Source organism: Pleurodeles waltl, chromosome 3_1 (assembly GCF_031143425.1).
Source record: "Pleurodeles waltl isolate 20211129_DDA chromosome 3_1, aPleWal1.hap1.20221129, whole genome shotgun sequence".
Classification (NCBI taxonomy): Eukaryota; Metazoa; Chordata; class Amphibia; order Caudata; family Salamandridae; genus Pleurodeles; species Pleurodeles waltl.
Window position 1 is genome coordinate 496,517,810 of NC_090440.1, and position 72,089 is coordinate 496,589,898.

Consider the following 72,089-nt stretch of genomic DNA (forward strand, 5'->3'; position numbering starts at 1 on the left):
CCTTACAACAATAGGCCAATCTGCCCCATACAACAATAGACCAATCTGCCCCCAAGGGGGAAAGAAACGGCCAACAGTAATAAGCCTCCATGGGAGCGACCCTTGCCGAAGGTGCTGCCCCCTCCAACAAAAAACACATACACACACAGCAATGCCTGGTGCCTAAGTGGCCAGTCTGCCCCCACGGTGGGCAGAAGTGGCCTAACATAAAATTGCCCCCCAGGGGGGTGACCCTTGCCTAAGTGGTCGCTCCCCATCTGTAAAAAATAAAAAAATCCCTGGTGCCTAGTGGTTTCTGCCCCCCTTCTAGGCAAATCCACCTAATTAAAATAGGCCGATCTGCCCCCAAGTGGGGTAGAAATGGCCTTAAATAAATCCCCACCCCAGGGGAGCAACCCTTGCCTAAGGGGTCGCTCCTCTTGCGTGAAATTTCCTGGTGCCTAGTGGTTTCTGCCCCTCTTCTGGGCAGATCGGCCTAATTAAAGTAGGCCGACCTGCCCCCAAGGGGGGCAGAAAAGGCCTTAAAAAACTGCCCCCCAGGGAAGCGACCCTTGCCTAAGGGGCCACTACCCTTCATTATTTACTATATGTAAATAAACATTTCTCTTCCGATCGCGCTGGAAGCAGAGGGCGACCTCTGATGAGGTCAGGGTGCGATCGTGCACTGACGTCATCAGACTTCACTGGGGGGATCAGGGAGGTCAGGGGTAGAAGATCAAGTGATTACCCTTCCATCCCTGCCCCCATCTAGCCCATGGGGGGAGCGCTAGTGCTCCCCCCTGTGCCGGTACCAGGACGTAACGGTTATGTCTGTGGCACCCCAATGCTGCGCCACCGGACGTAACCATTACGTCCGTGGCGCCGAAGGAGTTAAGCAGTCATGATCCCCAAACACAAAAGATTGGATGTTATATTTTTTTTCCACAAATCCTTTTTTGAACTTTAGCTGCAGAAATAATAGGTAAGAATTAGGAAGTTTGAAAGATAGTTTTCGTTTGAATTGCAGACTGCTCTAATCCAAGAAAGGGACAGGAGATATGAAATTTTAAAGTTTAAATGTTTTCTAGCACTTAGAAATCAAAAGTGCTATGATGGGCATCTGGCCGCACACGACCAGGGCAAAGTCAAAATTTGAGACAACCTCGATGGAGCCCTGCTTGGCAACACTGAGCGGGAGGCCTCGGTTTATGATTTAGCTTCTTGAAGATATTTCCTCAGCCAGGTCACAAGTTGAGGAGACCTCGCTGGAGTCCTGTTCAAATACGTGGCACAGGAGACCGCAGTCAAATTTTCTAAGTTCAGACTTAGAAACTTTTTTGGGATGGAATCATTCATCTGGCACCAAGTCAAAAGGTGAAGCCAACCTCGCTGGAACCCTCCTTGGATACACTGCGGGCCTCAGTCAAACCTTCACTTCCGGACATAGAAACTTTTCTGGAGCTTTCCCTTCCCTCCTCAGCAAGCCGATTTCAATGCAACACCATCGGATTGCCTTTCCACAAGCCCCAAGTCAGATCCTGGAAGTCTGGGGCTCTGGAGCTTTTCATCAGGATGAACGTGCAAATCAGGCCAGGTCACAGTCGACGCTGGCAGGCTTGAGTCATGAAGTTGGGTCGGTCCACTTATGGAGCTTTTCTCCAAAGGTGCTCAAAATGTCTTTAAACTTTTGAATCTTCTTCCAGAAGTACCTTTAAGGTCCTTCAGGTGTCCACAACTAACCCCAACATCCCAGAAGCTTTGAGTTGCTCATTGGGTGTTAGGATGTAAACTTCCAGAATGCACCTGGTCCAAATCCCTAAATGACCACTGGCCACTGATCAGCTTGGCTATTTTTGCAGGACTTGATGCAGGGGACTCTAGTCAGCTCCTTACTTCCTGCAGCTTACACTATAAGCTTACAGCTTATAGTGTGGTGCAGCTCTGCCATTTTATCTTTGCTCCTGGGGTGGAAAGCAAGGGCGTGCTCTTACCCAATCACATGCAGGCTACCACCCTCTTGAGTGACCACTTTCTAGGAAGTGTGGCAAAAATCAATCCCAGATAGCAACATTCCTCCAAAATCCAAGATGGCAAACGTTCATTCTTAGAGTTTTGATCTGGTTGAGTCACCCACTGGTGTGGCTAACTTTTCCCTAACACACCCCTTTCCAGCCCTCTCTTAATCTAATCAGAGGACACCTCGCTGTTTGGGACTGCATGAAATGGGGGAGGTCCAGCAGCAATCTCAAATGTCCTCCCTCCTTTGAAGTCCAGTTTGGCTTCTCTCTCTCTATCCTATACTACCATCTGCTGAGGTAGATCTACTCCTACCAGATGCTTTCTTTGTTTCAGTCCAGGCCTCTTCACACCTGCTGTAGGTCTTCAAACGTCACAATCTCCTGGCCCCTCCATACACCTCCCAGCCGATCAATCCCAACCAATGACCATTTACGGAATCCACCCAGGATCTTAAAATCTTTCAACAAATCACTTCACCAGAGGGGGGTCCGTGCAGTCAGGGTGGAGCCCCAGCCAAGATAATATGAGGCATCATGCCAGGCCCTCACCACTGTTGTGGTGTGGGCTGGCAGCGATTGCGAAATCCCTCAAGTATAGACGGCTGACTCATATCCCCCATCCCTAGCATCCGCCTGTCCAGCCGGAAGGCTGGATCCTCCAGGTCCGTCGTTAATGTTGACCAGTTGAGTCAACCAGTAGTATCAAAGGGGATCTGGAATAGCCAACCCGCCCTTATATACTCTGAGCTTCAGTTTTGCCAGTGCCACCTGGGAGCAGCCGCAGCCCCGATAATAAACGCCTGATCGCATGGTCTAGACTCCCGAACACCTCCGACAGTATCTCAGAGGGGGTTTTCTGAAAGACATACAGGAGGAGCAGCAATGTCATCATTTTGAAGAGTGCGGCTCGGCCCATCAGGGATAAGGGCAGCGTCCTCCAGTGGGCCACATCTCCGTGAAATCTGTCTAGCTGGGGTTGTAGATTTTCCTGCAAAAAACTCTCCTTGTTCCTGGTGACATATACTCCCAGGTATTTGAAACCCACTGTACTGATCGGCACACCACAGCCCTCGGGCAAGGCGAGCGGGGCCCCCGACAACGGGAACACCAATGATTTCTGCCAGTTAATGCGGTACCCAGAATAGTCACCAAAGGTATAAAAAATTTGCATTATTCTGTCAATTGATGGGCCAGGTCGCGTGATGTATAGCAGGACATCATCTGCGTATAAAGAAATGCAATCCTCCCATGTTGCTCCCGAGTCTATGCCCCAGATCAGTGGGTGCCTCCTAATCCATGCCGCCAGCGGCTCGAGTGCCAGGGCAAATAGCATGGGGGATACCGGTCACCCCTGCCAGGTGCCCCTGTGAAGGGAAAAGGGCCGCAACAACGGGTCTCGATATAGCAATCTAATCCATGATAAAAATCTCGGGCCAACCCCAATATTTTGGAGCACTGCAAAAATATAGGGCCATTCCAAACTATCAAAGGCCATCCAGGCATCTAGGGACAGAAGCACCGATTGTCCCCTGTTATTATCCTCCGTCATAAGTAAGACGCCTTACATTCTCTGCAGTTTCAGATGCGTGGACCTGGAGGGCATGAAGTCCGATTGGTCTGGATGCACCAGCTTAGTAATAATTATGCTCAACCTAGTCGCCAAGACCTTTGCCGGAAACTTAACCTTTGAATTTAATGGGGGGATGGGCCTATAAGAGGCGCAGCTCTCTGGGGGTTTACCCTTCTTTGGAATCATCATTACTGTCGCCATCCGCTGATCCAGCGGCAGCCATCCCACCTCCCACGCCTCCCTGAACATGGCCAACATATGTTCTGTAACTGTACCACTCTGGCACTTAAACAGTTCCGCCAATCCATTGGGCCCCACTGCCTTACCCAACTGAATCCCCCTCAACGCATAAGCAACCTCTTCCTCTGTGAGGTCAGCCTCCAAGTCCCCTCTCTCCGACTTCAAGAGTTGGTAGTTCAATATCCCGCAGGAGGTCCAAGCAGTCCTCCTCCGTAATCCGAGACATTGAGGCATAAACCTCCTCATAGTAGGCAGCAAATGCATCCACTTTGGACTCACCAGATTCACAGTCGATTACTTCCGTATAGCCCTGACCCAGGAGCATTCCTGGTCGCGCTTATCTAGCCTGGCCATCAGCCTGCCGGCCTTGTTCCCCACATCATATAGACACCTTTGCGACACCAGGGCGTAGGCCCTGGCCTGTCACTCGGCCAGAGCGCGGAAATATTATCGTTTGAGTTGTAACTGGTGCAAGAGCTCCTCTCCCGCCCCATCCCCCATCTGAAAGCGGGCCTCTAGAGCTACAATATCGTGCTCCAATTCCGTGACTTGCAGGTGCTGTTCTTTCCTCCTACTCCCAATCATGGCCTGCACCTGACCCCTAAGGACCATTTTAAAGGCTTCCCAAATTTTGACAGCAGAGTCTACCGAACCCAGATTTTCTTCAAAATACTGGGTTGCCCCCTCCCATACCCTGTCAGCAAAGGCTCTATCACATAGATTCCAGGGGATCTAGCTAGGGAGGCTGCAGGTATGTCGGTGAGGAGCCCAACACTGTGACCCCCCACTGGGGAGTGGTCAGATATCCTTGTTGGATAATGCATGGGGCCTGGAACCTACCCCCATGGGCCCTGGTCATAAACAAATAATCTAGTCTTGCAGATCTACCATGGGGGGCCAAGGAGAAGGTGAACTGCCTCGGTCCTGGATTGTCCTCCCTCCATACATCTACCAGACCGAGGGAGTCCAGAAAGGATCTTAGCATTGTGGAAGTGTCCGGTGTCTGTCCACTTGTGACTCTATCTAGCCCTAGGTCAATCACTGGGTTCATGTCTCCTCCCAGAACCAGAAGACCCACAGGGAAGTCAAGTAATAGCGCCCCTAGGTCAACCAAGGTGTGCCCCTGCAGTCGTGGCGGGGTGTAAACAGAGCATATGTTCAATGTGTGTCCCTCCCAAATCCCCAAGACTGCAACAATCGTCCTAGTGCATCCCACCAGGTGCGTGTCCGGATGAATGGTATCGATTTTTTAAGGAGAACACCCACACCCCGGGATTCCATTGTGTATCCTGCATGGGCAATCATTTGGTACCCAAACCTTTCTAGTGTCCTGTAGAAATTACCTTTTAGGTGTGTTTCCTGTAATAAGACAAGGTCGGGGCTATGTCTGTGCAAGGACTGGATGACTATGGATTGTTTAATATGACTACCCATGCCCATTAACATTCCATGTCATGACCTGAGGGAACATGCTTTCAAGCCTGCCATTTAGTGTTTTCCGCTTCTGTAGATCCGTCTATGCCCCCCCAACCCCTGTCACCATCTCGGTGTCGCTATGCGTCGCAATGGTTTATAAACTTGGTACAACCATAAATTGCTAAATAACACCCCCTTGCGAAAACTCCTCCCACTCTACAAACCCCCATAGCAGGCTCTGAACTGCCCACCCCCCAAACTGCAGTGCGCCTGTCGTCCAAAACATGAAATACTCTTGTGTGGGTGGACCAGTGCCACCAAGCATGGCCTCCACCTTTGGTATGTCTATATTCAGGTCAGAGCAATCCCCCATTGCACCGCATTAAACATCATCTGTTGTATCTCCTCCTGAAATTGAGGAGACATCGGCCGAGTCACCTACACCTCCAGCACTATGGTGCCGGCACGTCCATCGGGCTATCCTGTCACTCCGTCCAAGAAGCCATCTTTTTCCCACTAGTGGGCCCCCCTCTCCTTCCGAAGAGCCAGGCAGCCCGCTGCTTTCGAAATGCCAGGTCTTTCCGTCCACGATGACCCTTTACCGCGCCGGGAAGAACATCATGTACTTTAGATCTCAGTCCCATAGGGCCTTTTTGACTTCAAAAAAACTCTGGCGCTGTTGTTGGACCCGTAGTGTGAAGTCAGGGAAGAAACGAACAGTGGTGTTCTCGTATTGTAGGTCCCCTTTGGAGCGGGAAGCCTGGAGGATAGCATCCCGATCTCTGAAATTAAAGATGTGCAAAATAATGGTCCTCGGGGGGTCTCGGGGCGCGGAGGTGGAACCGGAGCCCTGTGTGCTCGCTCCACCGTGAAGAACGATGACAGTCTCTTAGGGCACAAGTGGTTAGTAATCAGGGTTTCCACAAAGAGTTCAACACTCGGGCCCTCGGCTCCCTCCGGTACTCCTACTACCTATGTTGTTCCTCTGCGCCAGTCCTTCCTGGTCCTCCAGCCGCACTGCCATGCACTCATGCTCCGTTGTGAGGAACCACACTTGCTCCTCCAGTGCCTTGGACGTAGACTGTAGATGTGCTAAGGGATCCTTTCAGATCGTGAATCACAGCCATAATCTCACTCAGTAAGGGTTTGCATGGGGGGTCTTGTTCCGTCCCCTGACTGCACATCCCTCCATTGCCTCCCGTGACCCCAAGACCTCCTGGCCGCTTTGCCACCGTGTTATTGTCCATCTTTTGGTCTGCTACATATGCCGGCCTTTAGCCCTCACCATACTAGATATGTCCTCCTCAACAGGCCATTGGGACTCTGCCAGGCCACAGATCCTGTGTTCTCTTCACAAATCAAGCGCGGGGCAGTGGGTCAGACCACCCCCACCAAACGTACTCCTTCCCACGCTGCAGGTTCGTTCCAGAGAAGAGCTGAGTGCTTAGGGGTGGGGGGACCCAAACGGTGTCTGATCCAAGGCACCCCCCTCCATCTCTCCCTACCGACCCCCAGACCCCACTCCCAGGAAGCCACTCTCATGCAGGCCATCTGGCTTGTTCCTCCTATCACCTGTCGGTCCGGCCTGCACCAATCATGGGCCCCGCAGGTCCCCCGCCATGGTGACACAATCCACAGGCTGGTGGGGCAGCACTCCACCACCATGGGCCCCCCACAGCCACTCAGACCCACCTCCAGGGGCCCCAGCCAGGAGCCCCGTCATCAAGCACTGCAGCCAGTCAGTACCGGGCCCACTCCTGTCATCCTCTTCCTTGCCGACACCCAACCAGGTGTTGCGCTCACCGCGCGGCCCGACTCCAGGATTTGCCGTGCCTCCACCTCCAGTACCTGCGTGATTAGCCCCCAGGGGCTCTGGCCGGGCACCCCTACTGCTGACTCTGCCTCCGGTCAGCCGCCAGCCCCCTCCGGCTGCGTTCGTCTCATGGTCTCCAGGCCCCTGCAGATTTTTCAATTGCGACGCTCACACCTCCGTCCTGAACATCATTGGGACGTACTTCCCGGGGCCCCAGCCGGGCGCCCAGTCTCATGTCTTCACGTCCGGGCCACGTCGGGCCCACCCCAGCTGCGCGGTGTCTCCAGACCTCCAGGCCCTCGCAGGCACACTATTGGACCAGCGCTCACTGCGCCGTCTGGCACCATGATTCGCTGACCCTCAGCCTCCAGCACCCACGGGCATACATTCCGCTCAGGTGATGCAGATCCAGAACAGGATATTTTGGGGATTCAGGCCCATATTTATACTTTTTGACGCAAAACTGCGGCAACGCAGTTTTGCGTCCAAAAAATTTGCGCCGGCTAACGCCATTCTGAAGCGCCATGCGGGCGCCGTATTTATTGAATGGCGTTAGCCGCGTTAGCCGACTGCGCTGCCTGGTGTGCGTGAAAAAAAAACACGTACACCAGGCAGCGCCGGCGTAGGGAAAAATGGCGTTTGGGTGTCCAAAAATGGGTCAAGTCAGGCTGAGGCAAAAAAATCGTCTTAACCTGATTTGCGCCATTTTTTTACAACGCTCATCCCCCAATGAAATGACTCCTGTCTTAGCAAAGACAGGAGTCATGCCCCCTTGCCCAATGGCCATGCCCAGGGGACTTCTGTCCCCTGGGCATCGTCATTGGGCCTAGTGGCATGTAGGGGGGCACAAATCAGGCCCCCCTATGCCACAATTTTTTTTAAAAAAAAATACTTACCTGGACTTACCTTAATGTCCCTGGGGTGGGTCCCTCCATCCTTGGGTGTCCTCCCGGGGTGGGCAAGGGTGGCAGGGGGTGTCCCTGGGGGCAGGGGAGGGCACCTCTGGGTTCATTCTGAGCCCACAGGTCCCTTAATGCCTGCCCTGACCCGGCGCTAAAATCCGGCGCAAATGCGGGTTTTTTAGACCCGCCCACTCCCGGGCGTCATTTTTGCCCGGGAGTATAAATCCGACGCAATAGCATCGGAGTCCTTTTTTAAGACGGGAACGCCTACCTTGCATATCATTAACGCAAGGAAGGTGATCACGCAAAAAAATGACACTAATTCTAGGAACTTTGGCGCTAGACGCGTCTAACGCCAAAGTATAAATATGGAGTTCGTTTTGCGTCGAATTTGCGTCGAAAAAAACGACGCAAATTCGGCGCAAACGGAGTATAAATATGCCCCTCAGTTTGAAGTGAAGCAGAGCTCTGCTCCATGTCGACCATCTTAGCCACCGCCTGGCCACGCCCCAGCTTCATCTCCATTTTAAATTCAATGATAATACTGAATTGAAAAAAACTTTTTTTTTTATTTCCTTGTATGCTAAAACCTCTCTTATTTTAAAATTGTATATGTGCTTTAAAGCTCCACTTCCCCCAGACTCTTTCTCCTCATTTGCCATAGCAACCTTCTCCAAAAACTCTACTGTACCAGTAGTTCAAAAGGGCATAGCATTTTATTAGCAGTAGAATACCTTCAATGTGTATTGTAGCAGATGTGGTTGACTATTACAGAATGTTAGCATATCCAAAATGGGTTTACTCAATTATGAAAAATAAGAATCAATCACTGATGGACTGGCTTCATAATTTTAATCACAACCTATTTTTATCTACCAATCTATCTCAATATCCAATCAAAATTCTGCGTTTTATGAATCCACTGCTCCCTCAATTTTAAACACCTCACATTTTGAAAACTACCTCATTCAGCTGCAGCCTTTTACTGTGTGCCACTGCTCATTCCCTTCAAAATGTGTGAGAGTTTGCATTGTAGGTCACAACTATATTTTTTGGGCTAGTGAGTATGCTAGAGCAAGTGGCATTGACATGGACCTAGGTTTGCCTAATGTGGATATTACTTGGGTTGGACAGAGAGGATTAAAGTGGCAGCCATTGCTTCCATTGGTTAAAACCATTAGAGATTGCCAACCACCTCACCTCATGATTGTGCACTGTGGCCGTAGTGACGTGGGCAGATTGACTGGAATAGGACTGGATATCCCAATGAAGGATACCTTTATTCAATTAATGCATCTTTTCCTCTCACTGCCTTTGTGTTCATATGCCAGAGGCAGAAATAGAAGTGGTAAACTGAATTCTGTTCACAGATAGAAAAAGCCAGGAAACATGTTAATAAACTGTTACAGCATTCCTCTGAGGCCATAGCATGGTTGCTATCTACAATAATAACCTGCACTTTGACATGAATGGAATATATAGAAAAGATGGTATTCACTTCACAGATGAAGGCAACACAGTGTTTCTAAGCAATCTGAAACAGTGTATCTGCTCGTATATATATTAATCACATACACAGAACAAACACAAAGGATCGTCTTAGAGCCACTCTATATCAAAAACACTATTTATATTTGAAAGCAAATCTGATTTTTGTTAAACAGAAAGTTTAGAGTCATGACTCTGTCACAAATTTGCAAACCAAAAGCACAAAGTCACTGCACAATACCCAGCATATTTTTCGTATGTCTTTGTTTTACGTTCTCCATTTAGCAATTCTGAACACCTAAGTGGAAGAATAATGTGATATGTGAATGGGTGTAAGAATGGGTAGGTAGATTTCTGAGTGGGTGTGTGAGACTGTGAGTGGGTGTGTAAGTGGGTACATGAGTGTGAGTGACTGTGAGTGTGTGTCTGCATAAGTCTGTGAGTGGGAGCATAAGTGTGGTCTCTGGGTGCTTGAATAGGTGTGTAGGTATCTAAGTGGGTCTTTCAGTGGGTGTGCACAGTTTGAGTGGTCTCTGAGTGGGTGCAGAAGTATGTGAGGGGGTGTCTGAGTTGGTATGCAGATAACTGAGATTGTCTTTGAGTGACTGTATGAGTGTCAGCACATTCCTCAGTGGGTAGATGAGTGTCTGTCTGTGAGTGGGTGTGTGAGAGTGTGAGTGGGTCTGTGAATTGGTGTCTGAGTGTCTGAACGGGTCTTAAAGTGGGTGTATCAGTATATCAGCGGATATCTGAGTGGGAGTATGAATGTCACTGTGTCTCTGATTGGGTGCATGATAGTGTCCGTGGGTCTGTGAGTTGATGTATAAGTGACTTACTGGGTCTCTCATTGGGTTTATAAATGCCTGAGTGGGTTTGTGAGTGGGCATTTGAGTATCTCAATGGGTATTTGACTAGGTGTATAAGTGCCACTGCATCTGTCACTGGGAGCATGAGTGTGTGTATGGTTCTATGAGTGGGTGTACGTTAGTTTGAGTGGATCTCTGAATGGGTGTCTGACTGGACTGGGTCTTTCAGTGAGTGAATGAGTGTGACTGTGTCTTAGAGTGGGTGCATGAGTATGTCACTGGATTTATGAGTAGATGCATGAGTGACTCAGTGGGTCTCAGATTGGGTGCTCAAATGTCTGTCTAGGTCTGTGAGTGGGTCTATGAGTGTCTAAGTTGGTTGGTGAGTGGGTGTGAGAGAGTGTGAGTAGGTCTGTGAAAGGGTGTCTGAGTGTCTGACTGGCTCTTTCAGTGGGTGTATGTCTTGCATTGTGTCAGTGGGTGCATGAGTGTCTGTGTCTATCTGTCAGTGGATGAAAAAGTGTGAGTTGGTCTGTGAGTGGGTGTCTGAGTGTCTGTGAATGGGTGTACAAGTGTCCGAGTGGATATTTTGAGTGTTTGTATGAGTGTCACTAGGTCAACAAGAGGGTATATGAGTGTATCATTGAGTTTATGAATGTGTGCATGAGTGACTGAGAGGGTCTGTGAATGTGTGTACAAGTGTCTAGGTCTGTGAGTGGGTCTGTGAATGTCTGAGTTGGTCTGTGAGTGGGTGTGAGAGACTGTGAGTGGGTCTGTGAATGGGTGTCTGTGTGTCTGACTGGCTCTCTCAGTGGGTATATATGTTTCATTGTGTTGGTGAGTGGGTGCATGAGTGTCTGTGTGTGTCTGTCAGTGGATGTGAGAGTGTGTGAGTGGGTCTGTCAGTGGGTGTCTGAGTGTCTGAATGGGTCTGTGAATGGGTGTATGCATTCATGAGTCGGTATTTTAGTGGGTGTATGAGTGTCACTAGGTCTGAGTTTGTGAGTGGGTGCATGAGTGAATGAATAGGTCTGTGAGTGGGTGTACAAGTGTCTGTCTAGGTCTGTGAGTGGATCTATGAGGGTCTGAGTAGGTCTGTGAGTGTGACTGAGAGAGTGTGAGTGGGTCTGTGAATGAGTGTCTGAGTGTCTGACTGGCTCTTTCAGTGGGTGTATGTCTTTCATTGTGTCTGTGAGTGGGTGTATTACTGCCTGTGTGTGTCTGTCCATGGATGGAAGAGAGTGTGCGTTGGTCTGTGAGTGGATGTCTGAGTGTCTGAATGGGTCTGTAAATGGGTGTCTGAGTGGGTATTTGAGTAGGTGTATGAGTGTCACTCGTACTGAGAGGGGATGTATGAGTGTGTCATTGAGCTTGTGGATATGTGCATGAGTGACTGGGTGGATCTGTGAATGGACGTACATGTGTCTGTCTAGGTCTGTGAGTGTCTGAGTTTGTGAGTGGGTATGAGAGTTTGTGAGTGGATCTGGGAATAGATGTCTCAGTGTTTGAGTGGCTCTTTCAGTGGGTGCATGTCATTCATTGTGTTAGTGGGTGCATGAGTGTCTGTGTCTGTCTGTCAGTGGATGAAACACAGTGAGTTGGTCTGTGAGTGGATGTCTGAGTGTCCAAATGGGTCTGTGAATGGGTGTATGAGTATCTGAGTGGGTATTTGAGTCAGTATATGAGTGCCATTAGGTCCGCATGAGTGTCATTGAGTTTGTGAATGTGTGCATGAGTGACTGAGTGGGTCTGTGAATGGGTGTACAAGTGTCTGTCTAGGTTGGTGAGTGGGTCTGTGAGTGTCTGACTTAGTCTGTGAGTGGGTGTGAGAGAGTGTGAGTGGGTCTGTGAATGGGTGTCTGAGTGTCTGGCTCTTTCAGTAGATATATGTGTTTCATTGTGTCATGAGAGGGTGTATGAGTGTCTTTGTGTGTCTATCAGTAGATGTAAGAGTGTGTGAGTGGGTCTGAGAGTGGGTGTCTGAATGGATGCATGCATTCCTGAGTGGGTATTTGAGTGGGTGTATGAGTGTCACTAGGTCTGTGAGTGGGTCTATGAGGGTCTGAGTGGGTCTGTGAGTGGGTGTGAGAGAGTGGGTGTGAGAGAGTGTGAGTGGGTCTGTGAATGATTGTCTGAGTATCTGACTGGCTCTTTCAGTGGCTGTATGAGTTTCATTCTCTGTGAGTGGGTGCATGAGTGTCTCCGTGTGTCTGTCCATGGATGAAAGAGAGTGTGAGTGGATCTGTGAGTGGATATCTGAGTGTCTGAATGGGTCTGTGAATGGGTGCATGAGTGTCTGAGTGGGTATTTGAGTGGATATATGAGTGTCATTAGGTCTGTAAGTGGGTGCATAAGTGTGTCTTTGAGTTTGTGACTGAGTGGGTCTGTAAGTGGGTGTACAAGTGTCTGGGTCTATGAGCAGCTCTGTGATTGTCTGAATGGGTCTCTTAGTAGGTGTGAGAGAATGTTAGTGGCCTGTGAATGAGTGTCTGAGTGTCTGACTAGCTTTTTTTCAGTGAGCCTCTAAGTGTCTGAATGGGTCTGTGAATGGGTGTACAAGTGACTGTCTGATTCTGTGAGTGTGTGTGTGTGTCTGAGTGGGTCTCACAGTGTGTGTATAACTGTATGAGTGAGTGTATGAATGTATTTGTTAAAATAAGTTATTGGTAGGGTTCACAACTGTCATGAACTTATACTGGGGGCATGCTTAGCTCCTTAACAAAATTGCAACTCTGCGCTTGTGGCCATAATAAGGTGTTTTAAGCATTCTCAAAGTCATAAAGGCCCTCATTACAACACTGGCAGTAAAACCCGCTTACCGCCATGCAGAAGACCGCCAACATACCGTCACGGCTGTGGAATTCCGTTACAGGTATTACGACTCACAGCTCGGAATCCGCCACAATACAGACACCCACACAAGTCTGCCACACCAAAGGTCAGTGATAAACTGGTGATACCAAAACCCACACCGTCATGCCAACAAGAATACGCCCACAGTATCACGACTCACGAATCAAAGCAGCGGTCTTTTAACCGCAGTAATCCATTGGCAGTACACACCGCCACGCTCAAAATACACACACATTTACAAAACACAACCACATTGGACAATTCGAAATACACACACCTGAGACACATACAAACACCACACCCACACACCCAATCCAATATAAAGCACACACCCACATCACCCACAAACTCTTACAACCAAAAATTTGAAAGAAGGCCAGAGAGAGAGATCAGCTAACACAGCACCAGCATCCACAGACACACAATACCATCACTTATACAACATCCACACACCTCAAACAACACACACCAACTTATCCCCTCACCCATCACAACAGACAGCACCTCACACATCACCCACACCGCATCATGGCACCTCAAAGACACCCCAGGTTTTCTGAGGAGGAGCTCAGGGTCATGGTGGAGGAAATCATTCGGGTAGAGCCACAGCTTTCGGATCACAGATGCAGCAGACATCCATTGCTAGGAAGATGGAGCTATGGCGGAGAATCGTCAACAGGGTCAACACAGTGGGACAGCATCCAACAACACAGGATGACAGCAGGAAGAGGTGGAATGACCTACGGGGGAAGGTACGTTCCGTGGTATCCAGACACCAGATTGCTGTACAGAGGACTGGCGGTGGACCCCCACCTCCTCCCGCACAACCAACAACATGGGAGGAGCAAGTCGTGGCGATCATGCATCCTGAGGACCTCGCAGGAGTAGCAGGAGGACTGGACTCTGGTAAGTCAAATCTGAACTACCATATCCCCCCCACCCCACCTGCATGCCATCACATACTCCCACCCTCACCCTCACACCCATCACCCCAACACCCCACAGATACCCCACTACCACTACCCACACATCCCAAAATCAATGCATGGACACCCATCACCAAAGCATGTCCAGCAGAGAGACTCACTCATGCCTCAAAATCACCAATCACACAAGAGCCACGGCAACAATGCAAGCACAGGAGTCGAGGTTAACTCACCCATTGCACAAGATAGCACACACAGATACTAAGATTATGCATTCACACCCCAACAGGACCCCTACCCAACGTCACTGGACAGGAGGTGCCAGACATATCCAGTCCCCCCACAGAAGAGGCCCACAGTGACAACAGCAGCTCTGCACGCCTGGATCAAGATGACCAGCCCGGCCCATCAGGGACCTCAGGACAGTCGGTTCCCCTGAAACAGTCACAAACCACCACTGAACCTCCCCCCTCAGAAAACACCGCCACAGCACCAACCCAGCGGGCCCATCCCTCTGTCCCCAGGACACGTCAATCAGCAGTGTGTCCACCACTACAGGGAACCCAGGCAAACCCACTAATACAGGACAATCAGGGACCTGGGGGCAGTGGCAGTGGGCACACGGTTCAGGGGACAGGGGGACAGGGGCACAGGATAACAGGGAAGCTGGGAGGACTGCTGGGCGACAGGGGGAGGACAGGCCCAGGAAACCCACTCTCCATAAGGCACTCTCCAACTTCATCAGAGCTTACCACCATTCCCAAGAGACCATGGGCACGGTACTGGCCAAGTTTCAGGAGACCAGCGGCTGCAGGAGGAGCACTACCTGGTGATCAGGGAGGACTTGAAGTCCATCAACAACACCCTGGTCACCATTGCAGGGGTGCTGGCAGACCTTGTGAACACCAGGAGGGATACAGTGGCGCACCAACGGGACTCTGACACTAGCCTGGACGATGAACAGCCCTCCACCTCCACCAGCACTAGTGAACTGGAGGCACCGCCACAGGAACAATAGGCCACCAGCACCCCACCCCCTGCAGAAGGAGAACCACCCAGCAAATGGTCCCTGAGATCCAGGAACAAGACAGAGAACATTGCCAAGACCTCCGCCAGGAAATAAGACCCCCCCGAATGTCACCCTTCAGTCCCACTTTGACACCCTGTCCACCTTAAACTGCCATTGCTCCACTTCCTATGCCGCATTGGACAATGCACCTGTGAAACAAATAGACTGGACTCTGCCATGGACATTCCTCCACCATCACCCCAGCCCATTTTACAACCCCCTCCACTTATTTGCACAGAAATAAACACCCTTGAATCACAGAACAATCTGGAGTCAGTCTGTGCTTTCACAAATGTGTAATTGCAAAATCTCAGCAATACAGCAATGTCACTGTACTTGTTCACATACCAATGTTACACAGCTGTAGGCCACCAGTAAACATAGCAGAGAGCACAAAGTGGGACCCAGATCTGTGAAATGGAAAGGCAAAGTAACAAGTCAGGGTCCATACACTGAGTGAAAATGTCAGACCTATGCTAGCTCCAACAATAGTATGAGATGTGTGAAGCAGCTACATCCTCTTACCTGTGTCTCACTGGAAGTATTGCATGATGATGTTGTTTCGGTTGTCGACATCTTCTTCTTCTGCCTCCTCTTCTTCACTGTCAACAGGTTCCACAGCTGCCACAAGACCACCATCTGGCCCATCCTTCTGCAGAAAAGGCACCTGGCATTGCAAAGCCAGAATGTGCAACATACAGCAGGCCACAATGATCTGACACACTTTCTTCTGTGAGTAGTTTAGGGAGCCACCTGTAAGATGGAGGCACCGGAATCTGGCCTTCAGGAGGCCGAAGGTGCGTTCTATAATCCTCCTAGTTCGCCCATGTGCCTCATTGAAGCGTTCCTCTGCCCTTGCCCTGAGATTCCTCACTGGGGTCAGTAACCATGACAGGTTGGGGTAACCAGAGTCCCCTGCAAATGTCAAGGGACAACTGTTAGACATACACTAACCCTTAGGGACAACCCCATACCCAGACACCAATGTCAACTGGATTTGGACCTTGGGCTCACCTATTAGCCACACCCGGTGCCTCTGGATTTGCCTCATCACATAAGGGATGCTGCTATTCCTCAAAATGTAAGCGTCATGCACAGAGACAGGATACTTGGCATTCACATGGGAGAAGTACTGGTCTGCCAAACATACCATCTGCACATTAATAGAATGGTAGCTTTTCCGTTTTCTGTACACCTGTTCATTCCTGCGGGGGGGGGACGACAAATGCCACATGTGTACCATCAATGGCACCAATGATGTTGGGGATATTTCCCAGGGCATAAAAGTCACCTTTCACTGTGGGCAAATCCTCCACCTGAGGGAAAACGATGTAGCTGCGCATGTGTTTCAGCAGGGCAGATAACACTCTTGATAACACGTTAGAGAACATTGGCTGGGACATCCCTGATGTCATGGCCACTGTTGTTTGAAAAGACCCACTGGCCAGGAAATGGAGTACAGACAGAACCTGCACTGGAGGGGGGATTCCTGTGTGATGACGGATAGCCAGGTCTGGCTCCAACTGGGCACACAGGTCCAGGATTGTTGCACGATCAAGTCTGTAGGTGATAATGATGTGTCTCTCTTCCATTGTCGACAGGTCCACCAGGAGTCTGTACACCGTAAGATGCCGCCATCTTATCACCTGCCCCAGCAGACGTGCCCTATGGAGGAGAACAGCAAGCAGAGGGTCATCCAACACTTAGGTATCACAATGTGTTATTTGGTTAAAAGTTGCAAATTCACAATGTTCCTTTATCTGTCCGTATTCCAGGCCTAAATAGGTATGATGCAGTTTTTTTCCATGCAATGTGGACCCCTGAAATGGTGGCTGCCTGACCTGTAAGGGGGGACAATAGGAAATGAGGTAACTGCGCTGACGTTGTACACCGTTGTGGTGGGCGGTCAAAGACCGCGGCGCAATTCAGCATTGGTTAACATTGGGCCCTATGGGTCCTAGGAGCCAATGACGATGTACGCCGGCGGTGACGGTACACACCGCCGCGGACGTGGCCAACATTTTCTTACTGTTCCCTCACTTGATACCTGACCTTCTACAGGAGAGGACCTACACTACAAGTGCTGCTGTGACCTGTGTCTGGAAGCGACAATGGCTACAGTGTCTGGGGAAAGGGCACCTGCCTTCACTTCGGAGGAGTTGGAGAAACTGGTGGATGGGGTCTTCCCCCAGTACACACAACCGTACGGTCCTCCAGACAAACAGGTGAGTACATTGTGAGCATGGTGGATGGCACATGGGTGTATGGAGTGGCGTTGATGGGAGAGGGTGGGGAGGGGTACAGGCCAGCATGTCAGGATTGTGTGTGTATGTATGTCTGGGCCAGGGTGGGAGGTGTTTGGCAATGAGTAAGATGAAATGTACGGGATAGAAACATCCATTTTTACTTCACTTTTCCTCTAGGTAAGCGCCCACCAGAAGAAGGGTATTTGGCATGCCATCGCCAAGGACGTACGGACCCTGGGGGTCTACCATAGACGGAGCACCCACTGCTGTAAAAGATGGGAAGACCTGCATCGCTGGAACAAGAAGATGGCAGAGGCCCAGCTGGAGATGGCCTCCCAACGTGGAATGGGTGCCTGTCCCACCATGACCCCCTCATATACTGGATCATGGTGGTGGCCTATCCGGAGTTGGATGGGCGCTTGAGGGCATCACAGCAGCCACAAAGGGATGAGTACATTCTCCTTCAGCTTACTCTGCGTGCATTACGAGGTGTCTGGGTGGTCAAAGTGGGCTGTGGTTTCCCCTAGGCCAGGGCGAACTTGGTAGGCCTGGTTCCTTGTTAGGCAGGCTCTGTGGCACCCCAACCCCACTACTGGTAATAGCCATCTACACCTTGTCAGGCTCCTGTGACTTCCAGGTGTGCAGCAATTGGGCCTAGGCCTTGTCCCCCAAGCCCATGTGAATTTTCGAGGAACTGTTAGTTCATGGCTTAGTGCATAGGGCTGCTCCCTGTGTGTTGTGTCCGCCAACGGTAGTGGTGTTGCATGCACTGAACATGTATTTCTTCTGTCTTTCCCCCACCCTTTTTGTTTTGTCTCCCTGTTCTTGCGTGCATTAGCATCATCTGGGAGAGGAGCATTGGCACCGGAGCAGGAGGGAGCTGCAACCCACATGGCCCTGGAGGGTGAAGCAACGGAGTCTGAAGCCACCAGTGGGATGGGGGGCGAGGGGAGCTCCACGACAGGGACAGGAGCATACACCAGCGACAGCGACTCCTCCTCTGATGGGAGCTCCTTTGTGGAGGTGGGCACCTCTGTGTCCAAGGCATCAACAGGTACAGCCGCCACCCCTCCTACCAGCACTGCCCTCCCAGCAGCCCCTCAGCGTGTGTCCTGTGCCCGCTCACCCAGGAGGGTGGGCATCTCCTTTGCCCCAGGCACCTCAGCCCCTGCCGCAGTCAGCCCTGCTGCCCTCAGTGAGGAGGCTATTGACCTCCTGAGATCCCTCACTGTTGGGCAATCTACCATTTTGAATGCCATCCAGGGTGTTGAGAGGCATTTGCAACAAACCAATGCAAACCTGGAGGGCATTCATTCTGTGCAAGCGGCCCAACAGAGAGCATTTCAGGCTCTGGCCTCAGCACAGATGGCAGCCATTGTCCCTGTGTCCAGCCTCCCCCTTCCAACTTCCTCCACCCAGACCCAATCCCCTGTACCTCAGCCCATCCCAAGCACACCATCAGACCAGCATGCACACTCATCAACACACAAGAGTGGACATGGCAAACATAAGCACCACACATCCCACAAGCACTCACACAAGCACTATACCCATGCAGACACAGCAACATCCACTGCCTCCACTGTGTCCCCCTCCTCCACGTCCTCCTCTTCCCTCCCTGTCTCATCTCTACTCACACCTGCATGCACTACATCCTCAGCCATTACCTCCATCACCAGCACGCCTATCACCACACACCACTCACGTGCAATCACCACTACCATTCACACATCCCCACAGTCTTCTCCCAGCGTGTCTGTGAGCCCTCCTTCCAAAGTACACAAATGCAGGCACACACCCGCCCAACAGCCATCCACCTCACAACAGCCTCCGGCCCATGCACCTTCACCCAAATTCAGCAAACGTACACCTCCTACAACCACTACCTCTTCCTCCACTCCCAAACCCCCTCCATCTTCCTGTCCCAGTGTGTCTAAAAATCTTTACCTGGCTAACTTTGACCTCTTCCCTTCACCTCCCTCCCCCCAGCCTTCCCTAGGGCCAGGCTTTCCAGGTCCCAGCCCAGCACCTCAGCCACCAAATCCCCAGGCACAGTGGTGCCAGCAACTGCGGGGTCATTGAGTGTGCCACCTATCAGGGCTGCCAGTGTGCCACGTAGCGAGGCCAAGGACATTCCGCCACCTGCCAAGGTGAAGAAGGTGCCCACATCCCGGAGGGAGAAGCTGAACCTCTCAGCCACCAAGGGCTCATCCAAAACAAAAGGGGACAGTGGCAGACACCTGTGGCACCATCAAAAATGGGGAAGGGACACATGCCAAAGAGCAGGTCAGGACAGGGCACGGTGGCTCCGACTGAGAGACTTTAGTCACCCCTTCTTTCAACCACTACACCAACCTGTACGGCGGCAAACATCGCCACCAGCACCACCACCTGCAATGGTACCAGCACTGCCACCAGCGCCGCCACCAGCACCACCACCTGCACCGCCACCAGCAAAGCCACCTACACATCTGCAGCCTCAGCAACAGTCCCCAGCATCTTCACCAGTGGGCAGCCGTCCGAGGCTGCAGGAGACGTCCTGCTGTGTCACTCAACAGGTGCTGACACATGCACCACCGCCAGCACCTCCGCCATAGACACCGCCGCAAGCACCGCCACCAGCCCCGTGACATGCTCGGACAGTGGCACCACCGCTGACATGGCTACCATCCCCAGTGGGCAGCCGTCCGAGGCTGGAGGAGACTTCTTGGATCCTGCCCAGTTTCAATGAAGCATGACTCTCATCACTGTTTGCACCTGCAGGTGGAAGGCAAAGCCGTGGCAGGGTGGGGTATGTCTCTACCTCCATGGCATATCATGCTACCTGAGGTAATGGGACCAGCCACACTGCATGTGGAGCACACTGGGCACAAAGCCCCCTCCAGAACCAGTGGAGAAAGACATCCACTACCTCAGTCCTTGGCAGGATGAAGCACTCTGGGCACAAAGCCCCCTCCAAAACCACTGTAGAATGTTATCCACTTGAGAGACTGTGGCTTTGCACTCCCCAGAATAAAGCAGTGGGGAAACCACCCACTGGCAAGACTTGAGAGACTGTGGCTTTGCAATCCCCAGGATACAGCAGTGGGCATGGAGCCCCCTCGTGCAGCAGTGGCGTCGTGCGTTCATCCAGCTTAGGTACCCCCCTCCCTTTCCAACTGAGGTGCCTGTTTAATTTCGATCTGATGCCCCAGCAGTGTCCTCTCCATTTCATGTCAGGTATCTTGTGTGGGCTTTGCCCATGCATTTTGGGACCACTGGTCCATGGACAATGATTGGTACACTATCCAGACTTGTGTAGTTGGTGTACATATTTGTAGATACTGAATTTTGAACTTTTACTATCTGATTTTTCATAATTACACTTGTTACAATCATTTCCTTTTGTCCTTGTGTTCTTCCAGGGGGTGAAGAGGTGTATATGTAATGTTGCTGCATGTATTTGTGTGTATGGTGTTATGGGTGAGGGTGGGGGTGTTGTGTGTTTCGTGTGTGTGTCACTCTCTTTTCCCTCCCCCAGTGTTGTAGGTGCAGTACTCACCGTGTTCGTCGATGGCGTCTGTCCTGCTCCTGATAGAGCAGGAGGAAGACCAGCATGGGCAGTACGTGTAACTCGGGCTCCATGGCATCCTGGTTCTTCGTTGGGTGTCGAGAGGTGAGTGGTTTCCCTTCTGTGTACTGCTTCCACCGTGCTTTTGATAGCGTTGGTTCGGAGTATTAAAGTGGCTGTCTATGTTGGCGGTTTCCGCCATGGTCATGATTCCATTTTTGTTTTTGCAAGCCTGTTGGCGGTATTGCTTTAACACAGACCACCAGGGTTGTAATGAGGGCCAAAGTGTCGCTCCGATACCCATGAACAATTCCTATGAATTAAGAGTACCTCTAGCATGATCCCTTCTCTTGTTTTCTGACTCAAATTCCATCCCCCGGGACCATTGCCCCGTTGATAAAATGGCGCCCACAACTTTCTGGTCGAGGCCAGCCAATCACATTGCTTCTTCTGGCATGTGGAGTTGAAATGCTCTGCATAGGAGTTGCAACGGACGCATGTCCCTATATAATCATATTTGTTTTCCATTCAATTTCAAGGAAACCACTGAACAGATTCCCACCAAATCACAAAAGGCTGCTTTCTGGACCAGGACCTAACTTTCCAGACAGCAGCTGACGTGAAAGTGAAATTGTTTTGAAAATATTTGGGAATATTCATCAACTGGCACCAAAGATATAGTTAAAAAAAGCTTTTTCTATAGAAACTAGGTCCTAACTATTAGTACCTAGTGGCAACCAGCACTAGGTAACATATACATATATATAGATATTTAGACAATAACTTTAAAAAAAGTAGTCAATTGTCAGTTCAGCTGCTGTGTTGAAAGTTTTGAGGTGATTTGTCAAGCGGGGCAGGGAAAAAAGGGGGTCTCCTCAAAACAATTTTCCCAATGCAATTTCCAGAGGGATTTTTAGACACAACTACAGTCCGAACCACTGGATGGATTTACACATAATTTGGCAGAAACTTAGCTCTTAGTCCAGAAAGAGGTCTTTTTGTTATTTGGTGGAAATGTGTTCAGTAGTTTTAGAGTAATTAAAGGAAAACCAAATTTGTAAATCTAGGGATGCTGAGACTCAGTGGATCCTAGAGATCTTATTGGCTCACAACACTTCAATGAGGAGGTTTTGACAGCCATTTTGGGACTCGGACTCAGTCAAGTCCCCAAACAAATGTTCTTAAAATGGGGACAGGGAATACCATGACCCCCTTGCGTTGCTGCTAGGAATTGGACATGGACCCCGCTAGGGCAAAAATATTTTTTGTTTATTTGTCACCGAAAACAGCAGCGGTTCTGCAATATGGTGAAAAATAAAATAATGTGTGTGATTTCCTGTGTTCATTTTACTTTAAGCACCCAGGGTGAGCCAGCTCCCAGGAACATGCATATTTATATTTAAAATGGAGTTTGGTGTACACAGGCTCCCTCTATTCATTTCACAGTGACCCAGGGACCACCACCTCCCCAGGGCCTAATAAAAAATAGGAGGAGGTGTTCGGACCCACCACCCAGGGGCCATAAGTGTATAGAAAAGGGAGGAGCAATCAGCCTCCCTACCTGGCCATATCCGTCTCTGGGGACCACACACCTCACCGGGCCATGGTCACTATACCAAGGGAGAGGGGAATCTGTGCAGCTCCCGCCTGGAGCCACTAATGGCCCTGGAGACTGCCACCCCTCCATGACCGGCTCCCTATCTGCCCACCCTTGGGCGATAGCAGTTTGCCCACTTGGTAGAAGCCTTGCCAGCTTCCGCCTAGCGATAGCAAACTGTAAGTTTGCTCTCAACAGGTTGTACCAGGAAAACTGCTCCCGCTCGCTGGGAGCTGACTTCTCTTCTGTTTTCCTGCCCACTGTGAAGTGGGCAGAAAAACAGATGAAAGGATTGCCCCAGCAGGGAGCTGCATTTTATTTACCTCCCTGTGTGCTGGAGCAATGACGGCTCCTGCAGGGACCTGGGGGGTATTCATGCTCCCTCTGCATTCCCTATTGCAGATGAATATGAGCATATCTCCACCAAACAAAGAAGCACTTATATTATATAAATAAAAGCACTCTTATTTGGGGGAGATTCAACTCATTGTAGTCTTGTTATCCTCTCCACACCAGGATTCATGTTATCACAAATTTCTAAATGATGATGCTTAAGGAACAAACATATTGCCAAAAACACACACACACACACACACACGCAAGGTCACTGGAGACATTACCTTGACATATTTTTAACAGTGTAGAATATGCACTATACATTTAACCAATGAGGTACCAGTTACTAAAGACCCAGTACAAACTGCCCATGAAACTGTGGCCTATTCTTAGATAAATAGCCAGGTTAGAATGCATTCTAGCACTGATGCTCATTTCACAGACACAAAACCTCAACAGGAAGCACTTACAAATATAAACAAAGCAGGTACCCCAGTTGAAGCTGCACGTCTGTTAAGTACAAATCACGGAAACGTCTTGTGCTTGGACAAGCCAAAGCATGCGGGTTCTCTCTGAAGTTAAACCTTACAAAGTAATCTGAAATCCTTGATGGAGGTGTGTATATTGTTGCTCTTTTGAGTGCAATGTCTCATGTATTGACTGTGACAAGTGTTTTTTTCTTGTCATCTGCTGTTGAGAACAGCAGTTGGTCTCCCTTTTAACTACTATGAGTATGTAAAATGAGCTAGAAGCCCAAATTTGTGAGGGAAGGTTTACCTATGGGGTGGTGGGCCGCATGGCTTGGACACAGGCTAGGGCCTGGTAGCAGACCAACCCCGCTGTGCATGGCTAAATGCTGTGTAAGGCACACGGTTGGTGCTTACGGGGTTTTGGCTGCACTGCCTGGCCACAGGCAAAGCCCTGTAGCCAACCTGCTCAGTGGTGGCTGGATTAGCATAAAGTAATTAAATATTACTTAGGTTAACGAAACCATAAAAATTCACAGAAAAAAAACCCAAGGGTTTTAGGGATATTGTAGTAGGAAACAGAATTATAAAAACACAAGAGGAGTGGTCGGAATGACAATGACTGATTCCACTCTAGTTCCTCCAGCAAGGATACATCGAAGATCTGAACCATGCATTCACGGCACAATTGTGCTGGTGGCAGCTGCTCCATTGCTCTGTGTATCTGTAAAGAGACAACCACTGTGAATCAGAAAGAATAGCAGTAGTATTCATCCAATTAATGCCAAAATTACAGGAAAGTCACCAAAGACACTCGAAAAGAGTGAATGGATGGCCGACAGGATGACTCCGAAGATAGTCCAGAAGACTGACACAAATCCAGACCTGACAGCCTTAAAGAAATGGACAATCCCAGTAGTGCTCAAGGCGTTGAAAATTCTGGACACCAGCTCACCAAAATGCTTGGGAAAGTTGGTATTTAATAGGGATTGTATCTTGGCTGAAGATCTCGCAATCTGGAGAGCATATGTCTCTCTAACGGATGTCAATGCAACCTGTTTTTGAAACAGTAGCGCCTTTAGTCTGCTCAGCTTGTCATAATTTACATTAATAGTATCAATGTGAGGTCCCATTTCTGATACCTTTATCTCTCTTGTGGGGGGGGGAATAAAACATGTCCACAACATGTAATGACCTTAGAGACCGAAATGGCGTAGGCAATTCCTGGTCGCATTACCGCAACAGCTTTGGTTGCTCAGCACCACAGAACTTCCATTCGAAAGTATATGAAATGCTGTTCGAATCAAAGGGACGGGAGTACCTTTTAGAAAACAGGCCAAGTTCGCGACCCGTGCATTGCAATGGCCCTGAAGAGACACGTGCTTGCAGATCATTGAATGACTAACAGTACTCTCACATTCGCTTCCGCTAAGAAAGACCTCTGTTTCGCCATTTTGAGATTTGTATTCAAAGGGCAGCTCCCACTCTTCTTTAATATAGCTATTGCCCAGTCACTCGTACCTGCCCACGGCAAGATGTTTCAAGCATTTTGAAAAACAAAAAGTGGAAATGGGCAGATTAATGATGCCATGTAGGAGCCATACTGTTGAAGGACTTTCTGCGACCCATTGTTGGCACAGTTTACCCACACTATATATAGTAACTATCCCCGTGTGTTGACCTGAGATAAAGCGAGGATCTGGCCGGCTAATCTTGAACCCCCCTCAGAAACTCACAAAATGTGCCTGACAACCATTAGTGTCTACTGGCCAGATTACCCACTCGCCAGGACTGGAAAGTGAAGAATTATAGGTACCAGCCTGAACCTTCGCAAGAATTGCCAATCATTAAATTTTGCTGGTGTGGGAATACTGGGTGTGTTCATTTCCTTTATTTTTGCTAACCCTAGGTAGGAGGTCTGTTGAATCGTGTCATTTAAAAAGATCATTTGCACAGGAATCAGGCATGCTCTAAACAAAGGTTCCTTACCCTGAATCTGCCAATCCTGTGTTCACCATACATTCTTTAAATCAGCAGTGTTCTTCCAGTGATTGTAACCTTCAACAGCAAGACGGGAAACAAAGGAAGCTGAATAAATCAGTTTTGTGTCTGTTAGCAAAATGTTCTGAATGTTGGAAGGAGGTAACTTGAAATAATATGATTCAGAATGTTTTGTGTCATGCACAGAAAAAAACGTGAATTTTGATAAATAACTTTTCGGGCTCCCCACTGGTGGTGTCGAACAATGTTCCCACTGTGTGCAATTAAGTACCAGTCTACGTCTAGTTGCACGGTGCAGGTAGTGATGTCCCCAATTATTGGAGCAGAACATTTCCCCGTAATTCATTGTATTTACATATACATCATCACTTTCATGTACTGATTAGTCCTTCATTTCAGTTAGCATGGAATCAACTGTCTGGACATCCCAATCATCAGATACAGCACTTGGTGTAATAACATCTGTCATAGATATTTTGAATACATATGGTATTTGAATAACCTCAGTAGGCCCGTATATTTCAAATGTAACTTTGTCCCATATAACCCCTTCAGAAATGGGTACAGCTGAAATGTTCATTGGGGAAAAGTCTCTGCGGACCTTGTGTGAGGAATGATATGGAGTTAAGACTTCATCCACAGGCGCTAAAGAGGCATGTTCAGGAATGTAATGACCATTTATAAGCAAGAAAAAAACAGTCAGAAACCCAATCCATAGAAGTAAGGTGGAAAACGTCAGGTAGAACCATAAATAGTTCCATGGGTTAATTAAGTAATTCGTCTTAAGCCATAGATTAGCTTATGTGTTTTTTAAACATTTTCAATCACTGGAGTGGATGAGTCCGAAGAAAAGTCATCAATGTCGATGAAGTAACTGGAGGCAGTTTCTGCAAATACGGGAACAAGTGCAGTACTTGTAAATGGGTCCACTTCACATGGAGGCTCATAGTAGATGGTGCCATCAGTCTGTGTTGTATTGGTGTATAAAACGGGCAAATCTTGTACAGGTGTTGTCGCTGAAGTGGTAACAGGGACCAGCAAGAGCTCAGTTTCCACCCTCCCCATGGTCACAGAGGAGTTTGTTGCATTGTTGGACATTTTTTGCATAGTCCATTGTAGTGGTGTTTATTCTATTCTGAAGAGATATGTCCTGTTTGGTAGTGAGAGGGGATCGGGAACTACCCAAGGGACCTCTTGGTCTACAGTGCAGGATCGGCCATATGGTGAAGTTTGACATTGTCAATTGAAATGAATCTGTTTCCTCGGGAACCAGGCAACGGTGTCAAGATAACAGTTCTGGTACCTTGTACTCCTAGGACTGAGACCGGTGCTCTGTAGGAATGGCCGAATTCCTTCTTCACAGAAATCTTTTCATGAACCAGATCCCCAACTTTAGGAATCCAGCCAGTGGGAGTTGTTGGTAAATCCCTTATTCCTAAAGTGGCAGCACTGGTTGATGATTTATCATCACGATACTGCTGAAGCTCTTGTGAGCAAGTGAGCCATTCATTTATGTCAAAAGGTGTTTCTGCTGCCACCATACCAGAACCATCAAGATCTGGGACATACATAGGTATTCCAAGGAGAACCTCATATGGAGTGTGTCCCCCTAAGGCCCGTCTTGGCAGATTATTCAGTGCTCTCTGGACCCCATATAGATGATGAAACCAGCTACGGCCAGAACCTATTTCCCTAGCTGTTAAGGACTGCTTTTGATCACAGTTCCGCCTCTCCACTACCAAATTTCCCTCGGGATGGTATGGAAAGGAGTAATGGAGTTCAACACCCATCGTCCCCATGATGTCCCTGAATGCCTTAGAGGCAAATGCAGGGCCCTGCTCCGAATGGAATGCTGCAACCGCATATGTACCGATAAAGATCAGCAAGTCTTTATAACAGTTCGAGCATCACCCGCCCGCTGCAGCCATACCCACATGAATCTAGAACAAGAATCTACAGCGACTAAGATGTATCTGTATGCACCGTCAGGTTGGAGTGGACCACAATGGTCCAGGGACACACATTGTAATGGCCTGCTGGCCACTACGAGGGATGTCTGCGGTGGGCGTTTGATATTAGAGCCCTTTATCTGCTGGCAAATGTGACAATAAAGAACGTATTGCTTTGTCTGTTTGTATAGACCTGGCCACCAGAATCTTTTCTGCAAGAGTGTTACTGTGGCTGAAATACCAGCATGAGCAGAAGCGACACCCTCATGCTCTGCTTTCACTAGACCTGATCTCTGGTCTTCGCTGGGGATCGTTTGGTGTCCAATCCCAGGAAGTGTTGCATAAGCAACATTCTGTGCACTGATGTGGTAAGAATATTTTGTCGGGTACCCTTTTGGGAGAGACTTGCCCTCAGCCGAAGATTTCATGGCAGTCAAAATTTCATTATCCAACCTCGTATGAGAACGAGTCAGTGCAGCCACAGAAGCCGTAGCCACTGTAGATGTGTCTGCTTCATCAGCCAATGAATTACCAATAGCGTGTACTCCTACACGTTGGTGGCCCAGTGTATGTACTACATGGGCCCACTGCAGCTTATCCTTAAGATCAGCCACCCTCCCCCACAATGTTTTGTGTTTTATGGTGTTCACTTTAGAATCTCTAAACCCGTTCAGCTTCCAATGATTAAGTTAACCACTGTATAACTGCACACAGTCATATAAGCCACAGACTATTAAAGCCATTTTTCCTGTTTCTGTTTTTTCTAGCGCTAAAATAAGGGCTTTAAGTTCAGCCAACTGAGCTGTGCAGTCCCCTAGGGTCTGCCTGTAGGTGTTGTGAGGGTGAAAACCTCCATCCTCCATCACTCCACTTACGGCTGCACAAGCAGCTGAGTATTGATGTTTTGTACCTACAGCTGGTTGGGCAGAACCATCAGTATAAATGACAGTATGGTAGCTGTCTAAGGGCAAAAGATCTAGAGGAGCGGGCACTCCTGTTCGTCTTGGAGAAATTCTTGTGTCTGGATTTTCAGATCAAAGATGTAGTCAACATTAGTGGCAGTCAGGGACACTGCCCACTGAATCCAACGTGGATGTAGTGCTTTAGCGTTAGGAACGCGCGCCTTGGTGACGGCCTCTAAGGCTGGAACCTGGATAACGACAATAATGTGTTTCCCTTGGGCAAATGGGCTCTCCTTTATGACAGCCATGTGAACTGCAGTTAGAATCTTTTCTGTGGGCGCAAAACATTGTTCTGCATTTTAGTATAAATGTGATTTATATACTATAGGCACCGTGTCACCCCCATTGAAGGTGACGTAAGTAAACCCAATAGCACCAGCAATTATCCTGATGACCAAATTTGTTTTATTGTCACATGTGTGCAAGTGTTTAGCTTCCAGCATGTCCTGCTGTAACTCTCTAAGGATGCTTGTGTGTTCAACTGTCCAGTGTCTGGTAGAAACATCTGGATGTATTAAGTTGTGTAGGGGCTTTATACGTTGTGCATAGTCTGGAATGTAAGTTCTGCCAACATTAAAGAAATCAAGTAAAGACTGTAGTTTCTTTAAAGTGTTAGGTGGGTGCAGTTGTGCACATTTTTCTAGAAAGTGTGGGGCCAGGCTCTTCCCCTCATTTGATAGCTCGTATCTTAAAATTGAATTTGTCTCCACGGCTGTGAATCCTAAAATGATCAGATCCACCCTGACAAGATGAATATTGAGGTCGTCATCAGTGAGATAGATGCCATCCACATAGGACAACGCCTTGGAGTCAATATCATGTAATATTGATGTAGCCCTGGGCTATTGTTATAGCCTTGGGTCAAATGGCAAAAGCATTTTTGTGAGCCAAATGAGAATGCACTCAGGTCCAAACTTTCATCCACTAAATTCTGGCAGAAAAACCTGTTGGAAATATTCAACATTGTTTTATATTTTTTGTGCACTATAATGTTTATTAGGGCTGTGCTATGAGAATTTTGTATAGCATATGTACGCATATGACTGTTTAAATGTCTGTAATCCAAGACTATTCTATAGGAATGGTCCAGCTTTGCATCCGGGAATAACATGTTATTCATTGCAGAGGCACAGGGCTAAATTATCCCCTGATATTCTAGCTGAGTGAGGATTTCCCTCACTGGAGCCTTTGCCTCGTGCTTAACTGGATATTGTGGCTGAGGCTGGGGTGTAGACCTGATAGGTATGACATGGCATGGAGAGTCCCTGTCCCAACCTACATGATTGCAGTATAGTGCTGATGCCTGTGCTAAAGCCCTTTTGACAGTGTAGGCTTCTTTTTCTGCCTCTGGAACTAGATTAGAGAAAAAAGGTAAAATTACATTTTCCCCATGTGGGAGCTTATGGACATTTTCGGGCGACCAATCTCTTTCGGCCAATAGGATATCACAATTAAGTTTGTCCCACAATGTAACACCAATGGTGGGCTTTACGTCTCCCTCAATTTGAATCTTTAAATCATAAAGTCTATCAGGTGGGAGTATGCACCCGTCCACTGTTTCAACTGAAATAAAATTGCCAGTTGGTGTCGCATCCAGATGATCTTTCAGACTCTGGTGACATATCGTGACCTCTGCTGTGCTGTCTAACAGTGTCACTGCCTACGTCTTGTTCTTCAGCAGTGTTCTCAAGTGTACCGGCATTTTTTACTGATATTGCTGCCACCTTTTAATTTTTAAATGTGGCTTTTGTTGTGTAGTATTTTCTTCTTTTTTGACTGTAGACTGCAATGAGTCTCTCTTTTGTTTCACGTATTTAGGACGGTGATCAGGACGGCCCCCTCTCTCATTGCATCTATCTGGTGAGTCCTGAAAGGAACGAGAGGGACATGAATTCGTATCTCTGTCAGGAGTTTTTATATTCACCCTATTTCTGAGAGTGTATCTCCTTTCGGAGTTCTCCGGATGTGGAGAGTCTGTCTTTAAATTGTTTTGGCTTTTCCCAGTGCTTCTTAGAACCCTCCTGTGCATGTCTCATACCATCCTTAGGGGCGGTATTCTGTACTTCCAGCTTCTTTGGCTTGGCTCCCAAACTGTCCCATCTATACTAGTATAGGTATCGGAAATAGTTTGCGGTAGCTGTCTCTCTTGTTCCAAATGTGGAGTTTCTCTGAGACGCTGGCGTATATCCATTGCTAACGCTTCCCCTTTAATGTTACTCAGTATTATTGAGAAAACAGCGTCAAGTTACACAATTGTTTCAATCCCAAATTTAGGGCAGGTGCTGCCCCATGCTCATTCTGTATTTGTTTTAACACTTCCAGTAAATTGGCAAGTGTCGGGGTATCATGCGTGGTAGTATATATTGCAGCAAAGACTGTACCCCATGTAGTGCGGTCATCCACCAAGGGAACCATCCCAAAAGGCAAGCACATTGTGAGAATTCTATGTTTTTCCTGTGGTCTCGTATGGGGAAACACAGCTTCCAGCTGATTTGTTTTCTGGGCTATCCAGTATGGTATTTTCTCCCATTCTGTGGGAACCTTACCCATAATAGTATGCACTGTTTGTGGATTAATCCCAGTAGCCAATTGATACCCAGCAGGTGCTGGTGTTGCCGGACGCGCTGGTGTTGTGTTCAAAGTCTGCATTATGAATTGAACAAATCGTCTGTATAACGTTACTATCTCATCGTATAAATTTCACAGACCTGCTGCTCCCATGTTTTGTATGCCTGGGTGAGGTGTTTATGTGGCAAACATTGGCCACGTTGGTCCAACTTTTCCTAAAGGACCTAATCTCACTTGTTGTATTACATGGGGTAGGGCACCTTCAAACAGTTCTGATGCTCTTGATATGTGAGCGGTATTTCATGATACTGGTATGTTTGGTATCGTTGAGGTACGTTTGCAATTCTATATGTGTGGAATGTGACTGACCTGAGGTCTTCCTCAGGAAAGGTGACCCAGGAGTAGAATGTGTCTGTTGGGTAAGCTTCATTTGCTTCTACTATAGAAGTGACATCCCCACCCTATTCTGTTAAGCCATGCGCTACTAGATGTAATGGTAATGCTTGTCTAGCATTTTCAGGAATGTCTATGGCTTTAGCCATATTGTAAAAAATGGGTGAAGAGATGGAACACCAAATGGGGAGTAGAGCCCTTTTCAATAGTTTGAGCTCGAACAACCTACAACCTAATTAGGTGTTCCCTGTTCAGCTGAAGAGGATTTTCCCAAAGACCACGGATGTCTCCGTATTATGGTGCTTAGGGTACCTGTTGTCTGTGAGACAGTGATAGTCGGGGTATCCGTAAATTAGTGCCTTAACACCATCGTTGTGGCGCCATGTCGTAGTTGGACTCTTGCTCTAGGCAAGACTGCTTGTTTAAGGACCACAGTACCTATGTTTGTAGGCGACTATGCTTATTCTACAACAAGTCGCAACTGTAGTCCCTACGTTCCGGCTCACTAGCAGCACCTCACCAAAACCCAAACCGTTAACGATGATTTGTGGCAGCCTTTATGCATGGACTCAAGAGTATGACATCTCAGGGAGTGTTGTGGTTGAACGGAGATTACCCCATTCTCTCAGATACATCATGTCTCAATCATACACAGGCAATAACGAAGATGCAGTGAAGTTTCAATAGTTTTTATTTAACACAACTGCAATCTGCGATAAGTTGCATGGGCTGCAATGATTAAGATAATGAACAGTGCAAGGAACAGAATGGTAAAAACAAGAGTCATTATTATAAAGACCCCCCAATCTTGCAATGGTACAAAAAGACATGAAGTGTGTAATATGTCCTAATACCCTATCTTGATAGGCCTAACCGTCTACCTAAAGGAGAGCTTGGTATGTTAAACCTAATCTGCCAATGTCATGTCCCTGAAAGGAGCCCCCAACGCTCGTTACCTTGGAATGAGGTCTCAAGCTCAGACTTCGTAGGGACACGAAGTCCAGGTCAGCGTCAAGGCGACGTGCAGCATCGATATCAGTGATGGTATCTGGTCGGAATCCTTCTGATTACCTGTCTCAAGTGTGATGCATTTATACAGATCTACCTGGACCCCTGACGTAGGTTGTTCCCAAACAATAAATAACGCTGCATGCTTGGGATGGTAATGTTAATGTGAGCACCTACAGTTTGTTTGTCTTTGTCGCTTGATTTGACACCTTAGTGAGGTGACACTGATAACATAACTCTAAACAAAAAGGGCCTAACTATAAACAAGGCAGCCATCTTAGAAGAATTAATTAAATAAATGGTCTAAGACAGAGCAAGCTAAGTAGGTTAAAAGTCACTAGGTGACGGGGGCAAGAGTCTGCAAGCCAACGGCTAAGCTAACTCCTGTTATCCCATTAAAAAATTTAGGATTCACTACACAGTAACACATCTAGTGCATAAACGCCCACAGCCAGGCACGCCGTCATACATACACTGATACACCCAAGCACACACTGAATCATACACATATACACATAGGCAGACACTGATGCATGCACTGACACACCCAAGCAGACACTGATGCATACACTCCTCCAGCTAGGTAGACACATATGCACACACTGACATACCTATTCACACCTAGGGACACAATGATGCATTAAGTGACACATCCAGGGAGATACTGACAGATACACTAACAAATCCAGCCCTGACTGATACATACAGTGACACACCCAGGCTCACACTAACATATACAGTGTTACACCTAGGCACACAATGATGCATACGCTAACAGAGGTAGACACTCACTGATGAATACACTGATGCACATATTAACACATCCAGGCACACACTGACACACTCGATTACAGACAAATACATACTGTAATACACCCATATGCATATTGATGAGTGAGACTTCCAGGCACATACAGGTGCATAGAGTGGCACACATAGGGGATACTGATGCATACATTAACACACCCATGAAAACACGGATGCATACAGTGACATACAGATGTAGACCCTCACGCATATACTGACATATACACACAGATAGTTTTACACACCCAGGACAAAGTGATGCATACACTGATACAATGAGGCACACATTGATGCATACAGTGACAGACCCACGCACAAATGGATGCAGTGCATGAGTATGTATTTTCTTTGAACTCAACTTTGCAGTAGAAATATTGTTCTTACGTTTTTCTATGTAACTAAATGTATTGTTCATTTGTTTTTCAGATATATACTTTCAAATGTATAAGAAGATTTAAAATGCCTAATAAAACACAAAGAAGAAAAAACAGATACTACCTGGTTAAAATTGACAGTAAAAAAGAAGATAAGGTGGAAAATGGCAAGAGAATTAAAACACTTACCTGTAAGAGTGCTAAGGATTTGAACAAATATGCCACACAATGCAAAGTGAAACAGAGACATTCATTACAAATAGAAGTTTGAAACATAATGAGAAAGATGAGCAAATTGGTGTTGTAAAAATTAGAAAATCTAACAAAAAACAGAGACTTTCAGACAAAAGTAGTGTTGGAAAATGGGTTATTGGTAGGGCAGGTAGGTACCTACACCTAGCAACAAGCCACTAACCTCCACATAGGTACAGTTAGGTCTCAGTAAATTAATCCCAGCTCAACCCTTGGTAGCTTGGCAACGAGCGTCAAGGCTTAACTTAGGAGACAAAGTGTAAAGCATTCAAATATCACAAAACAGTAATTAAATAAAACACAGGAAACAGTTTAAAAATCAAAAACCAATTTATAAAAATAGTTTATATTTTTATCTTTAAAATGACACAAAAACGATTAAAATCGGTTCAGGGGAACCGGAGATATGAATTTTTAAAGAATTATTACTTTTCTAGCGCTTAGAAACAAAAAGCGCCAATCGGGTCATCTGGTTGCACCTCGACCGGGGCAAAGTCAAACTTTCAGGCCGACCGCGATGGAGCCCTGCTCGGCTACAGGTCGCGGGAGGCCTCGGTTAAAAAGTTACCTTCTGACTTAGTCTTTATTTTGAAGTTTTTCTTCACCGGGACGAACCTGCCAGTTGAATCCGACCTCCTGGAGCCCTTGTCCGGATACGCGATGTGGGTTTCCTCAGTGGAGACTTTTACCTTCGGACTTAGTCATTTTTTCGAGATGAAAATCCTTCGACCGGGGTAAACCTGGATCTTGATCCGACGTCCATGGAGCCCTTCTCGGATACGATGGCTGGGAGGTCCCGGTCAACTTTTTACGTTCGGACTTAGTCTCTTTTTTGGATGTTTTTCTTTACCGGGATGAACCACGAAGTCACGCCGGGTCGCGGTTGAGGCAAGCCGGCTAGAATTTCCGCGGCGGGTCGGTCCCTCTCTGGAGCTTTTTTCCCAAAATTCTCAAATCTTTTCCAAACTTCTGGGGCTTCACCCAGATGTTCTTTTAAGGTTCTTTTGGGGTCCACAGCTCACCCCAAGGGTCCAGAAGTTCTGTGATGGTCCTTGGGGGGTGCGGACTTCAACTCCCAGAATGCACCTGGCGCAAACTCCTTTTTGGCCACTGGACAGTGGTCAGCTGGTCGCTTTCTTCAGGAGTTGGTGCAGGGGACTCTGGTTTAGCAATTTTTCACCTGTAGCAAACAGGGAGTCCCTCCTTGAACCAGTTGAAGCCAGGCAAAGTCCTTCTTGTGGTGAAGCCCAAGTGTGCAGCTGGTGCAGTCCTTCTGAGTGCAGGTTCCAGGTGCAGGCCAGGGGTCCAGCAGGGCAGTCCTTCTTCTCCTTAAGTTCTTTCTTCTTGAAATTTGGTGGGGATCTGAGGTGTGGGGGCAGGTCTGCCAGTTTTATCCTTGCTCCGGGGTGAAAAGCAGGGGGGCCCTGGTTCTCCAATCAGGGACAGGGTCGTCCCCCTGTGATGACCACTTCCTGGGAAGTGTGGCAAAAATCCATCCCAGAAGGCAACAGTCTCTAAAAATCCAACATGGATGAATCTGATTTTTGGAGGTTACATCTGGCTGAGCCCACCCACTGGTGTGGCTAAAAATCATAAACACACCCCTCTCCTGCCCTCTCCTAATCTAATCAAGGGGGCACCTAATTGTCTGGGGTTGCAGGATGTGGGGGTGTTGCTGGGTGCTGCAAATGTCCTTCTCTGCCTTTGAAGACCAGTTTGGCAGCCCTCCCCCTTCCTGCCTCACCATCTGCTGAGGGGAGATTCTCTCCCCCAAGCACATTCCTTTGTGTGAAGCCTGGCCACTTCACAACTCATCAAGGCAGCCTGGCAGAAGCTGCTGCAGGCTGGCCAATCAGAGCACAGCAGCAAAAACAATGCAGAGCTGAAATTGGCAACTTTTTAGGTAAAGTCTAAACTTTTTACCTGAACTAGTTATATTAAATCCAACAACTGGAAGTTGTAGGATTTATTACAACAATTAATTTGATACCAAATTCTTGGTATGCAACATTTAAGGAGACTTTAAAATTTAAAATAAAGTCTGCCCATTCTAGCCTATGAAGGCCATTCACTTCAATGAGGGAAAAACGAATTTGGCTGTTTTTACCTCACCAGGGCTTATAAATCTATTTTTATAAAGTCCCTGCTTATAGTCACATGGCACCCAGCCCTAGGGGCACATAGGGCACACCTTAGGGGTGACTTATATGTAAAAATAAGGTAGTTTAAGACTTTGGAAGTACCTTTAATTCCAAAGTCGAATTTGCATATAACTTTAATTTAAAAGCAGCCAGCAAGGCAGGCTTGCTTTTAAAATGACACTGGGCACCTCAGCAATGCACCTAGGTGTGCACCACCTATGCTGTGGTCCCTAAACCTACATGCCCTACCATATACTAGGGACTTATAGGTAGGTTAACTTAGCCACTTATAATTAGCCTAATTTGCATATCCATTTTACACAGAGCACAGGCCCTGGGACTGGTTAGCAGTACCCAGGGCACCTTTAAAGTCAGGAAAACACCAGCAAAAAGTGGAAAATGGGGGCAAAAAGTTATGGGGCCTCTGCAATCAGCCCTGTTTTCTCACAAGTAGTTTAAGGAATTAAGAGTAAAAATGTTTCGAAACAGAATAGTTCACAATTTATGGAACAAGACGAAGAAGTATAAGAGAAGGACTGCTGTTCTAAAGTAAAAGCATCATATTGAGAATATAATTGAGAAAGCATTTGTTGTGAAGAGGAAACTTTTTATCTTAATATTGAACAGAATGAAGACACTAGATAAAACAGTCATGTGCATGAAAAAAGAGCATTGAGAAGAAGATTTATTCACAAAACTGATTTTTACGAATTATTTGAAGGTGAATGGATGCACACATCTAGTACAGAACAGTTTTACAATGAAGAGAGTTATTTACAAGAGACTACATTCGTACATGCAGTTAACACAACTGGTCGTTGTTATGAGATAAAAGACCGTACTCCATAGAAAAAGAAGAGATTGTTCCTAGGAAGGTAGAAGAAGTGATAGCTAAAGAAAAGCAAGGGAGGCATCAACAGGCTCCTGTGTACATGTGGAAGCATAATAGTATTGTTAGTAGCCAACGGGAATATTTTCATGGAGAAGCCTGAAACAGAAAATTAAAATGATTCAAGAATTAGATCCGTTGCAAAGTTAGAAAATACACAAACTTACAAGGCCATTCATTGGCATGTATTTCAAAGAAAGTGTGTAGAAGCACTTTTCATCACTTTGGAAAGGGGTCTTCAAACTGTGATATGGCCCCCCTAGGGGGGGCTTCAAGTGATCCCAGGTGCAGGTACCAGGCTCTGGCCAAAAGAGGCACTATGCTATTTTTTTTAGAGCAGAAAAACATTTATTGCATTTTTAAAAAGGTAACAGAACTTAACTGCAATGTTTAAATAAGTCTAGACATATTTAAACATTGTCAACTGAATAGCATAATTGAGAAAAATTCCTGAGAGGGGGCCTGATGATTTTCATTCCCCACTGGGGGGGCACAGCATTCAAAAGTTTGAAAACCACTGCTTTAGACGGTTAGCTGTGCATCATTCAAAAATGCAAAGTTTAGTGAGGAAATTTTATTATGTAAAAACTCCAGCTTCATGTTCGGGGCATTTGAATAGAGCTCTCTTACATGGTACCCTGTCATTAGTTGAGATGGTTTATGAAGACATTCAGGCCCGTATTTATACTTTTTTTAGCGCCGCATTTGCGCCGCTTTTTGACGCAAAACGGCGCAAACCTACTAAATACAATGGCATTTTGGAAGTTTGCGCCGTTTTTGCGTCAAAAAACGATGCAAATGCGGTGCAAAAAAAGTATAAATACGGGCCTCAGTTCCATTTCTTTGGCCCTGAAGATGAGAGTAGGGAGAATGAGAAGGTAGTGAATGGAGGTGTAAAAGAGCTGAACACAGAGATTAGTGTTGAAAAATTTGGAAAAGAGATAGACAAGTTCAATTTACTATGTACTCAGAAACCAGAGTACGTGTATATTAGTTATCGTCACACTCACTATAAAAACCAAACTCAAAATGTAGTTATATTTTCTAAAACTGAAGAAGATAACAATGAGAAGTGGCAAGAATTTGGTGCATATCTATTTGTAGAAGAACACTTTGATTTAGCCACAAAGCACACAATGTGTAAGTACTGTTATGACAAATTAGAAGATAATGAAGTGCCAGCTAGAGCAACTCATAATAGATTAGAATTGGTACCAATTGCACAAGAACCTGAGCAATTAAATGTGTATGAATCAGTTCTAGTACAAACTGTTCATCCATTCCAAGCAATTATTCGAATGGAGCCAAAGACAGGTAAGCACCCACCAACAGAACTTCAGAAAGGACTTAAAGGAAGAGATGTATATTTACCATTAGATTTTTTTAAAAAATTGAGACTGTGTGTGTTGAAAAAGATGTAGATCAGTGATTATTCTAGTAAATGGAGTTCCTACCAAAAGTAAAAACAATCTGGCAAGAGTTAGTTGATGTGAACAAAGTAAAAAAGCCACATTATACTTGATAGAAAAGAATATTTTTTCAAGAATGTTGACATGATCAGAAATTTAACTTGTATTGATGATGAACTACTACAATCAAGTGTACGCATAGAAAAAGCAGATAAGGAGAAATCAGAAGAAATATATAAGCACTAAAGTATTCATCCACTTCATTCTAAAGAGGTTGTTGTGGATACTCTTTCAAATGAAACAAGATAGAGGAGCTCCAGTGAGTGTGTTGAGGAAAAATGTTTAGAGACTTGCTGTTTTTGGCAGCTATTTTCCACAGGAATAGGTGGCCGCCATGATGACCAACCTATGCAAATACAGGCAGCTGAATACAAATCAAAAAGACTATATTCAGAAGACCCTAGCTTTCATCAAGGTATTTCATACATATTCCATCTGTTATTTGAGAGTGACTTGTCAGGACTTTCTTATGTTGTGGACCATATGCTTAGACAGGAGTCAGCCTTCATCATCATCAATAAATAACTTTATTTCGGCTAAAAGCCATAAAAGTATCCAATAGACAGAAAACTATAATCATACAGTAAAGTTATAAATAGATAAAAGGAAGGGTTCCACATAATACATTAAAGAGCGCTAAAATTTCTACTGGGTTTAATTGTTAAAACACAATTATTAAAACAATATAGGACGGATATAAAATTTTAAAATCCTGTGAGCCTATCTATCTTGGTTCCACATGGTAGTCTGTTTCTGCCTAAAGTAATTTAATCTAAAATGAAATATTAATACACAGGATTATAACAACAATACAAGACTAACCTCACAGTTTCTTTTTTAAAAGCTATGGTCCTGATTACAACTTTGGAGGAGGTTTTAATCCGTCCCAAATGTGACGTATATACTACCAGCCGTATTACGAGTTCCATAGGAAAAAATGGACTTGTAATACGTCTGGCGGTATATCTGTCACTTTACCGTCACTTTTGGGACGGATTAACACCTCCTCCAAAGTTGTAATCAGGCCCTAAGTCTTCATGTCTTGATTGCACATAGTAGTCTTCTTTTGCCTAAAGTGGTTATGGCTATACCAATCAATCAGCAGAATTTTCTCTGGTTCTTATGGCCCATGCACTTTGTAGATACCTTGCGACTGCAAAAACTACCTTATCGCTTGTGTCACTTGCAAGAATTTCCTTATCCCCATTAATCTACATAGAGGGATAATCCACTTCTTCCTGGACGCCGAATATCTGGGACAAAAAAACATAAAGTGTGCAAGTGTCTCTGGTTGCTCAGTGCAGAAATGACAAAAGCTCGATTTGGAATCCTCCTTGCTCCATCTTACAGTGAATGTCTTAAGTGGCAATATCCCTAGCCTAAATTGAATAAAAAGGGTTTTAACATAGGGGGGATTGATGTTGTCCATATAGGCCTCAAATTTGGGGCTCCATTTGTGGTCTAGAAACTGTAGCGTCCTGCTACCATGGACCTTATTGGTCCAAGTTTGCACCAAGATAGTCTCCCAGTAGCACTGACTTATTTGTGCCTTTGCTTCCTTTGTTAGATTACAAGGATCTCTCCACACCTCCTCCATTTTGATAAATTGGCACATATCTCTAATATACTTAAGCCAGGGAATTTTTAATACACCAGCGTCCGCTAGAAGCTCAGCTACTGCTACTTGGTAGGTGGACAAGTATTCGGATGTCCAAAGGTAGACCCAGTGCATAAGAAGTCTTAAGGCAATCTAATTGTGGATCTCGTTTAGAGCTAAGTCAAATCTAAGGGGTGTGAGAGGAGTACTCATCGGTAATCGCAAAAAATTACGCAGGAAGCAGTTTTCCACCATCGTCAAACAACTAGAGTTGCAGTGCCCCCATAACTCAGCACCATAAGTTGAAGCAGCCACTGCCGCTGCCTTATATACTGTGATGGCAGGTGAGATTTCTCCTTCCAAGATATTAGCAATTTTTCTCCCTATCACAACTGACCTCTGTCGGAGGACGGACAAGCTCTTCTCAATCTGTGCCGACCACCGTTGGCCGTCCGATAGTCCGATCCCCAGATAGTCAAATTGACTAACTCTCTCTCCGATTGTCCTGCTAAAGTCATTTTCCCCCTAAAAGACTTGTGTGAATTGAAGGCCATAATTTTGGTCTTGGAGAGATTTATCTCAAGGCCCCTCTTAGAAAAAGTATTGAGTTCATTTTGGAGGCCCATTGGGGTTCTTGGGATCAATAAGGTATCATCCGTGAACATTAAGATAGGGACAGGAATTCCTGCTAACTTTGGGGCGTCATGGTTACAGTTCATCAGCTGGTCAACACACCGTTGATAAAGAGATTAAACAGAGTGGGGGCCAAGACACACCCCTGTCTGACCCCCCTGTCGACGGGTATGGCTTCTGTCAAGTCTCCGCCTTGAGACCAGTGTACCTGGGCATGAGTGCCCTCGTGGAGACACCTGATCAATCTCAGCATCTCTTTGTCGAGTTTATAGGTCTCAAGGACATTACACAATAAGTCCCTTGGGACCATGTCAAAAGCAGCTTTTAGGACGATGAATGCCACATACAAGTATCTCTTGGTAAGTGTCAGATATTTCCAACAAAGGAGGTTGAACCTAAATGCCTGATCTATTGTGCTCACTCCTTTCCTGAATCCTGCCTGAAAGTCGGAAAGGATCTGTGAGTCCTCTATCCATGCCTGCAGTCTAGTCAAGACTTGCTTGCAGAAAACGTTTTGGCTAATATCGATTAGACTTATTGGCCTATAGTTGGTTGGTAGTTCCATTGAGCCCTTTTTAAAAACAGGGATTATGATTGCTCCATGCCATGTGGAAGGGAACCCACCCCCACCCCTCAAAATCTCGTTGCTAAGTGTATTTAAATATAAGGACCAGGTTCTGGGTCGGGACAAATACAAATCACCTGGGATACCATCTAACCCAGGAGCCTTCCCTTTGCGTAGTGTTTGGAGAGCCAGAGTTGTTTCTTTTAAAGAAAAAGGATCCAGATCAAATTTGGATGAAATAACTGACCCCAATGTTGGTAGATGGGAGGGCCCCTCGGTAGATGAAGGAACAGTGGTACTACTAGTTTGTCAGCATTCAAAATCTAAATGCAAAAGAGTTTTTTTTTTAATAAGATACATGTTACAGATATAAATCTGGAGTACCACTTAATTAATTTGTTGGCATGTCAACGTGGTACTAATGAATCCTGATACCATCGTCATGGACAACTTATATGTATGGTCTGAGACTTAGGTCCTCCTACATGGTTTGTAATGCTTAATTGCTTGGGATGAACTACTAGAATTTCTGGGACAAGCAAACACTTATGTAAAAGATATCCATTTGAAGACTGCAGGAAAACTTTTCTCTTTGGATCCTGCTAATGTATGTCGCTATTCAAGTCACAAGTTTCAAGCAATGCTTGGGTTGACATGCAACAAAACAAATCCTCCCCTTGGTGAAGTCACAGATTTTTTTAGGAGAAAATAATACTAGGCAAACGGTGGTCCGCACATTCACACGCTATTATGCATAAATGATGCACCAAAATTTGGAACTGATGCTGTTGAGTCTGTACTGTCTTTCATAGAACAGTGCGTTACATGCAGCAATCATGACAATGACAATAAGATGACAATAAGAGGAAACCCCTGCAACAGCAGGTTCTATGCTTTCAATCACATAGATGGTGCAAGTATTGCTGCTGAAGATACAGATGTAAAGAAAAGTTTTATAGAAGATGTTGTTTTGGATTTCCAAGGCTTATCATTTCTAAGGGGAGAGTGAACAGTTTTTTATCTCTAGTGAAGCATACACTGACAAGAAAATCACCAAAGAAAACATATAGGCCCTCATTACAACCTTGGCAGTCTTCCCAGAAGCCGGGGCTGCGGGCTCCAGAATACCGCCATTGCTGGCGGTATGTCTGGCTCCCTATTTCGACATTTCCGCTGGGCCAGCAGACGGTAACAGTGCGTGATGGGGCCATGCCTGGGGGCTCCTGCACTGCCTTTGCAAGTGCACGGGCAGTGGAGGGGCCCCCTGGGGTACCCTTAGTTCCCTTACCGCCAGCCTTTCCATGGCGGTGTCTACCTTGGCAAGCAGCCCTGCCCTGGCGGATTACGACCGCCGGGACCGACATGGCGGTATATCGCCGGTCCCGGCGTTGTGTTACCACAGCGGTACTGCCATGGTCGAAATGTGGTGTCCAGTACAGCAAACCTGTTGGGGGTACGAACACCACTATAGCCTTGGCATCACTGACCGCCAGGGTTATAATGAGGGCCATAATCTGAAAAGATCAGAGGCAATCCTGTCATTCTGAAGTTATGGAATACAAATATGGACATGCAATTTGTTGGAGATAATTTGACTGCATGCTATGTCACTTCATGCATCACAAAATCAGAGAAATCAGAGAAAAAGGAAACCTGGGAGGAGATTTCTGCAGAAAAATATCTCTCAAAGAAGTTATTCAATTCAAAAATGCTCTCACATAGGGAGATAAGCTCATTTGAGTGCTTTGACATGTTGAGTTCAGCCAGCTAGTACTCAAAGTCTAGAGGAATTGTTTGGGTTAGTCTAGGGCTTGCACACACGAAAAATAGAGTTTTTAAATCTTTCTCAGAAATTCAGTAGCTGGCAAAGTTTATCCAGAGAGTATAGATATTGTGAAAACAAACATGTTGGATACCTACTGTCCAAGAAGAAATCCCATCTTGAAATTGTGTGTCTTTACAAAATTCTACAACACCATAGGTACATCGATTAATGCAGGTATGCTATTGCTGGTTGTGACGATTGTTTGGTTTGGCATGCAAAAGATAACTTAGTAAACCATAGAAAATGTATTTGTCAAACTACTGAGAACAGTTATTTTTTCGACTTGGCACTTATCCAACTCTTTAAACCTTGGCATTCTAAAACAGAGTTACTTGAAGATTATGACTGGTGTGAAGAGTCTTTCAATGCTCTAAAAGACAACATTGAGTGCCTAATATTTCCAAACTATCTAAAAATGTTGAGTGAAGAAATTGAACAAGTGGAAACAATTGCTGCCGAGATCACAAAGGACAGCTCACAAAGCAGTTAGAGTTCTGCACCTCTCAGTCAAGATCTTCTTGGTCAGGCAATTATTGAGAATGACGCGGCCATAGCAATGAATGAGGTGGAGACAGCCATGCAATAAGCAAGAGAAGAAAATGTTGACTTCGAACAGCTTGTAGCACAACTGAATGATGAACAGAAACAAATATATATAAAAGCTAAAGAAAAAATTGATTCCTGCACACAAAAAAATTAATGCAAGTGTTCTCGTTTTCAGCCAATTCTTTTATATATTAGTTGACAGGCTGGCACTGGAAAAAGCTTTTTAAATCAAATTGTAAGCACATGGCTACAGAAGACTGCAGACTCTATTATGTCATGTGTTGTAACTACCCCTACTGGATTAGCTGCTCACAACAGCAAAGAAGTTACCTTACATTGTCTACTTATGCTACCTGTTGAACACAATAATAAACAGGAGTGTTGAAAAAATTAGAGCTTTTATTCATTGATTGAGTATGGTGTCAAACTTAATACTTGCCTTTGTGCATTTGAAAATGTAACAGATATTAAAGACAGATTATGATGTACTTTTTGGAGGGAATCATGTAATTGTTTTTGGTTATTTGTTAAAACTTACTCCTGAGAAAGGACAGTCTGTTTTTAAGACTTTTTAAGACAATCTTACATGAATAAACTTACAATTCCTTAGGGAGCATTGGAAATGCAAAACATTTGGTTGAATTTCCAATACAAAGAACTAATTAGAAACATGTGTCATGCCTCTGATAAGCAATATTGAAATATTCTGTAGGACATCAGAGTAGGAATACTGTCAGTAGAAGGGAAACTTTGTTTATAAACACTACTTATAAAGAATGTATTTAATTTAAAAAAATCTGCAGCACAGCTAATGCTTGAATTTATTCAACAACAAAAATCCATTGTGGGTCTAAAGCCTACTCTTCAAGAATGTATCTCTTTCAATGAAGAAACAAATACTAAGGTGGTCATTTTGACATTGGCAGTAAAAACTGCCTACCGCCGTGGTGACAGCCACCAAAATACCATTACCGCGGCTACCATCCATCCGCCATATTATGATCACTGCCAGACTTCTGCCACAAGAAGGGCAGAAATCTGGCAGTGATCATGCTGGAGGATGGTGGTTAGCTGGTGCTACCACCAGCAATGCTACGCCAGTAGAATGCTGCCAGCCGTATTTTGACAATTCAAATGCCCTGGGGGTGTTGTGCTGGCAGTGCGCTGCTGGGGGTAGCATTGCCCCTTCCCGTTCCCTGCTGGACGACTTCCTTGCTGGACAAGGTAAGTCGGGTGTCCAACAGGGGAGGGGTGGTTGGGTGTGGGTGTTGTGTGTGTGTGTCTGAGTGTGTGTGTTAATGCATCTGTGTGTGCTGTGTCGTTTGCGTGTTTGTATGCTTGTGAGTGAATGCATATAAGAATGGTGAAGTGAGTGCATGTCTGCATCTCAGTGTGATTGTGTAAGAATGTGTGTCAGTATGTCTGTAAGTATGTGTGTATGAATGCGTATATGCAGTGTGTGTATGAATGCATGTATGGCAGTGTTAGTGAATGGGTGTATGCGTGGTGCGTGTGAGTGTCTGTGTGCGTGTATGCGGGGAGGCGGGTGTGGGGTGAGGGGTGCTGTGACTGGTGGGGATGGATGAGGGGTGATGTGTGCGTGTTTGGCTGTGGGGTCAGTTGTGTGGTGTGTGCATGTCTGCAGTGTGTGCATGTATGGGAGTGGGGGGTGTTTGTGGATCGGAGGGGGTGGAGGGTGTTTGTAGATCTGAGGGGGTGAGGGGGTGTGTTGGGGATAGGAGGAGGTCGGGGTGGATTTGTGGATCAGAGGGGGTGAGGGGAGTGTGTGTGGATCAGAGGGGGTGGGGTTGTGTTTGTGCATCTCGGGGTGGGGAGGTGTTTTGTGGATTGGAGGGGGTGAGGGTGTATTTGTGGATCGGAGGGGGTGGGGTGTGTGTGTTGATCGGAGGGGGTCAGGGGAGTGTGGAAGGAGGGGGGTGGGGGCATCTGGTGAGTGTTGGGGTAGTGGGGGAGCTGCTTACCGTTGACAGGTACAAAATTCCCTATCATTGGTAGGGCCTACTGCCATGGTTTTTGTGGCTTTGCTAACACCACAAAAAGCATGGTGGTAGGCAGGCTCATAATGCCACCAGCAGTTCTGTGCCGGCCACCAGGCTGGAGATTGGCATCTCTGGCCCGGCAGCTGATACTGCCATGGCAGTATGAATAGAGAAGTGGAGGGTTGGCTGCAGCCAACCTGCCATTCTCATAATGTGGCGGTAAGTACCGCCAGCCTGTTGGTGGCACTATCGCCACATTAACAATCACTGTCATATGACTGACTAAATCTTACAGCAGTCGATAAAATGGAACATCAAGTAATAACTGTAGTGCTGAATGAAAAGCTGCAGTAAAAATGTTATTCTTTGTAGATGTCTGTTTTAAAAACTGCATGATTAGAAACATGTCTACATGTTTGTAAGAACTGCAGGCTAATTTTGCATTGAAATTTAAATGTTGAAGGAACATTAGTTAATGGAACCATGGGCAAAATAATTTATTTAATTTAGTATCCGAATAGAAATGAAGTTTTAGCAATTAGATTTGATTATGTTGAAGGTGTAAAACAGATAGCAATGTCTGTTGCACGTTTGTTGCTTGTAAAAGAATTGTACATTCACAGAAAGCAGATTCTAATTTGTTTACTATATGTGGTAACAAATCGTAAGTCTCAAGGCCTAAGTGTAGACTCTGCATTTATTAACATTGGAAGTACTGTATTCAAGGAAGGGATGTCATATGTAGCTTCTTCACGGGTTAGAACTGACAGTAAAGTAAATGCTGATTCAAGTTGTGTGATAAAGTATAGTGCGCAGTCTATGAAGAACCTAGATTATTACCAAAACAAAAGATTTTGAAGGATCATACTGATGTTCCTGAGAAAAAAAGACACAAAAACAAAGAAACATATATTGAAAAACAAAAGTAACAAAGTTGGTGAAGTTGTAGGTTATCAGTTTTCAAATGTATCTTGAGTCAACTGCTATGCCAATGTAGCTTTCAATGGACTGTTCTCTTTACCTGCTCTGGTTCACGCAATTAAATAGAATAAGGATAAAGGATTATGCTATGCACTCTTTATATTGCTAGAACGCCTGTCTGGTGATAGAAGTAAAACATATTCTGCATCTCATATTAGAGATCTTGTTGATGTGTGCACTGGATCTGTTCATTTCAGACAAAACTCAAGAAGATGAATAAGAATCCTTCATGGTCATACTTGATATCTTAGAGGAAGAGATGATACCTATTGAGGAATTATTTTGACTTAGTTACTCATGGCAGCATGACTTTGAAAATTGTTACTGCTCTTCAAAAGAGAAGTACATTCAGAACTATTTATCTACTTAACTCTACCAGCCAGTAAAACTATCAGTTTTGACAAGCTGTTGAAAGATGCTTCACAAAATAACACGTGCACAAAATGCAACTCAGATCTTCTATCAACTTTGAACACAAAAAGAACTGGCAATTATATTATCTTAATGCTACAGTGATGCAATGCAAATGGAATTAAGTTGGAAGCTTTATTTATAAATTTTAAAGCAGGACAAATTTCAATTTGTAGTCAAATGCATACCTTTACAAGCATTATTTGCCATAAATGAGTAAGAGTTACATCTGGACATTACACCATCTATATAAAAACACAACTGGATGGACAGAGTGTAAGGATACTAAACTTATATTTAAGCAGAGATTACCATATAAACAACCACATTGCTACCTTCTGTTCCTTGAACCGAGGTTCTGAAGAGGATCACTACTGGAGAAATGCAGTAGTACATGTGTGGAGTATTTTATGCGACAAAATAAGGCATCATATGGCCTGACATGGGTGCTGTTTTTATAAGGGATTGTAAATTGTCAAATATTCTTACTCTCGAATGGAAACTTCAGTCATAGTACTATACAGGAAATGGAGATTAAAAACCTAGAAGAAACATCAACAAAAGACACAAAGCAAGGCTGCCAAAGCTCTGTTTCAGAAACAGCTTGAAAAGAATTAAAATGACAACACCAAAGATATATGGCCTCATTATGAGTATGGCGGTCTTTTCGGAAGACCGCTACAGTGGCAGCCACCAAAAGACTGCCATGTTGGCGGTCTTCCAATTGCCATATTACAACTCAAACTGTGAAGACCGCCAAAAAAAAGCTACAAATCTGATACTGCCAGGAAACAGGAGTTTGGGGAAAGAGGCGGTTCCACCACCAGCACTGCCATGCCGCGCCAACAACATTCCACCCACCAGATTGCGACCTACAAATCAGCACAGCAGTTCTTTCACGGAGGAAAACCATTGGCGGTGCGAACCACCATGATCAGAAACCACTACTGACAGAATACAACACCACATAGGACAGTTCGAATACCCCACACCCAACATACATGCACACACCAGACACATCTACCCACTGCACTACATAGCACAGCCCGACACAACCCAAAATCCTTTACGACAAAAGAGATACACACAAACAACGAGAGCTGAAGAATACACATAAATAGCACCATTACTCCATAGGTACATATACACATCTCACTCAGCACACACCACACAACTGCACTACCAACACAAAACACACACAATGAGCACACACATTCGCCACTATCGTTCATCACTTCGATGCACCACCAACACCCCATCAAACACCCTACACTGCACCCTTAGACACACAAGACCCCCACACTCTCAACACAACCACTACCATGTCCCCACGAAAGCACCCACAGTCACCATCCACACACAAGGGAGGACATTAGGAAGAGGTGGAACGACTTTAGGGGGAAGGTGCGTTCCATCGCATCACAACACCAAATAGTTGTGCACAAGACTGGTGGTGAGCCCCACCTCCACCCCTACAGTTCACATCTTTGGAGGAGAAGGTCTTGGACATTCTGCATCCAGAGGGCCCGGCTAGAATAGCAGGGGGACTGGACTCTGGTAAGTGCCCATAACTTCTATGTCACATAATTGTCATGTCCTGCATGTTTCCTCACTACCCAAAAACAACCCAATGCATTGGATGTCCCCCTATCCCTCCCATCCATGCACCTAATGCCTCTCTCCTGCATGAAACACCTCCATCCTGTCCAAATGCCCACACAGCCCTTGGCAAAGGCACAGATACCAATGGATAATACTATCACTACGACTGCCACAATGCACAAGCCCATCTATGTGAATACCTGGAATGTGCACATCACATCCCTTGAATGTTTGACTACTGGACTACCCATATCAACTAGATTGTACGACTGAGGACCACTACATGGCAATGACAGCAATGCAGTGCACAGCACAATAGCTAACACAGCTAAACAGTGCTACAGCACTGTTACTAATCACATTTGCCATTCATCAGGATCCAAAACCCAGATATTGACCCACCCTGATTTGGAATGCAAGATGGCAGACTCCATGCGCATGCACAGAATCACAGACAGGACAAATAACTTTGCAAACTCAAATACCCTTCTCCCACTGGGACTGTTACGAGCTGCGCTGGACTTCTCACCTCTGGATTTCGGATTGGCGAATACACCAAGTCTTCTACAGGTCCTGGATACTCCCAGATAAGGGCGACCCCTTCTAGTAGCCACAGTGCCGCTTGACAGGCTACGCCAAAGCAGACCGTACCCTCCAGAAGGAGTCCCAGAGGGAAAAAAAACAACACTGGGGAAAAAACCTCTAACAGGAACTCCTGAAGGAAAACAAGAAAAAACAGGACTTGACAACAGGAAACATAAATAGGCAATATCCAGGGTAAAAGGCAGGAAAAAAGGAACAGGCAAAAATCCCAAGGCAAACGCAGGAACAAAGAACAGGCAAAAATCTCCCAAAGCAAAAAAGCAGGAACAAAGAACAGGAGCGAACAGCACAACCAGAAGGAAGTGTTTGCAACGCAAGGAGGAACAAGACTGACTGACTTATATACTGAGAAAAGGTAAGTGACATCACAGGAAAAGGAAGTAACACCATCTTGGATTGGGAAAAGCCCATAGACCAGTATAGGAAAAAGAAAGTAGTATAAAAGAAAAACAGAGCATGCTGGGACAAAAACACAAAGAAGACAAGATGGACACAACATGGATAGAGACAGGCAAATGGATCAACAAAAACCCACCATCAACAACAAAAGAAGAAAAAAGGGCTACAAGTAAGTGTAGCGCGACCGGGAGCGAAATATATGCTTCCCAGAAAACATAGTCAAAAAACGAAGGGAACGGCGCTCCGAATATCGGTAGCGCGTTCCACCCGCGAGGACAGAAAGAGATGCCGCGTCACAGGGCAGCGTTACAGTGACACCATGCTGTAATGTCCAGCCATTATCTCTCACAACTACCGAGCCTGAATAGATACTAGCTAACAGTGCATAACACTCATGTGAACTAACAGATACTACCAGAACCCATCCACTGAGGCTAAGTTAACAAACCTGACGGAAACCAACCTGTATAGAATATGACACACATCTCATAGACCACTATCCAACAACACTGGTGCGCTGTGCAGCATCTGTCATTGTCATTGCTGGGAATTATGTCAATAACAAACACAAACTTGGTCACAAGTGGGAAGTGTATGCCTTGACTTCCACAGCAAATCTAGACTACAGAAAAAAAAAAAACTTTTGTTTCAATATGGTATCCTTAAATTAGTTCATATTTTTTATTTTTTTAAACAGATTCATCTTTTTCCTTTCAGAACAAATACTAAGTCTCACCGATTTTTTAATTGTAATCATATTTGCTACTCACATGTGTCCCAAACTATCTGGCAAACAAACGCTCCGTCTAGTTTCAAATTTCGGCCTTTACAGCGATACAAAATGCCCTAGCTTCGCCTTATACAACCCTGAAAAACAGGGCAATTCTTTTTAAGTCAAATGATAAATTGACTTAATATGACAGAAAGTGTCGAAAAGTATCGAGAAATCCTTCACTGTGACTTGCTTGTTTTAGTTACTCTGTTACGACGGGCTGGAAGACAGTAAGGGTTGAAACCCATTCATGGCATGTGACACGTGTCACGCTCGCTTGTGGCATATGCCACAAAACATTTGACACGTGCCACAGCGTGTCACAGATTTTTGACATGCTGCTTTATGCCTAAATGCAAATGGTTCTTGTTAGTGATGCAAATATTGCTTGGGGGTGATTTCCAAATGATCCTCTTTCGTTTGGATAAAATAAAAAAAATAAACATAGAAAAAAATTGCAAGTCAAAAACTCCTGCGGTGGGGATTGAACTCTTGATATAGAGAAATACAAACTCAATGGTATTACCCACTAGACTAATCATTATAGAACTAATACTGGGTTAGCTAAAAGGCATTTTATCATGGAGGTATTGCGGACGTCCCTCTTCTATATCTATTGTCATTTATCTATTACATGCCTAAAATTCACACCTGCTTTCCACACTTAATAAACAAATTGCTCTTTCTCTCTTTCACCCTGGCACAGACCCCATGCATTTATTTTTAGTATACAAGCTTCCTCTATCTCTCATTCCACACATTAAGAGTTTTCTTTCACTGCAAACCTTGCTCCCCCTTCTACATGCCACAGCATGTCACACATTTCAAGCATGCACTGCCATGACTAAATAGGCCACAAATCGCCCAGACAGTGCCAGGGGGTGATTTACAATGGGACCTCTTTCATTTGGCTAACATTAAAAAAATAAATAAAAAACAACTTCAAAAATGATCTTTCTCCAGGTGTGGTTTGAACCCTGGTCAAAAGCAGTGACAGCTCAAGCTGTTAGCCACTAGCCCAAACACTAATCAGAGAACTATTTACTAACAAAAAGGCCTTGTAATTAGAGAGACAGTGATGAAGTCCTTCTTTTATATCCATGGTGATTTTTTAGGTTACATGCCACAAATTCACAGTTGCTTTTCACACTTCAGAAACAAATAACCCTTCCTCCTTTTCACCCTGGTACTGGCCCCATGCATTTAGTTTTACTATACAAGCTTCCTCTAGCTCTCATTCTACAGATTAAGGGATTTCCTTCACTGCAAACCTTGCTCCACCTTCTACATGCCACAGCATGTCACACATTTCTAGCATGCACTGCTATGACTAAATAGGCCACAAATCTTCCAAACAGTGCCAGGGGGTGATTTATAATGGGACCTCCTTCATTTGTCCAACATTTTTAAAAAAACGATTTTTCTCCAGGTGAGGTTTGAACCCTGGTCAAAAGCAACACTAACCCTAACTGTTATCCACAAAACCAAGCATCATCATAACACTAATAGCTGGCAAAACGTCTTGTAATCAGAGAGAGGTAGGAAGTCCTTTTATTACCATGGCGATTTTTTAGGTTACATGCCACAAATTCACAGTTGCTTTTCATACTTCAGAAACGAATAACCCTTACTCTCTTTCACCCTGGTACTAGCCCCATGCATTTATTTTTATTATACAAACTTCCTCTAGCTCTCATTTCACAGATTAAGGGATTTCTTTCACTGCAAACCTTGCTCCCCCTTCTACATGCCACAGCATGTCACAAATTTCTAGCATGCACTGCCATGACTAAATAGGCCACACATCGTCCAGACAGTGCCAGGGGATGATTTACAATGTGACCTCTTTCATTTGGCTAACATTTAAAAATGAATAAAAAAACAACTTCAAAAACGATCTTTCTCCAGGTGAGGTTTGAACCCTGGTCAAAATTAATACCAACTGAAGCTTCTATCCACTGGCCCAAGCCCTGACACAAACCATTTTGGTGGCAAAAGGCTTTGTAATTCAAGAGACAGTGATGGAGTTCGTCTGTTATGTGCATGGCGATTTTTTAGGTTACATGCCACAAATTCACAGTTGCTTTTCACACTTCAGAAACAAATAACCCTTACTCTCTTTCACCCTGGTACAAGCCCCATGCATTTATTTTTACTATACAAGCTTCCTCTATCTCTCATTCCACAGATTAAGGGATTTCAATCACTGCAAACCTTCCTACCACTTCTACATGCCACAGCATGTCACATATTTCTAGCATGCACTGCAATGACTGCAGTGGCCACAAATCATCCAGATAGTGCCAGGGGGTGATTTACAATGGGACCTCTTTCATTTGGCTAACATAATTTTTTTTTTTTTAAAAACAACTTCAAAAACAATTTTTTTCCAGGTGAGGTTTGAACACTAGTCAATTGCAAAACTAACCCCAGCTGCTATCCACTAGCCCAAGCACTATTATAATAAGCTATGGTGGCAAAAGGCCATGTAATCAGAGATACAGTGATGACGTCCTCCTTTTATGTCCATGGCAATTTTTTTAGGTTACATACCACAAATTCACAGTTGCTTTTCATACTCCAGAAACAAATAACCCTTACTCTCTTTCACCCTGGTACTAGCCCTATGCATTTATTTTTACTATACAAGCTTCCTCTATCTCTCATTCCACAGATTAAGGGATTTCTTTCACTGCAAACCTTGCTCCCCCTTCTACATGCCACAGCATGTCACACATTTCTAGCATGCACTGCTATGACTAAATAGGCCACAAATCGTCGAGACAGTGCCAGGGGGTGATTTACAATGGAACCACTTTCATTTGGCTAGCATTTTTAAAAAAAATGAAAAACTTCAAAAACAATTTTATTAAAGACACGGAGGCAAGTATTATGCGTTTCTTTTCTGTACTTTAATCAATAGCAGCAGCCAAGAACGTCCTACAAATCCCATGAGGCAAACAATGAAGGGCCAATGGGATTGAAAACGTAGTCCTAACACATGAACCAATAAGGATGAACACATGGTATTATGACATCACTTGACTGCGAACAGCCCTCTTTTCTTGCGAAACAAATCAAGCAGAATTAAATAGAGGAAAAATGGAACAAAGAATAAAAATCGCCAAAAGAAAAGCAAATAAGTCAGAACAAAAGTCCAAAAATCCGTTGAGATGTGGGAGATCCGGAAATCCAGGAACTGTAGGCCATGATACTGTAGAGGCAGATGAAGCAGCATGAAGCCTGGCATTGGAGACAAAGGATGAAGGATTAGGAGGAAATTTGGTTGGCGGATGATGTTGCTAGAAAAAGGGAGGAGAGAATATTAAACAAGAGGTGGGATAATATTTGCCTCTGTGTCTTTAATAAAATTAAGACTTTCCATCATAGACTAGGAAAATCTACATTTTATGTCAAGACCGAAGGCTCCTATTATGCGAGTTTAAAGCATATTAGTTACATTCAATGAGACATTATCAACTGGTTTGCAATAAAATACTTTAAATACATTATCGTTAGACCAGTCTGCAGATTTAAGAATATCCTCTAGACGGGAACCAGCCCAAAAAGCTTTGGAAGCCATAGCTCCTCTAGAAGAATGAGCCCCAAACATTGAAATGTCAATACCCGCCAGGGACATAATCCTTTTGACTCAACAAGCCAAAGTGGTAGCGGAAACAGGATTATAGGGTTTCCTGAAAGAAATAAGGAGTTGGGATACAGAGGGTGTTCTCAAATCTGAAGTCTTTTGTTCATATACTTCCAAACATTGTCCAACACATAACTTCGGGTGCTGTGGAAAATAAGGATAGAAACCTGAAGTTAAATTAGTCTTGGTTCAAAGTACTACTGTAAATAACACTCCCGATTGAGTAAATTGGCAGTTGGAAATGTCCAAAGCTTTGACATCAGATAGACGTTTGATTGAAATCAGACATAACAACATTGTTAGCTTAGCGGATGACATTTTCAAAGAAAGCATTAAATTATCAGGCAATGACAAAAGGAATTTTAAGACAACATTGACATCCCACAATTGACTGTATTTGGGCATAGGAGTCTTAGAAAACGTTACTCCCTTCAAAAGTCGGCAGATTAGAGGATGTTCTCCCACTGGTTTTCCATTCACGTAGGCATGATTGGAGGACATAGCTGATCTGTAAAGGTTAATGGTGCGAAAGGCTTTGCCTTTGCTGGCTTCTCCAGCAAGGAAATTGACTATAAAGATCATATCTGCTGAAAAGGAATCAATGTGTTTTCCCAAACACCAGCTGTGCCATAAAGACCAGGCTGATTTGTAAGCCTTCTTGGTGCCTGGGGCCCAGGAATGTGAAATGTATTGTGAAGCTTCTGACAAAATGATAGGGAGAGACTGGTAAGTCCTGAGATTTTCCAAGCCGATAGGGTCAGGAGATTGTCCAAAATAAGGTAGTGGGGACAGTGAAGAGGGTCTAACAACAGATTCGGGAAAGACGGAAGGAGAAAAGGAAAGTCCACAGAAAGTTCCAAAAGGGCAGGAGACCAGACTTGGGATTGCCAAAAGGGGCTATAAGAACCAAGGTGGCTTGTTGACGCCTGAGCTGTGCTAGTACCCTGCTGATCATGATAAAAGGAGGGAAAGCGTATTTATGCAGGATGCAAACAGATCTAATATAAAAGGCCCCCATTTGTTCTGAATTTTTTGAAAAATTGAAGAATGAAGCTTCCAATTGCTGGAGTCTCGAAGATTACGGGAATGCCATTCTGCTACTGAGTTGAGAGAACCTGGAAGATACTCTGCATAAACCGAAAGATGGTTTGAAAGGCAAAATTCCCAGAAGCTCTTGGCCAGTTCTGCTAAGGGTTTGGATTTTGTGCCCCGAGGTGATTTATATAGTAGACCACTGAAATATTGTCCATCCTGAGAAGGAGAGCGCAGTGGACCTTGTTCTTTGCTAGGCTTCTGATTGCAAAGGAGCCGGCAAGCATCTCTAAACAATTCATATGCAATTTGGACTCCTCTGAAGACCAAGTACCTCTAGTCTAGACTCGACCACAATGGGCCCCCAAGCCTAAGCTGCTTGCATCTGATTCTAACACAAGATCTGGGGCTGATGCAAAGATACTTCTTCCGTTTCAAGCGTCTAAATGCTCTATCCACCATTGAAGTTCTGTACGTGAGTCGAAATCTAGAGGGATAATATCTGAAGACAGGCCTTTCCTCAAATGTTGGATCTTCAGTCTTTGAAGATCATGATAGTGCAGGGGACCTCAGAATATTGCTTGAATGGAGGAAGAAAGGAGGCCCACTATTTGAGCAAGAGATCTGAGGGAGATGAGTGAGCTGCGTAAGATATGAAGGATTTATGATTTTATGGATTTGATTTTTGAAGCCGGGGGAAGGAGGGTAGCCGAAAGAGAATTTATTTGGAAGCCTAAAAATTCTATGAGTTGAGTCGGAATGAGAATGGATTTTTCTTTGTTGATGATATAACCTAAGTCGGCTAGAATAGAACAGGTCAGAGCTAAGTGCACAAGAAGAGACTGGGAAGACTGGCTCAATATGAGAATGTAGTCTAGATAAAGTATGAGTCTTAGCCCCTGAGCCCTCAAAAAGGCTACTACCAGTTTCATGAGCTTGGTGAAGCACCAAGGCGCTGACGATAGACCAAAGGGTAGAGAGGTAAAATGAAATAGTTGGTCTAGCCACTGAAACTGGATTATCTGAAGTCTGGATGAATTGGAACCACGAGATATGCATCTTGAAGGTCTAGACGGACTATCCAATCTTTTCGAAGGAGCGTATCTCTGAGGTGAAGGATGGTCTCCATTTTGAAATGACGATAGACTACAAACCGATTGAAATGTTTGATATTGATTACTGGCCTCATCTTTTTGGTTTTTTTTTGCACTAAGAAAATGGGGCTGGTAAATCCTGAAGGATGTTGATGGGTAAGAGAGATGGCATGTTTTTGAATAAGAGACTGTACTTCCAGAGAAATGAGATCGGTCATTTCTGTGGAAAAACGAGGAGAGGGAGGTAACTCTTTTTTAAATAGGAGTTGAATAAAGGTCTATCATGTAACCTTAAAGTGTGTTAAGAATCCAAGGATCTGAAGTAATTGACAACCATTTTGGAAAAAAAAAACAAAGACGACCTCCTATCGGAGAGGATCCGAAAGGTGGGCTTATTGGCTTGGTTAGAGGATCTGGAATTCCTGTAGGCTCTGGAACAGATGCCTCTGCCGCTCTGGGGATAAAATTGTGGCCTATATTCCTAATAGGACGCATTATAGAATCCACGGGAACCTTGGTTAGAGTATCCGCGGCCGGCACAGCAGTTCCTGCCTCTGCCGGCCCTGGCAAAAACACGTTGGGTGAACATTTTCTTGAGGGATTGCTGAGCCTTGTCAAGTGAGGTGAAAGTGGCCACGTTTTTGCTCAGTTCTTTAATGAACGAATCCCCAAAAAGTAACCCCTCAGTTTTGGTGAATAAAGGCAGAATTGGCATTTCCAAGGAGACAGAAAGAACATTGAACCCACAAAGAGAGTTTCTCAGGGTCGATAAACGTGCCATCCATTCTGGCTGCCTCAGCTAAGTAAAAAATCCGAATAAGGGGACCGATTACATAATTCTTCCAGTGCATCAAGGATTTTCAACTCATCGTCCCTGGGTGTCAAAATATTCCCACTTCGCAATGAGGAACCAAGACTGCACACCAAAAAACGATGCAAAGCCTTTGTAGCGTGGAAAGAAATGATGCATTGTTTGTCCCACATTAGAAAATCTAATGCAACACCGTATTTTTCCACGCTTCTCCTCCTCTGCTGTCTCCGTGTGTTGTTATTTTTCACGCATTCCAGGCACTGTGTGTAACAACGAACGAACTGCTTATTTCTAAGGATTGAGACTTTTTAAAACATTTTGAAAGTTGTGCTTGTTGGATTTTGTGTCGTTTTGACCTTATTTTATTCAGATAAATATTATCTATTTTTTTAAACATGTGTGGTATATTTTTGTGGTGTTTTCACTTTGTTACTGTATGATTTATTGCACAAATAATTTACACATTGCCTTCTAGGTTAAACCTGACTGATCAGTGCCAAGCTACCAGAGACTGGGCACAGGATAATTTGAATTGTGTTATGACTTACCCTGACTAGGATTGTGGTCCCTACTTGGACAAGGGTGTATACTTCTGCCAAGAGACCACATTTTTTAACAATAGTGAATTTAGCTGATAAATGCTTGAGAGATAAGGCAATATTGTCTGGGTATGAAATAAACAAACGTAGTACCAAGTTAACATTCCACATAGCAGTCCACTTGGTAACAGGAGGTTTAGCAGAACATTACTCCCTTTAACATATGACAAACCAGTGGGCGTTCAAAGATAGGTTTTCCATCCACTCTGATATATTCTGCAGATATTGTTGATCTGTAAATGTTAATGGTCTGATAAACCTTCCCTGGAAATGCCAGGGAAGCTAGAAAATTCACTAACAGGGTTACATGTACTGAAATGAGATCTGAATCCCTGTCCAAACACCAGCTACACCAGAGCAACCAGGCTGAACTGTAAACTTTTGCTGTGCCCGGGGCACAGGATTGTTGGCTAAATTGGACTGCCTCCTCCAAATTTCCTGTGGTTCTCCAGGATGCCCCAAAATACTCCATTGTATGAGGTAAAAGGAGCCCTGTAGAATGAGATTGGGATGAAGACCCTAAGCATTGAGGATCAAATTGGGAAATGGAGGAATTCACACTGGAAGGTCTGGAGACAGTTCCAATAATGTTGGGTACCATGGTTTTGATTGCCAATACGGGGTTATTAGAACAAGAGATGATTGCTGTCTGCAGGCTTGAGAAAGGAGTCAGGCAATGAAGAGGAACAGGGTGAAGGCATAAAGGAGGGACTGATGCCAAGATTGAAGGGACGCATTTGTAGCAAAAGCTAGAGGATCTGGTCTTCAATGGAAAAACAGAAGGCAGTTGAGAACTGGTATGTGAAGCAAAGAGGTCTATTGACATGGCTCCGAAGATTGAAGAAAGATGATTGAATACTGAAGGATGAAGCCTCCAGTTGCTTAAATCGCAAAGATGTCTGAAACACCAGTCGGCCACCGTGTTCAATTTGCCTGGAAGATACTCTGCTTTGACGGAGATGCTCCCTTAAAGGGTAAATTCCCAAAGACTCTTCCCAAGGATTGCCCAATGTTTGGACCTTGTATCTCCTAGATTGTTTATGTACCTGACAGCCGACAGATTGTCCACGTGTAAAAGGACTGTGCATTTTACTATGTCTTTTATAAAGAACTGGATGGTAAAGTAACCTTCAAGCATCTCTAAACAATTGATGTGCAGTGAATACTCATGAAGAGACCACGTAACTTCAGTTGAAAGTGCCAGATAATATGCTAAACTGCATCCTACGGGAGGAAGGCCAAAATTGGAAGTTCTTACCTGAGGATTGGTCGCCTTTGGCCCTGTATCCCCTGTTCTGGAATCCACAGGGTTTATACTCTTGATAATAGTCTAGTTGGTGGCCTTGATTGTAGAAGTCTCTAAGGGGATGACCCCATGAGGAATAACAGCCAGCAAAGGGACCCTTTCCTTTGCCAGTCCTGCCAAAAATCCGAGAAAATCTTTTTCATGCAAAACTGGTCTTTGTATATGGTTGCAATGTTTTATAAAATAATCTTCAAACAAGAGCCCATTAGCCTGAGGTTCCTCCTCCTTAGTTGCCATTCTACTGAGCTTCATGTCTATTTTTAATAAAAGACTCTTACGCCTTTCTCACGAAATGTAGGTATTTGTATTCCCCAACATACAAAATCCATGTTGTGCCCAATTAGAATGGGTTTCAGGGTCTACTTGTTCCACTTCCATCTTTGCCTCCTCGGCCAGATCGATTATCTCGGTCAATGGACCCACCAAGTTCAAAATTCTATCCTGGCAGTTAGATCAGGCTCTATCTACTCCTTTATTGTGGTCCTTCCAAAGTTTTGAAAAAAACAGTTCCATGTTTGGATCTAATCAAATCAAATAAAAATCAGCTTTATTCAATTTTTATTTAAAATCATAAAAGTGAATGATAAAAGACTGTAATAAATAGTTTTTTATTTTTCTATTTTTTATTCATGCTTTGCAACACAAGTTAATACAGACAGCAGATGCAACATCGCGCAACGTAATATCCACTTAGCCCACGCAGTCAAATATTGTCTTCCATAGTCTTCACTTAGTTTGGCAATAAATACAACAAATGGCAGTCCCATTCAACTTGGACCCTCTCCCGTCTCTCCCCACACCTACCCACCTGGGAAAATAATATGTCACAGCTTCCTACGGGCCCCAAGGAACCACAAAACTGTAACAGCATGTATTTAGGGGTTCATCATCATCATCAAACAGACTTTATTCGGCTTTCAGCAGGCCATAAAAGTATCAAGTAATAGTACATTGATAAATATGTAAAAAATAGAAAAAATTATAAATAAATAGGGAAGATAATAAAACACATCGTTAAATTATCAAGGACAGATATATAAAACTTGATAAATTTACATCAGTGCAAAATCGAGATCAATTACAGTATTTTCTGGAAAGTGAGGAGTTTACCGGAAATTCCACATTTTTCAAATAAAATTAGTTCAGTACGCCCATAGACTTCCTTACAGAGAGTACTGTACATAAAAAGTTTGCTAAAATTCCACACATTTCAATAGAGGATAAAATCTGTAAGCTAAAATACGCGTCGCGGCACTGACGCAAATTAGTCGATCTTAAAAAAGGCAATAAAATACGTTTTCTTGGGATATCATAAAATTTACAAAAGAGGACCACATGCATTGTAGATTGGGGAGCTTTTGCATCACATGGACATACTCTTAAGACTGTACTCCAGTCGCACATAATCGGAAAGGTTACTAGTCGATGGAAGATATTTAAGCAGAATCTTGTAAGGACAAATCGATGTCGGGGATTTGCCACGCTTACTAAGTAGGGCTGGACTGCATCCGTCGACAGAATTAGTTGGTTAGACATTACAGTAGATTTTTTTGATTCCACTTCCCATCTCTGTTCATCCAAGTACTTCAAAGTCAGAGCCCTCAAATCTCTCCTGGTTATTTTTTCCAGTGATTGTGGGTTTTGGTAATATGCTTCGCAGCCCATATTTTTAAAAAAGGTCATAATATATCTTAGCCAGGGGACTCTAAACGAGTGTGTTAGATTCATGCAGTCGGATAGTATGGCCTGGTTTAATCCGGTATGCTCAGAGGTCCACACTTTATGCCATAATAATAGAGGCTGTATCTTAATTAGATCAGTTACAAAGTGGACCCCTAATTCCGAATGGCTAATATATGATGACGTGCTATTTGGTGCCATTAGCAGGTATCTCAGGAAGTCATTTTCCACCAACTGAATCGCATGGCAGTTCGTATTTAGGGGTTACTGATCGTCCCATCTTCAAGACCCTCTCCCTCCGGCTCACCCATTTCTTTGCCAATCAGGTATTTTTTATAATCTTCCCAATATTGTGCAGGCCTGTTGGTTGGGGGAAATAATTAGTTATATGTGCCAGTTTGCGTGTTGCAGTACACCACATTTTTGTGCCACTCCTCTATTGTTGGCACCGGACCCCGATCCCAGCGCATTGCTTTGCGACGCTTTGTCAGCAGCAGCCCAATAGCTATCAAACATCGAACCGACTTCTGTACTCCCCTGTCCCAGCCTAGCAGCGCCACGAGTGGCTTGCGTTCCAGCTGATGCCCTCCTATGCCTTCTAGTTCTGCGAATACTTGTCCCCAGAACAGCTGAATGTCTGGACAGGACCATGACATATGGAAAAAACCTGCCTGGTCATCCCCACATCTTGGACAAGTGGCCTCCATATGCAACCCATATCTACAGAGCTTGAGGGGTGGATAATATACCCTATTTATGTATTTAAGGTGTATCAAGCGGTGTCTGCCATTCATAGAGACTGCATGGGTTATCGAACAGCAGTATTGTCACTGTTCATCCGTTAACTGCAACCCCAAATCTCTCTGCCATTCAACTCTAGCCTTTATCAGCTCATGTACACGCTCCTTCTGTACCTGCGCATAGAGGTTAGACACCAAACGCCGGGGTTGCTCATTTGTAATAATCACAGAGAGGGACTGAATGTCCAGTGGTTCACGCAACTCCTCAACCAGAAGGGCACCCATTGACCCATGCCTGTCTCTATAAAACTGATATTGCAGAAGCGTAGCCGTCTCACTCACCCGCTCCATCGTCATGTCCCATGTACACAGGTTACTACCTTAGAAAAAATCCAGAGTTGCGTAATATTTAACTTATGCTTGGCCTCCACCGCACTTTTATCTCTCCACAACGCGTACAACGCACACCACTTCAGAGGCACGTGCTGAGAATATAGCTGGGTGAGCCCCTGCCAGCCCATCAGGCTATGCCAGGCCTGTGTGGTAGTGTTCAAGGAAGCAAATTCCCCCTATCTTCGAGACGGGGAATGAAAGACCCTACTCGGCAAACGATCTGGGGCCGCCAGCTCACGTTCTAATTTTAGAAATGGCAAGCCTTGAGAGCCAGGTTTGGGCAAACATAGTATGGGCGACTCTGTAATACAGCTCCAGATCAGGCGCGTTAAGCCCACCCATCTAATACGGTAGGGTCAGGGTGTGCCATTTGACTCTCGGCTGCTTTCCTGCCCAGGCTAGCTTAACAAGCAGAGCCCTCAAGGTCGCAAAAAATGCCCTTGGTAACGACATAGGGAGATTCTGGAAAAGGAACAAAAATCTCGGAAGCACCACCATTTTCATGAGGCCTATTCGACCCACCAACGAGAGCGGCAGCCTGACTCATCTGTCCACATCTCTTGCCAGTGCTTTAATCGCGACCTCATAGTTATCCGCCATTATTATCCTAGGATCTGTATGGACTCGGATGCCTAGGTACCAAACCGATCCCGTTTCCCACTTAAGGGGGAATCCACATCCACTGGAATCATGGCCGGCATCAGGGGGAACACTATGGACTTATCCCAGTTAATCCTTAGGCCAGAACAGGCGCCATATTTTATAATCTCTCTTAATATCGGTGCTACGTTACGGTGTGGGTCTTGGATATATAGCAAGGTGTCATCCGCATATGCAGAGATCACCAAATTATAGTTCTGGAAACAGAGACCCCGATAACTATGATATTCTCGCAATGCACATGCCAGTGGCTCTGCAACAATCGCAATCAGCAGGGGCGACAGCAGACATCCCTGCATAGTACCCCCAGTAATATGAAAGACTTCTGAAAACATGCCATTAACTCTGAGTCTGGCCACAGGCTTTGCGTACAATGTTTTCACTAGTTGTAGAAAGACAGTCCCCACTCCCAACCGCCACAGAACCGGTGTCATAAAATGTCACTCCACCGAATCAAAGGCCTTCTTCGCATCCAAGAAAACAGCCACAGCTTTCGTTTCCGGATTCACATTCTGTATTGCCCCAAAGACTGTACAGAGGTTAGCAGTAAGACTACGGCCTGGAATAAACCCTGATTGCTCAGGCTTAATCACTTTCGGTAAGAGTATGGCCAGTCCGTCTGCCAGGATCTTAGCATAAATTTTGGTGTTAACATTTATTAATGACAACAGGCGGTAGGACGAGCACTGCGTTGGAAGTTTGCCAGGCTTCAGAAGTGCAATCAACATCGCCTCTCGCATCGAGGGTGGCATAACACCAGCCTCTGCCATCTCTGCATAGACTGCCCCCAGATGTGAGAATAATATTTCCTTAAAAGCCTTATAGAGCCTTACTGTCAGCCTGTCAGGCCCCGGGGCCTTTCCCTTGGCCATACCCTCTTGGGCCCTGCTCATCTCTTCTAGGGCCAGAGGCGCCATAAGGGACTCTCTGTCTGCTGCTGTCAGCCATGGCAATTCTATATGTAGCAGGTAATCTAGCGCTGCCTCCTGATTCGTGGCAATCTCGGAGGTGTAGAGTGCCTCATAATACACACAGAACCTATTTGCTATGTGTTGTGGATCTGTGATCTGTGATCTCGCTGCAATCCTTGGCCTGCCCCAACATAACAGTGTCTTTCTCTCTGTTGGGACACGCCAGGTTCGCCAGCACCGCCCCTGGTCGTTCACCCTCCCCATAAATGCGGGCTGTTGCATATTTCCCCATATGTTGTACATCAGTGAGTGGCGTGTCCTGAAATTCCACCAATTTGGTGCGTATGGGACCCAAGATCTGACTGTCAGACGTGGTAGGTGCTCCCGCTCTAACTGGGCAAGCTCTTTTTCCAAAAAGCCCAGACGTCCTGGAATCGATTGTAGAACCCCAACATGCTTTGCTATGTTTATCCCACGTATGTACACTTTAAATGTCTCACACACAGTGCATATGCAATCTACAGAGCCAATATTGATCTGAAAAAAATCTTTTATGGCATCAGCCAGCTCGTTGCGAAATGCTGAGTCGAGCAGCGAGTATGGGGGAAATCGTAAACAAAGGAATCGGCCTGGGCCTCAAGGCCAGGCCATCTTCAACGGAACCGGGGAATGATCTGAGTATGTTCTGGGCCAGGGAGCCTCCATCTGCAAGTTACCTACCATACTTTTGGACACCAGCCAAAGGTCGATTTGTGTATATAAATCTTGTGCTGCCGAGTAGTGTGTTTACCCCCCTGCAGCAGGGTGCCTGTATCGATATATGTTGACCAGCCCCAACTCCGCCGCCACCCTGGTCACCGCTCTGTCCGCCAAAGTTTGTTTCCTATGTGCGCCCCCGACCTGTCTAGTGAAGGGTCCACTGTGCAATTAAAGTCCCCTCTCCAAATCTGCATGAGCTTCCCACAGGTGCCCGCCCTGTCTGCCAGGTCATAATGAAATTGGGGGTTATCAAAATTAGGCCCATAGAGCCCAATCAGGAGAAACGTGACAGCCCCATTACTGCAACGCGCCCCTATAAACCTGCCATTAGGGTCCTTTTCGTTCTCCTGAAGGTAGAAACAGGAGGTCCTCAATGCCCAAATCATCACCCCCTGAGAATAGGACCTGAACTCCGCGGCCAAAATTGGCACCCGCATCCTCCTAGGGGTAAGCATAGGGCTACCCAGAACCAGGTGAGTTTCTTGCAAAAGAGCTTGGTCCACTCTGTGCCGCTGTAAATAGGCCAGTACCTTACATGCCTTTCTGGCAGCATTTAAACCTCTCACATTCCACATGACCATGTGTATCGTATTCACACCCTTATTGGTATCTGATTCTGCATTGCTATTTGCCAGTAGCTACAAAATGCTTAGAACCCTGTGTCTGCCAACCAGAGCATGTGAGTCTGCAATCGCTTTGCTAAAAAAAAACATTGGAACATATAACTCCCTGTGAATCCAACCCCCTCCCACAACAGGAATTGCCCCAATCCGCCTTTCTGCAGATTTACATCCCATCCCCCACCCTTGCATGGACCAAAGTGAGCCTCTCTTAAGTCAACAAGTGTTCCACACGCTCGTGAGGATGTTCCCCAGCTATGCTTATCGTCCCTCTTGTGCCGGCAACCTACTGTGTTGTAGTGGTCAATTAGCTAATTACTTGAATCTTACACCATAAGACCACTGGTCATCTTTTTTGTAGCATACTATGCGGTGCCACTGCCGACAGCCAGTGCCCCACTAAAAACATTCCGCTCCCCACCGGTATTCATCTCTGATGTCTTGTCTCCATCCCTGTATTACCCTTGTCCAGCTTCCACTGGACATCTCTCCTACTGGCACCTGCGGTTGCACAAATTCTAGTCACAGCCATTTTGCGAGAGGGTGTCCACCGTTTTGCATCCTCTCCCCTTAGCCAACCTTCGCTTCATGAATTGGGCAAGGTTTTTATGTTCTGTAAAGAGGAGCGGCTTGCCATCCACCATCACTCGCAACCTGGCCTGGTATAACATGCGGTATTGCAAACGTAGATCCTGCAGCTGACGTTTCCCTGCAATAAAAAAATAAAAAAATGCTGAAGTGTTTTGAGTTCTCTAGCTCGTTGCAGGGCAGCATCACGGTCTCTGTAGTTTAGTAATCTGGCTATAATGGGGCACGGCAGGCCACCCGAGGGCGGCTGGCCTGCCAGCGAGTGATGCGCTCTTTCTATCGCAAACAGACTGTAAAACGTGTTGCGCTCCAGCAGCTGGATGAGCAGGCATTCCATTGCGCTGGTCAAACTGTAGTATGGCTTGGTTTTTTGTCCGTCTTGCCCATGTTTCGAGTCTTAGTTGGCACACAGGTTATACTCTCCCAAAGTCACTGCTTTAGGATGCCTCCTCTGTGCCAATATATACCGGGTTGCATGCCAAGGCCTCTGCACCACTACCGTGGGACAGGGCTCCCGCCATCACCAGACAGCCACCACTGCTGCAACTCACCACCCGGAATAGACCCCGCTCCGGACAGCTCACTGTCCTTTTGGCGCTGTCTGTAGTTCTCCTCCTGTCTCCACCGATGGCTGCTGGGACACCCCAATACGCTCCACAACTCGACCAGGTTCCAGCACAGGACCACAAGGGCTCCCCAGCTCACCTTAGTGAGGAGCGTGCAGAGTCACAGGTGCTCGGGCCTCCGTCCCACAGCCAGGGGCTGCCTTGTGTCACCACCAACCCCAGGCTGCGTGGGTCGCACCCTGCTGTCACCAGCTCGGCCACTTCACTAACCCTCCAGGCCCAGCCTACGTCTCTCGCCAGCTGTGGCGCTGCACAGCCCTTTTCAGGCCACAGCGCTGAGCACCAGTGGCGCACCCATTTTGTTCTCACTCTGTGCTGTGCACTTCGTGGCCCAGCTGTGGCCCTTCCGCAGGACGAGCAGGCCTCCGTCAAGCTCCCTCTTGGGCCGGCTCACTTATGGACCTCTCCGGTCGACTTCACCCAGTCGTCCTCCTTTCTGCTCTTGCAGCCAAGGTGAAGCCACTCCAATCGCCACAATCTCTCTGTGGTCCCCTGGTCGGGGGCACTACCGGCCCAGGCCACCTCCCATGCTGCGTTGGTGTCCATGCCGCTCCAGACTTGCACCAGGCCCCGTATCATCTTTCTATGCCTTAAAATAGCCCATAAAAACTTAGACATAACATTACAAATATAACTAGTTGGCAAAGATTGTAAAAACACATAGGCTGGGCGATATTGTACCAAATCCATGGATCTCAACAATGGTAGCAGCAGTGCCTTTCTTTGTTTCTTATGCAAGTTAATGTTTGCATCAATCCTGGGGGTATCAGCCACCTTATTGTGAAGGGACAGGCGAGGACACTTTGATTTTAATTTATTTCTGGAGGACTAGGGAGTGTCTTAAATGAAATGTAATCTGACATATGATCAGAAGGGAGCCATTCTGAAAAATTTGAATTATGGATTAACGTGGGGTCAAACATGGGTTCCCCTAAATGATCTAAAAAATCACAGGACACTGAATCTGAAGGAGAAATTTTGCGCCTTTTTTCTGGAGGCTCATTATTAGAGGTATCATTGTTGACATTACAATTAGCCCTGTTATCATTCATGATGCCATCAATATCCAGTGGCGGCTCCTCCCAGCAAGGCAGCAGCTCCTTCTTATTGGCAGTGCGGCAAAGCAGTCCTTTCAGCAGCACAGCAATCCTTCCTGGGAGAGCATCCACAGGTCCACAAGTTTACTGAAGCACTGGTGTCTGAGGTGCTGCCTTTGTAGTGGGGGAGACTTGTGAAGAACTGCCTTACAAGTGCACAGATGACCTACCTTTCCTGCCTCCAGATGAAATACAGGGGGTATGCAGCCCATTGCGTAGAGACAGGACCTAACTTATTCTGGTGTAAGTAAGGCTGTGCCCAGCTCCTCCTCTTGCCAGTGGTGGCCCACATTGACACACCTAGGCTCCCATTGTGTGTTGCTGTCTAGGAAGAATACACAAAGCACTGTGCTACACCCAGTCAGGTGATCAGACACAGCTGCAGGCACCAAATTGCTAAAACAAAAAATGCAAACTTGCTAAAAGTGGCATTTTCAGAATTGCAATTTAACATCCAACTTCACCATAAATTTGGGTTTTAAATTGTGATTCCAGAGACACCAGACGTGAAGATATTTTCTCCTCCTAACTGGAAATTACACTTTAAATTAAATAAAGCAACTCCAATGGTATCCTATGTGAGAGATAGGCCCTGCATTAGTAAATACACCTTTAAGAGATTTTCACTACCAGTACATGTAAAACTTAAAAGCACACACCCAGCATTTTATATACAGTGCATCTTTTTGCCTGTTAAAAGCTTTACTTTGTCATGTCAACATGGCAAGAGACATGTTTAAAGTGCTACTTCAGCGGGTGGCACAATCAGTGCAATATGCTGCAAGCCACTAGTCCCATTTAATTAATAGGCCCTAGTCACGTGTAGTGCACTTTGCTAGAGGCTTATAAGTACATTAAATATGCCAACTGTGGCTAAGCCAATATTACCCTGTTTTAAGCAGGAAGAACAAACACTTTAGCGCTGGTTAGCAGTGGTAAAGCGCACAGAGTCCTAAAGCCAACAAAAACATATTCAGCAAAACTGTAGGAGTGAACTTAAAGAGATTAGGGATGATCCTGCAGAGAGGGCCATTTCCAACGAGTGCCTTCTATATTAACACAGTTTCAGTTAGTAATAACATGAAAGTCTAGCTGATGTAGCACCCCATCTTAAATATTGCACTATTTGGTAATCATTTTGATATTTAAGTTCCCCAAACCAATAAGTGATGTACAATATAATTGTGGTTGCATGTGACATGATATTATTTTGTTTGGGACAGATTAGATATGAAATAAAATCAATATAAGCATGAAAAACAACTTGTTTGTGATATGTTCATCCCATTTACTAGTACAAATACCACCATTTGTTTGGTTTTATAATTAAAGAAACCACGAAAACATTTATGCATATTTCCTTTTAGCCAAAAATAGTTTATTAACAGTTTTTTTTACTAAAATCATGTGTAATATTATACAAGAGTTGAAATAAATGTACTAAATAATAGTTCAATGTATTTAACAAGGCAAAAAAGAAGTCCTATTTTAGAGCATCTCTTTTGACTTTTTTCATTGTTTGAACTTCATCAGGTTCATCCTCATCAGATGGTAGGAGGTATCCTCTCATTAGCACTAGCTCTGCTTCATATCTATTTAGGCCTTCTATTTTTTGGAGAAGTTTGATTGTTATCTGCAATAGAAAAACAAAAAAACATTAAAAATCTCCATGCATTTTTACTTTTAGCATTAAAGGTTACATAGAAAGTAAAGATACAATTTGACATGCCTTAAAGGAAAGTCACCTCTTCTTTCTCTTTGGAATATATATATATATACATATGAGCAACAATGTTTACTATGCATTTCTCCCCAAGCTTGTCATGGACGGAGAAGGCCAGGGTGCTTTACAGTACCTGCAGAATCCGTCTTATAAAAATATTTTCAGCACACTGGATCTTATCAACCCTCATGTTTCCCCATACATCACAGCCACATAGACCCTTGGAGATGCACTTCGCCTGATACAGCTCAACTAAAATGCTTGGAGACCAAGAGATTGAACTCTAGGTTAAACTGGCTACTGCCCCTGTGGCCTTATCAAGCTTGCATTTCAATCTGGAGCTTCCAATTGTTATTCACATCAAATAGCACCCTAGGAAGAGAAAGAAAAAGCCAATACTTTGGCCAATGTGTGATTGCCCACTTTAAACATTTTGGAACTGGTGTATCAGGGACCTGACATATGATTTTGTGAAGTTTACCTCAAGGTCAAAACTGTCCATAAATGCAACAAACGTGTGCAGTAGTGACTTCAAGCCCACCATAGTTCATGCCATGAAGCATACAATAAATCGGAGAGGTCTAGTACCCACCCTTGGGCAGTCAGCCAGCACTTAGAGGAGAGCCTGTTCAAGTCTATTAATGTAAAGGGTGAGCAAGAAAGGGGCGGATATTCGCACCCTGTGAATACTGCACCAAAGCTGAAGTGTTGGTATAAAAGTTGATAAAAGATGGACAATGTCTGGATCCATCCACATCACAAGAAGCAGGCCCCGCAGTTTCCTGAGATTGACCCTGTCAAAGGTGGACATGAGGTCCATAAATACCAGGTGAAATGATCCAGGCCAGGCAACGGTATACTTATTTATGATTGAATATAAATTTAAGTATTGATCCATTGTTGATTTGCCTGGCCGAAAGCCAGATTGGACCTCAAAAAGTATATAATTTGCTTTCAACATCAATCTATTTAAGAGTACCCTCCCAAGGACCTTCACCTCTGCATCAATTAGTGATATTTGCTGATTGCAATGTGAGTTGTTTGTGTCCCATACTTAAATATCAGTACAATTACAGCAGACCATGCGTCCTACCACCCTCCCTCACTGCGGAATTGAGAGCCATTGTCAAGGCTGGCCACCAGATCAATGTCCACCAACAAGTCAGAGGGCATACCATTGGGTCATGGGGCCTTATTGTGAGATAACACCTGACTACTCTGAGAAACTTTATCTAAGGTAAAGAAAATATTAGCTCTGCCCACCAGTAAACCACCCTGGCCCTCCGCATCTTTACTGAGGCCAAAGCTGTGAACCCCTTTAAAATGTTCCACCCTTTGTTGCTCCAAAATGTGGTGAAATAAAAAAGTATAGTTACATTGGCAAAACAATACCTATTTATTGTCCTCCAAACCAGAGAGCTCTTTCTAGCTTCTATTTTTACTTAAGATTAACTTGCGATTTGCTAATTTGCTAAGGCCTTTTCATATTTCTTCAAACATATATGTATATGTACCTTGACAATATATATATATATATATATATATATATATATATATATATATATATATATGTGTGTGTGTGTGTATATATATACATATATATATATATATATATATATATAAATATATATATATATATATATCCTCAAGGTACATAGATGTGGAGTTAACAATAGTAAATCTATATATACCTATTTGCACTTACCGTCTCAATATTTTGTTCTGCCAAATTTTTTACATTACATTCTGTCCATACAATATTTTACACTTTGATATTCTACCAGACACTGTTTATATTTCTCCCATAAACTTTGACACACTATGACTTGACTCAGTATACTATGTATAAAATCAGGCTGAGACATTGTCTTTTATGGAGGGATATGTCACCAACCACAAACACAACACATACTTAAAATCACAGATATGTGTACATATGTACAGAAAAACAAACATACATACACCACTTTTATAGTTGAAAACAAACAAGGCCAACACCTGTCTCCACTCTCAATTTAGTCTCTCCTTTTGTTGGCGAGAGGGCTATTAATGCCTGTTCATCATATACTTTCACTCTATGCGCAGTAGTCCCATAGTCTAGCAACTTGATTCTGGTTATTGATGACTTTGCTCTTCTGGTTCAATTTTCGCAGGTAGTGTATGGTCAATAGAGAAGTCTTTACAAATTGACTTACTTCAATGTCACTTTTCTAAATTGCGAGAGGAGACAGGTGGTCATTTTGCATGAAAAATTGTTTATCACATTGTGTGTTTGTGTGTCAGTGTGTGGCACTGCTGTTTTTTCGACTCACATAAATTCCAAAGCTACGGATATTTTTAGCGCTGCTATCTTTAAAATTGCTAGTCCCTCTGAATTCTATACTATGCTTGACTACACTTCAGAGAGATACTTCCAGGGTACCAAATAGCTACAGGCATGTCCTGGGCTACTTGTTGGAGAGATTTTGTTCACTAAGTAGTTACAAGCCTCATAAAAAGAGCTGGGTGTGGGGCTTCAATTATGAAACCCAATATGAACAGTACACTACGTAACGTTAATTCTGGGAGGGGTGCGGATTCAGTGGAGATTGTTTGTAGAACCCTTGCAATCTCTTGTTTAAAGAAGATTTACTAGGTAATCTGCCATTATGGGTTGGATTATTCACTTAGTTTTTTATTTCCCCAGACGTTTTTGTGCATATTATATCAACTTTGAGCATCCAAAATCTTGTGCTAAAAGTAAACAGATACTCAGGGCCTCATTTACAAGAAAGTGGCGCATCAGCTATACTTTTCTTGTGTCGCCCTGTCCCCCCCTAATGTCACCATGTTAGCACTGTACTTATTATACAGTGCACCATGGCACAGGTTATCACAGAAGCGTCAACATTTACAACGCTATTGTGGTGCTTTGCTGGAATGGCACCATAAATGATGGCCCTAGTCCACCAAAGTACAGGGGGGGCATTAAATACAATGGAGACGTCAGTTTAACGCCTGCCCCAAAATAACCTTTAAATGCGTTAAAAATGACAGGAAAATTAGTGCTGTGAAATCTTGTTGATTTCACTGCACCTTTTTTTTGGGCCTTCCTGTGTGGGAATGCCCTCTTGCATAAATTATACCTGGCACAGGTATAATGTGGAGCAAGAGGTTACAAAGTGGCACAATGCAACCATTGCACCACTTTGTAAATATGGTAGCCTCCTTAAAGCCGCCTTAACGTAACAAAATGATGCTTGGGTTGGGCAACAAGGCACAAGGGGCTTGTAAATGAGGCTCTCAGTGTTTCCAAGTAGCTCATAATTCCAATTGGACCTATAAATGGTGTTAATAGCCGCATTTGAATTACAAGCTATAGTTGTTTTCTAGGAGAGTCCTCAGGGCCCTGTATGAACCATGCTGTGACATGCTAATGTGTGAAAGGGCCAGGCTGTTCAACTAATCTATTCTCTGACTAATATGTCTCACACATATGGTGATGTCAAACTATAGCTGATGTCTGACTGATCAGTTTAGTTCAGGTTTTGTATGACTTTATGTCAGGCACACCTTTATTCCATCAACTACATTTGGAGGTGTTCAGACGCCCCACCAACATCTCTATGGATTGGCACAAATGGCTGTCATGGTGATTCCTATTAATGTAGGGAAGGTTTGAAGGATGGCTCTCTTGAACAAGAGGGCCATTTGTCAAAGTGTAATGACCTAATGATCCGCATAGTGTGGGAGTCATTTGTTTTAATGCCTCACACCAGCAAGATATACATGATGGTGA